The 71,729-nt window shown below is 37.7% G+C and overlaps 5 protein-coding genes across 9 annotated transcripts in view; 4 read left to right on the top strand and 1 right to left on the bottom strand.

Annotated features, from left to right (window-relative positions):
- Positions 1–1,674: 1,674 nt before the first annotated feature.
- LOC105057809 (eukaryotic translation initiation factor 5A) lies at positions 1,675–6,064 on the top strand. 2 transcript variants are annotated; one of them, XM_010940520.4, is made up of 6 exons: positions 1,675–1,830; positions 2,007–2,134; positions 2,979–3,101; positions 3,198–3,254; positions 3,335–3,409; positions 4,944–6,064. In XM_010940520.4, the coding sequence occupies exons 2-6, from the start codon at positions 2,012–2,014 to the stop codon at positions 5,043–5,045; spliced, it is 480 nt and encodes a 159-aa protein (XP_010938822.1). In that variant the 5' UTR covers positions 1,675–1,830; positions 2,007–2,011; the 3' UTR covers positions 5,046–6,064. The 2 variants fall into 2 exon arrangements, with proteins under 2 accessions (XP_010938822.1, XP_010938815.1); XM_010940513.4 differs by having other exon boundaries at positions 1,680–1,834.
- Positions 6,065–16,604: 10,540 nt separating this feature from the next.
- LOC105057791 (isopentenyl phosphate kinase) lies at positions 16,605–25,196 on the bottom strand. 3 transcript variants are annotated; one of them, XM_010940493.4, is made up of 12 exons: positions 24,987–25,196; positions 24,666–24,902; positions 22,640–22,737; positions 21,433–21,475; positions 19,909–19,970; positions 19,570–19,626; positions 18,074–18,109; positions 17,856–17,933; positions 17,542–17,608; positions 17,318–17,380; positions 16,993–17,117; positions 16,605–16,908 (listed from the first exon to the last, which is right to left on the bottom strand). In XM_010940493.4, the coding sequence occupies exons 1-12, from the start codon at positions 25,087–25,089 to the stop codon at positions 16,801–16,803; spliced, it is 1,077 nt and encodes a 358-aa protein (XP_010938795.1). In that variant the 5' UTR covers positions 25,090–25,196; the 3' UTR covers positions 16,605–16,800. The 3 variants fall into 3 exon arrangements, with proteins under 3 accessions (XP_010938795.1, XP_010938803.1, XP_019710690.1); XM_010940501.4 differs by having other exon boundaries at positions 16,993–17,096; XM_019855131.3 differs by lacking the exon at positions 16,605–16,908 and having other exon boundaries at positions 16,993–17,168.
- Positions 25,197–27,262: 2,066 nt separating this feature from the next.
- Positions 27,263–31,520, top strand: LOC105058306 (uncharacterized). Of its 2 annotated transcripts, none has more exons than XM_019848167.3 (7): positions 27,263–27,633; positions 27,728–27,822; positions 28,741–28,858; positions 29,039–29,157; positions 29,731–29,932; positions 30,246–30,389; positions 30,825–31,520. In XM_019848167.3, the coding sequence occupies exons 1-7, from the start codon at positions 27,322–27,324 to the stop codon at positions 31,113–31,115; spliced, it is 1,281 nt and encodes a 426-aa protein (XP_019703726.1). In that variant the 5' UTR covers positions 27,263–27,321; the 3' UTR covers positions 31,116–31,520. The 2 variants fall into 2 exon arrangements, with proteins under 2 accessions (XP_019703726.1, XP_019703742.1); XM_019848183.2 differs by having other exon boundaries at positions 27,353–27,633; positions 27,721–27,822.
- A 4,572-nt stretch (positions 31,521–36,092) lies between these two features.
- Positions 36,093–43,768, top strand: LOC109505442 (probable WRKY transcription factor 4). The gene is given in 5 exon segments (XM_019848132.3): positions 36,093–36,498; positions 36,501–36,641; positions 41,726–42,432; positions 42,675–42,830; positions 43,081–43,768. Coding segments are annotated over 5 exon segments (1,566 nt in total). The 5' UTR covers positions 36,093–36,234; the 3' UTR covers positions 43,379–43,768.
- Positions 43,769–67,915: 24,147 nt separating this feature from the next.
- The window catches only part of LOC105057782 (protein IMPAIRED IN BABA-INDUCED STERILITY 1), a 7,082-nt gene continuing 3,268 nt past the window's right edge, over positions 67,916–71,729 (top strand). Inside the window, 4 exon segments of the mRNA XM_010940481.4 lie at positions 67,916–68,398; positions 68,981–69,265; positions 69,367–69,684; positions 70,677–70,904. Coding sequence (XP_010938783.2) covers positions 68,069–68,398; positions 68,981–69,265; positions 69,367–69,684; positions 70,677–70,904 — 1,161 coding nt within the window. The 5' untranslated portion in view covers positions 67,916–68,068.

Genomic DNA, 71,729 nt, shown 5'->3' with positions numbered 1-71,729 from the left:
TATTGAGGCCCAAGCATGGTTTGAATTATTTCAGACCGAGTCCGAAGTCCGATCTGAAGTCAGCCCGGCCCGAGTTCAGTTCCAGTCCCATCTAATACTAACACTCATAAGTGTTGGCTGTTCTAAACCTCATGAACCATATCATTGTTCTTATTTCTTGCTTCGTTCACTACTCTCCCTGCATCTCTCATCTCCTCATCTTTAGTTAGTAGTTCAACATCTATAAATAAGTTATCCCCACTCTGTTTGTTCACTATTATCAATTGGACTATAGTAATCATCCAAAGAAGCTTCAATCCTTCGAGCCCTACATGTCTTTCCTATACTCTTCTTTGCTTTGGTTTGAGCCTTAGTCCTAGGTCTCTCCAGTACTTCTTTTCTTTGCTTTGAACCTTAATTTTAGATCTCTTTGCCACTTGCTTCTTTCCTTTGCTCTAATCCCTTTTTCAATCTCTTTTTCTATCATGCATTTCCCACTATTTTTTCTAACTTGAATTATTTGTCCATTCTCTTTGATTGCTTCGCTGACTAGTACCTTGGCTGCTTTAGTGACTGATATATTGGCTGCTTCAATGACGAGAACATTAATATCTTCATCAACCACCTCTTCGTGGCCCACATTAATATTAAAAATACTCCACTGTATCTGATGCTAGTTCCATATTAAACTGACCATCTTCAAACAACATTTTTATTTCTATAATATTATTTGGAATAGACACCTTATGTACCTACCTTACGATTTTATCTTCGCACAGTTGCTCCACCATATCATAATTTAACTTATCGCAAGATATATTTTCTATATATTGAATGTCATAAAGTATCATCACTCCCTCCAAAATAGTCAATGTGTCCATCTTTGTTGACAAATTTGCCACTATAATACACAACTAGAATGAGGTTGTCCATTCCACATGTTATATGAAGTAATAATCTCTTCAAATAGTATAATCTGTGTAACAAATTAGATTACGATCAAACAGAAAGAAATATTTAACCCTTTTGCGTAATTAAGTCCAAAAAAAAAAAAAAAACTTCCAGATCTTTTTTCCTAAAACAACGTAGGCTTCAAGGCCCTATAAAAACGACACTAGAGGACCACATTCTGTTAAATGTTGAAAACCTATATTGATAATACTCACAATCACTAACAATTTATTTTTTCAAAAGATGAATGAGTGATGCTCGCCGATTGATAGGAAAACCTAAAAAATACATGATTAAAATAAAAAAACCCAAGGGATACATGAGGGATGTAAATCAATTATTTTATCTTAATGATGGGAATAGAGAAAGAATCTGATCGATCATCACCGTTGACTAAGGGTAGTATAAGGGCTCACTGGTCTTTAGATTTCGGATGGAAAGGAACGAAATGAATAGAAAAAAGAAAATTGTGAAATCCAATTAGAGCAGGAGTGAAAACGGTGGAAAATTCTTTCCACCATATCCGTAGCGTTTCGGTCAAACCGGTTTTCTATGATGTTACGTTATAGCATATGATCGCTTTCGTCATGGCAACCGACCAGAAGTAGAAATTGCAAGATTTCGAACGTTTGAGGATCTGATTGTAATTAGGATAAAGTTAAAAATCTAAAAGTGATAGCGTACTTCCAACGCAATGATAGACGCCTCCCGAGATCAGGCCGTCCACGTGTACCGTTAATCCGAAGGCCACCGTATCCGGACTTGAGGCGGCATTAAGGGCCGGCTTTATTGGAAACCTAGCTTGCGCTGGCGTCCGGCCACTCTCTCCGTCTCAGAGTCTGTTCCCCCGCTGTCCCCGTCCACCGCTCCTCGCCGCCGTTCCTGCTCGTCCTCCACCCCGTAGGTAACCCTAGCCTCCTCTACTTCAGTGCCGCCGCGGATGCCTGCTCCGTTGTCTCTCCTCTTCTCCACCTCCTCTTCTCTGATCTTGTTGGATCGCTTGATTTCGGCGAGATTTTATGGAATTCTTGATCGATTCTTTGTTTTTTTTTTTCCTCTCCTTTTCTTTGGTTCAGGAATCATGTCGGACGAGGAGCACCACTTCGAGTCGAAAGCCGACGCCGGGGCGTCGAAGACCTTCCCGCAGCAGGCTGGGACGATCCGGAAGAACGGTTACATAGTTATCAAGGGGAGACCGTGCAAGGTTCGTTCTCGATTTCGTCCATCTCTTCTGCCCTTTGCTTTTGAGTCGTCTATCTTTTTTCGCGATGTCGTGGATGATTAGATATTCTTTATTGTAATTCTTTTCCATTTCTTTCTGTGACAGACTGCGGATTGGAGATTTATCACTATTTGATCCGTACTTTAGCTCGAATTTTGTCCGATCTTTAGAATATTTAGTAGAATTCATGCATTCGCTAGACACTTTGTTTCTTGGGATAGATAACTATTGAGCTTTATAGTTTGCTTTGGTTCATTTTGGAGCTTTGCATGATCTTCCATTAGAAATTACTCTTAAAGTTAAAAAGAAAAGATCGAAAACTAGAAAGAAAGCATACTAGTTAATGAGCTAACATATGATTACTTTTGGTCTAAGAATTGATGTTATAAGCAGTGTACCGTCATAACATGTTGTAAAGATATTTGAGATCCATGCAAGGACTCTTGTCTTCATTCGAGCCTTGGACATTTATTGAGGGAAGTCACTGCAGAGATTGCCTGGCTGGATCTGGAGGGCAAGGAGGTGTGGTTGTTGGATCTGCTTTATGAGAATGCCTGCTAGTGGATATTCTCAACGGGCATGTGACTGTCTGTCAACTTTATGGATTGAGTGCTGTGCGTCCTGTAGTTTGATGCTTGTGAGCTTATGTACTTGTGTGTATTAATTGATTTTGCGTGGGCTACTTCCAAAATTTATGCATTGCCTGTAGGTTGTTTGAAGGTACTTAATGTTTGGATGTTGTTTTTTTAGTGATCCGCAAGCATGTTTTCTTTATTCTGAATTTTGCAATGTCATTTCAGTGATTTTTCTGTTACTGGATTCCCAGGTTGTGGAGGTTTCAACCTCAAAGACTGGGAAGCACGGTCATGCAAAATGCCACTTTGTTGGCATCGACATCTTCACTGCAAAAAAGCTTGAGGATATTGTGCCCTCGTCCCACAATTGTGATGTCAGTATATTTGCAGCAACTTGCTGTTAATACCATCTTATCTGAATGCTTGTTTTTTCTATGGATTACTGTAATGTGTTTAGTTTTGTTTTGCAGGTTCCCGATGTTACTCGTACTGACTATCAACTGATTGATATATCTGAGGATGGTTTTGTATGTTTCAATTTGTTCTTGGTTATTCCGTATTGGCTGCTTGCTTCATATATGTTATTGACACTTGATTGCATGTGTAGTTGAGTCTTCTGACTGAAAGTGGTAACACCAAGGATGATCTTAGACTTCCAACTGATGAGGCTCTTCTTTCTCAGGTCAGTCATGCATAATCAATTTTAGAAATATGGAAAGAATTTATTGTGAAACATGAAAAATCATGAAAGAGTTTATTCAATTTTAGAAATATGGAGTGGGAATTGAGGAAAGCAAGTTTGAGAATATAATGAAGGCATAACTGGTTGCAAATTTCAGCATAAAAATAGAAAGGAAATATAAATTCTCCTGTTGTTCAAATTTGGTCTATTGGATGTTTAAATTATGCAACTAAATCTTTGGTACTGGTATTAATGGTAAAATATTTTTTATTCCTATGTTGTGGGTATAAAAATCTATGTCTTATTTGATAGGATCACATATGTGATATGCAATGTCTGAGCTGCCTGCCCTTGCAATTTTTTATGGCCCGAATGTACAGAACTTATATCTAAGAATTTTCTATTTAAAGTCAGTTGTTTGAGTGTAAAAAGTTCAAGGATATAAGTAACATGTTTGAGGTACAAATTGCATCTAAATTAAATGCAAATATCTTTGTTTAAAATGTAGAATTATGTGCAACTCATGATTTTTGAATGGTCCAAATTTGGCATAATTCAGATTGTTGTTTAAACACCTTGTCACTAGCGGTCTACACCTCCATAATTGTGGGAAGGTTTATGAATATATTTATGAACTCCTTTGTTTGGAATGGAATTCTGTAATCATGTGCAAAGGCAACTTACATTAATCCTCTGATCGTGCCCTCTTTCAAGGATGGTATAAGGCTGCCTAGAGTAGTTGCTTTCCATGATCCGAGTGTTATCTCATTGGTCATACCTTTCTGCTCATAAATGGGAAGTCATGGGTTTGCATCATCGAGATCTTGTCCCAAGTAATTATGACATGTGGTGGACTCCCCTGGGTATTTTTTCATCTGGTGGGGCTCCCTCCTATTCTATAAAAAAAAAGGAAAAAAAGAAAACTCTGGTTGCTGTGAGCCTACCCTGTATACAGACCCAAATTAATTTACTTGTTGGTACATGATTGTGGGTTTTGGAATATGTGAATTTTCTCAACTTGCCATGTTATGCGTGAAGCAAGCTGGTTTGTGCCCGATCCCGGTAATTTCTTCTCGATCTGAATTTTGAGCCATAACCATATAAAGCAGATGGGGCTGATAAACAAGTTAAATAGGATTAGTGAAGTAATTCGCTATATTGAAATATTATTTGAGTGTTTAGTTTGTAGTTTCTCGTGTACAAAGTGGGTTATGTTCCATGTTCTATTTCTCCAGCTGACTGCAATCCATAAACTCTTATAAACTGGGGTATTGTATCTGCGGACTTTTTGGACAAGCTTTCCTTTTCTGCATTAGTCAGGCTTCCATCTATTGTGCTGTTTCTGGGTTGCCTGAACCTCTATGTCAAACGAAAATGAGTAATTTTGTTTATATTTTTACTAATATGTGCCGGTTTTGTTTGAATTTGTTGTCTGATCATGTTTTAAAAGTTTTGAGATGAAAATCATCAGATAAAAATATTTGGTTCTGAAATTTTATAGTTTTTCTGACATCAATTTGCTGTTGAAAAATAGATCAAAGATGGGTTTGCGGAAGGAAAAGATCTGGTCGTGACTGTGATGTCTGCTATGGGTGAGGAACAGATTTGTGCACTGAAGGACATTGGCCCCAAGTAGCATCTTGGTTTTGATCAATATGGAGATTCCTTGTATTTGAAGATATGTGGTCGGCTACTGTTTCCTTGGCTTGATCTCGCTTTTATCACATGAACCATGGGCGATGAGGGGTGATCCTTGCCCAACCAATCTCTAAAACTCCTTCCATATGGTCCCAGTGCTATAATATCTATGTTTTAGGTCTTTCCTTTTTCTTTTTTCTTTTCTTTTTTTGCCTTTTAGTAGTATATTGCTGGAAATGCTGGTAAAGACAATGATTTTTTTTTTTTTTTTTTAAGCTTTTGTTGCGTATGATGCTGTTTCTCTACCATTTTACGGAATGTATTTTGCAAGATATATCCCGTCTTCCCATAAGTTACTCCACAAATTTCAATAGTACCGCAATCTTTTTTTTTTATATATAAAAAGACTAACTTTTGCTGCACTATTAGTGAAGGTTGGAAGGGAGGATTTCTTGCTTATGCTTGATGGCTCTCTGAGGTGAGTAACGGGGGAATTAGTTAACATAGTTAACTTGCATTAGTAAGAAACATCCTTTACAAGTTCCCATCGGTCTTGTGGATTTAAGTGAAAGTTAACTGCAAGCTTGAGATTGTGGGAGATGTCATTGGCCTTGAGGTGGTTGTAAGGAAGTTTGGTGGATCTGAAGTGCCATTGTGCTCGGTGGTGATACTGTGGTGGCTGGTGACGGTTCTCTGGTCTTGTGGCGCGAAGTGGTGGTTGACTGCAAGACTTGAAAGGTGATTTATGATAGAAGTTTGGTGGATCGGTTTGTTTCGCACTCATTGTGCCAACTTTGATTCATTATATTGTAAAGGTGGTCATTGAGTAAGTAATTGCTGTTGCTTATTGTAATTTTGGCCGTAATTTCTGTTGCTTAACATGTTTAAGGGGTGTAATGACTTCTAAATTCAGCGCTATTCTTTTGTTCGTTTTGGTTGGTGAGGTGAGTCTGGTAAAGATTCATCATACAACTCCAAGCCCTTTTGTGATCGAATAAAGTAATGTTACATTGTGCATTTTGATATGTATTTGGGTTCTTCAAACTTCTCTCTGGTTTTCTGAGAAAAAATATCAATAGATTGCTCATCCACTGAGTTGCCAAGGGAACCTTATGCACTACAATCGAATGATACAAGATACCTTGGGCAGAAGATTGGTTCACATTTGACGATGCTTGGATGAAAACAGAAAAAACAGCGACTACAAGTCCATGATACTTGCACGGGAAGTATGAGCGGTGAAAATATTTTAATAAAAGGATTATGTGTTTTAGTAAATGGAGCACTTTTATACTCTAGTGTAACTAGAATCAAAATGATCAGAAAGATGGATATTACGAAATGTCAAAGATAAATCTGTTATATCAATTTAAATGACCCCTTCAATGTGCTTCGCCATTAGGAGGCCATTTGAGCACGTACTATTGATCTCATGGTAAACATGTTTCGTCCGGATATATACTATTGATCTCATGGTAAACATGTTTGATATTGATGGAGGAACACTTTCCTGCCAAATGCCATATATCATGAAAGAGTGAATGCACTATCATTTTCTTTAGCTGCTTTAGTAACTAACTGATCATCGTTGTCGAATTCCTCTCAATCATCAGTTTCTTTCATGTCCCAACCTATGCCCAGTGAAAGTAAGATCCATCCAAGCTACTTGCAACTTCACTGCTAAAATAGTGCCATCAAAGAGGTGGCTCCTATCTGCTGTCACAAATATGGAACCGAGACTGCGAATCACGGATCCCGCACCTCCCCCTCTTACCTTTTAATTGTGCTTGAGGTTATACTTTCAAAGATAAATAATGTATGGAGATTTGTGCACCATGGAGGAAAGTATGCACCGGCATTAGCGAAACTGGTGATAGCTATATTTTCTTGACTAGCATCACATAACACTGTCTAAGATTAGGCTGCTAACTTTATTTACACAAATTTGGCAAAAAAGACTTAGATTAGGTCCTGTTGTTGTAGATTCCTAGCTCGGGTTGATTTGACTGGAGTTGGATGGCGACTGCAGGACAGCGATGATTGGATCTATAAAATTAGTCCCTAACTTAAGTTGGCTTTGATGGGGATCCTCCAATACTTAAGTCAGAAATCTGGAATAGATAGGAATGAGTGAATGTGTATTGATAGAGAAATGATTGCATACCTTAGAGGTCTCCTATGGATCTCTATTTATAGGCAGAGGCTGAAGTTGTGAAGAGTAAGGAGATCAAGCGGTTAGCCTTGTCTTATTAGGCGAGATACGCTTATTGTCTTTTACTTTATCTAGCGAGATATATTTGTTATTTTCTTCTTTATCCGCTTATGGTAGGTTGTTACATGGATTCTGAGATTTTTTTAGTTGGTGTAAATCAGGTAACAATATCAAATATAATATTTTTTTCGAAATATCAACTTGAATCGATCATCATCAAGATCAGATCGGACCCAACTTCCTTGTGCGTCGACTTTAATCGAGAAAATAATTTTCTATCCATATCATATGTCTCCTATTCTCGAGTCTGAATTAGAATTAGACCAGATGAAGGGAGTACATCATATATTAGCTTTAAGTAATAGCCGACACTAATCCTAATTCAGGCATCTGACGTGTAGAAATTGCAGTATCATTTTAAGTAAGCCGCATTCGGATAACCGACTTAACCTTTTCTTAGGTCGGATAGTATAGGCCGAGGTATTCGGGCACCTCCTTTAGGCGGTCTCTTGAACGTAGTATATTCTTTAGCTTTTCTTGCCCTCAAGGTAGCTCTGGGTATCTTTGGGTGATTATTCCTTCGAGGATCTTAGGTTAGGTTGGCATTGCTAATGTTTTGAGCTTCCAAGAATTCTTTTCGTCATACTATTGTTCATAGCTTAGCATGCCTTAGGGATAAGGGGCTACTCTAGGTCGGATCACTTCGGTTAGAGACGATATTTTTGTTAGAAAATCGGATAAGCAGCATGTGTAGATTTCAAAAATTTTAAAAACCGTAGCGAATATAAACGGATTAAACCCTTTAACCTTACATGCAAGAGATCAAATCTAATCCTACCCAAGCCCAAGAGGAAACACATATATACAATCTGAAATTTAGAAATAAATATGAGATCAGATCTCTTTATCTTGACGCGGGTAGATATTTACCTCTTCTGATGATCACGGATTCGTAGATGCTCAAGCCGCACACGTATCCGGCCTCTACAGGTATCTATTGGAATCAATCTCGAACTAATTTCTTCTCGTAGAAGACTCTTCTTTCCAAAAAGAATCTTAGCCTTGAGCACTTTGATCAACACCTTGATCTGGACTACAGGATCAACTCCTTGATCAATAGCCTTCTTCTTCTTCTCCTCGATCTTCACTCTTAAAGACAAAGCAGCACCTCTTGGCGTGTGAAAAAGGAGACGCCCAACTCTTGGACATGGAAGAGAAGAGAGAGAGAGGAGAGGAGGCATGGAGATGGGAGAGAGAGAGATTTTTCACCAAAAATCAATTAACTAGAAATCCTAGAGACATACTCTTTATATAGGCACTACTCTGACACATAATAGGAACCCAATTATCTTAAAAAGATAGATCCTTATCTCATAAGAATCCTCTATATTTTTAATTTAATTTATTTCAATTAAAATCAGATATAAATGGTATGTGATCAGTCCCTTTAAGCAGGTACAAGAGGCACCCATCTAATACATGTCAGGTTGTTGGGGCGCCAACTCTTGGCGCCCCACAGAGGGATTTCTAGCCAAATAAGAGAGGGGTGTGGTCCCACCTCTCTCTTCTCCACACCATGCCACATAAGAGGAGGCGGGCCCCTCTAGGATTTGGTGCCCAATTCTTGCCAAAAGAGAAGGAAGGCACCACCCAATCTTCCATCTATTCCATGTGCACACTTAGAGATAATTAAAAGATAAAGAAGAGATAATGTTAGGATAATTATGCCAACTAATTGAATTAATCAAATCTTTTTAGACTCATAATTAAGAGTCTAATTAAATCCAAATAGATTTAGATTAGGTTCAAGGCTATGGACTCGATCAAATCGAAGTTCCAAGAAGAATTAGGTTTAACCGTATGCTAGTATGGTTCTCATAAACCTAATAGAATTTCAATAAATCCTAATCCAATTGAAACTTCATAAGCCCAATTGATAAATTTGAAATTAAATTTCTTAATGTGTGGCCCCATAGGTTTCATTCTATCTAGTAGTGAGATATATTATGATCTCCATCACAATATCATCGAAACTCTTTTCGATAGATTGAAATATTTTCAATTCTATCCTTCGAGAGCCATCGATCATCAAGATGACGCCTAATGAGTCTCACAATCCATCAGTAACATCTAGCAGTATGTAGTAACAATCTAGTAGAATGAAAGTATGAACTCTTAGGTACAGTTATCGTATGATTCAGTCCTTCTATCGTGAGTCCCGACTTGACAGAGGTAATGGAGAACTCGTCAGACCCCATCATCAGTCATATGCTAGATTGGCTCGACTCGAGTTCATTTGTGAATCTCGTGAATTTTTTTTTTCAGTATTCACATTTGCTTTGATTAAAAATTTTTTAAACTCAGTCTCGCAAATCGCATAAGTCTTCTCTTTTTCTACTAAGATTGATAGATTCCATCTAGATGCATCTTACTCCAAACAACGAACCTGAATTTACTGAAGTCAACATACACAGCAAGGATCCGAATGGCTAGATATCAAGAAAACGTGCGGTCAAATCCAGTAGCTTCACTGTGAATGACTAATGGCACCGCATGTCAAAGAACCACTCACACCACTGCAGCATCGAGAAGACCACTGACGAGTGAGTAGACATTCATGTGATTTTCGTGTTGGTCACGCTCAGTGTAAGTTGTTCTCTAACAACCACCCTTCACCCCAATATCTTTACACCACAGATCCGAGACTCATCTACCCACAAAGGAGGTGAACCGTGCAACAATCTCAAATGAATTGATCACTGTCTTCCATGATGATCCTTTGATCGGGAGTATTTAAAAATTAACCACTAATTAATGTTTGTCTTAAATTTTTAACTCTTTAAGAATATACAAAAATCATCTTTATTAATTTCTAGGATAAATCATAGACACAAACATGATTGGAATGAAAAAATCTTTTATTGATAATAAAAGGATTACAAATACAAGTTTAGATCTTAGAATTACATAATGTATCAGCCAACAATTGGCTTCTAGGGCATAAATCCAATAATTTTTGGATTTCGAGGGTCCTCTTATGGAGTTACCTCTCGCTTATCGGATGACTAAGGGTTTCTGCTCAAAGGGGCTTTCTTCGCTCATGGTTGTCCAAGGTCTTTAAGCCGATCAGAGGCTTTCAAGGCTTGAGCCGATCAGAGGCTTTCTGAGCTTCAGGCTGATTTAAGGCCCTTTTGTCTTCAAACCAATCAAAGCCTTTTGGATCTTCGAGCTGATCTAAGGCCTTTAGGTCTTCAAGCTGATGAAAGGCTTTTAGAGCTTCGGACTGATCTAAGGTTTTGGTTCTTCAGGTTACATTGATTATATTAACGTCCGAGAGGCTTTAAGGGTCCTCTAGAGTTAGCCCTTGCTTCTCAAATGGTTAAGATTTTTCTTTGGCTCAGCTCGCCTTAGGGGTGAGGGGTCATCCAAGGGTCCTCTAGATTATCCCTTATTTCTTGATCGTCCGATATTTTCGGCCCAAGTGGTTTGGATCTGAGGGCTCTGAGGGTCTTCTAGGGTTAGCCCTCACTTGCACGACCAAAGTTTTCTTCGGCTCAGATAGCCTTGGGGGTGAGGGGCCTCTGATGGTCCTTTTAGGTTAGCCCTCGCTTCTTGGCCATCCGAGATCTTCGATCCAAGAGTGCTTGAGGGCTCCAAGGGTCCTGTAGGGTTAGTCTGTGTTTCTCGTACGATCAAGATTTTTATTGGCTCAGCTTGTTTTAAGGACGAGGGGCCTTCGAGGGTCATTTTATGTTAGCCTTCGGCTCTTGGCAATCCAAGATCTTCGATGCAAGATTGCTTGAGGGCTCTGAGGGTCCTCTAGGGTTTGCCATCGCTTCTCATATGATCAAGATTTTTTTGGCTCAGTTCATCTTAAGGGTGAGGGGCCTCTGAGGGTCCTTTTAGGTTAACCCATGCTTCTTGGCCGTCTGAAGTTTTTGATCTGAGAGTGCTTGAGGGCTCTAGGATCCTCTAGGACTAGCCCTTACTTTTCATACGATTAATGTTTTCTTCGTATTAGCTCTCCATAGGGGCGAGGGGCCTTCAGGGGTCTTTTTATGTTAGCCCTCATTTCTTGGCCGCCCCAGATCTTCAGCTCGAGAGTGCTTGAGGGCTCCGAGGATCCTCTAGGGTTAAACCTCGCTTCTCACACGATCAAGATTTTCTTCGACTCAGCTTGTCTTATAGACGAGAGGCCTCCAAGGGTCCTTTTAGGTTAGCTATCATTTTTTGACGGCTCGAGGTCTTTGACCGAAAAGTGCTTGAGGGCTTCGAGAGTCCTTTAGGGTTAGCCCTCGCTTCCCACATGACCAGTATTTTCTTTGGCTCAGCTCGCCTTAGGGGGAGGGGCCTCCAAGGGTCCTTTTAGGTTAGCCCTCGCTTCTTGGCCATCCAAGATCTTCGATCTGATTGATATTTTTAGGGCTTTGAGGATTTTCTTATAGGATTGCCTCTCGCTTTTCCGATGATGAAAGATTTTCACTCAGCTCATCTTGGGATGAGCTACATTCTTCACTCATGCTCGTTCGACATCTTCGATTCGATTGATGCTTTTAGGATTTCAAGAATCCCCACATTGGGTTATCCCTTATTTCTAGGACAACTAAGAGTTTCTGCTCTATTCATCTTGGAACGAGCAACATTCTACGCTTATGGTTGTTCAAGGTCTTCAGCCTGATTGATACTTTTAAGGCTTCGAGGGTCCTCTTGTTAGGTCATCCCTCGCTTCTTGGATGACCAATGATTTCTGTTTTACTCATTTTGGGATGAGTGGTAGTCTATGCTCATAGTTGTCTAAGGTCTTTAGTCCAATTCAACCTTATATTCAGATCTTAAAAAAGAGTTTGACTAGTTACCTTGACCTCTCCCGATAGACTTTTTTCAGGTTGGGCTTCTTAGGTCGGCTTTATTAGGTCGGCCTCTCGAGGTTGGTTTTTACTTTGACCTTCTTAGGTCAGCTTTGTCAGGTCAGCCTCCATAGGTTGACTTTCGATCTTCTCAAATCGGCTTTGTTAGGTTGGCCTCCTTTGGTCGGCTTTCCACCACGGTCTTCTTAGATTGGCTCTGTCGGGTTGGCCTCCTTAGGTTGGCTTTGTTAGGTCAGCCTCCTGAGATCGATTTCCATCTCGATCTTCTTAGGTCGGCCTCCTGAGATCAGCTTCCACCTCGTCGTTCTTAGATTAGCTTCGTCAAGTCGACTTCATCAGATCGACCTCCTTAGGTCGACTTTAGGCTTGATAGCTCAGCTTAGCTCTTGATCTTTGTCTCAGTTCGATCTTGAGCTTGATAGCTCGACCTCAGTTTTGATTTTCACCTTGGCTCGATCTTAACCTTGACTCAGTTTCGGCCTTGGGCTTGATAGCTTGACCTTGATATTGATCTTTATTCACTCTCGACTTAGTTTTCACCTCGGCTTCAGTCTTGAGCTGAATAGGTTGGCCTTGATCTTTATCTTTACCTTGGCTCAGTCTTGAGCTGGATAGGTTGGCCTCAATCTTTATCTTTATCTCGACTCAGTCTTCACCTAGATCTTAGGCTTGGTAACTCGACTTCGGTCTTGATCTCTATCTTGGTTTGGTTTTTACCTCAGCTCAGTCTTCATCTTGGCCTTAAGCTCGGTTACTCAACCTTTACCTTGGTTAGATTTTTACCTCATCTTGATCTTCACCTCAGCCTTGGGCTTGGGTGCTTATAGACTTATGGACCTGCAAAAAAAAAAGAAAATAGAATGATGAATGTGGGCTTAAGAGCTTTTTACCATTAGAGTTTTAAGTTGTAAGAGTCTCTCCTTCTTGAAGCCTGTTCTCTTGGGATCTCTTTGGCCCTACTCAGATAGATGAGGAAGCATAGATCCATCATGATTTGGAGGTAGAAATCAAGGGATTCCCATAATCTCTTTCTTTGTTTGGATTCTAATCTGCCATGATTTCTTTCCTTATTTGGATCTTACCAAGAATTCAAATTTTTAAATTATACATGAGGAAGCATGGATCTCTTATGATTTAGAGATAGAAATTGAGGGATTTTTATAATTTTCTTCCTTATTTGAATTCTACACGATCTCCTCCCTTGTTTGTATCCTATTAAGAATTTTAATTTTGAAATATAGATGAGGAAGTGCGGATCTATCATGATTCAGAAATCAAGGGACTTTCATAACCTTCTTTTTTATCTGGATACTGCGATCTTCTTTTTCGTTTGGATCCTGCTGAGAATTCAAATTTTGAAATATAGACAAGAAAGCATGGACTGTCATAGTTTGAAAATCAGAGGATTCTCATAATCTCTTACTTTATCTGGATGCTGCGATCCCCCTCCTTATTTTGATCTCATCAAGAATTCATATTTTAAAATATAGATGAGGAAGCACGAATTTGTCATGATTCAAAATCAGAGAATTCTCATAACCTCCTTCTTTATCTAGATGCTGCGATCTCTTTTCTCATTTGGATTCCACTAAAAATTCAAATTTTGAAATATATGAGAAAATATGGATCTGTTATAATTCAAAAATCAAGGGATTCTCGTAACCTCCTTTATTTGGATGTTATGATCTTCTTTCTCCTTTGGATCCATATCATATGCTTTCCAATTTTGAGCCTAACTAGGATAGTATGGAGGGCATTGACCGATCTACTTGACTTGCGATGGTGAAAGATGGAGCACTGTCTTCCTTGAAGGGCTATAGATCCTAATCGATGTTTGACCGTTCTGGAAATGCTCGGCTTCATTTAGATCTGGTTGGTGCTTGATCGATCTGGAGATGCTCATGGAAGGCGAAGATGATCATGCCTCATTTATCCAATGCTGTAGAACATTTTGGTCATGTACTTGGTGTTCATGTCCCTGGCTCAAGTTCATGGCTTGGTGGGAAAAGGCTAAGGGCCAAACAGTCAAAGTTGGCATCGTTTACCAACTTATGGATCTCCATGGTTGGATCTGATTGATTTAGAGGCAGTCGGATCTGATCGACGTCGACTGATCTGTAGATGGTTGAATCTGACTGACGTCTAGGCTGATCTGGTCTTTAAGAACTTGGTGGCATTGGAGCGGTGTGACGAAGTTCTTTTGATTGGATGCTCACTCTTTCTCATAAACGGGCTTGAACCCTTTAGTATCAATATGTTGCTACAGATTTCTGGCTCAGGTCGGCTTGGTTGGAGTTGGGTAGCGACTGCAGAATGATGACGGCTGGACTTACAAAATAAGTCTCTAATCGGAGTTGGCTCTGGCAGAGATCCTTCAATACTCAAACCAGATATTTAGAGTAGATGGGAAGAAGTACGCATGTATTGCGAGAAAAATGATTGCATACCTTGGAAGTTCCTTGTGGGCCTCTATTTATAGGCAAAAGTTGAAGAGCTGTGAGGAGGTGGGAGATCAAGTGGTTAGCCTTATCTTATTAAATGAGATATGCTTGTTGTCTCATTCTTTGTCTGACGACATATGTTTATTATTTTCTTCCTTATCTGCTCACAGCAGATTGTCCTGCTGATTTTGAAATTTTTTCAGTGGACGTAAATCGGATGATAATATCAAATATAATATTTTTTCGAAATATCAATTTAGATTGATCATCATCAAGATCGGACCGAGCCTTGCTACCCATATCAAATTCTAAATGGAATTATTCTTGGGTTGAATAATGTGTTGAATATCAAATAACTCTTAGTTATACATGAGCTGCAATTCCAATCAAATCAAGTAATTTCAGATCTCGCCGGTCATGTGCTGTAGGACAGCATGCAGGCGAATGCGATTTTTGCTCATTTTCTGTTGTTTAGTTGATGGATGTGTCATGTGTTGATCAGTTTCTAGCAACTCATTATAATGTTGTGATGGGGAGAAGTTGCATGACATTAATCTTTCGAAAGATCGCCTAATGAGGGAGTAGCATTTACCGGAGTTTCTATTTGTACAAATATTTGTCTGAAGGTTGAAAATATCCGGTTTCTTGATTAAAAGGAGGACTGCAGCATTCGGAGTACTGCAGATGGTCCTGGCAGTGAGGTGGGAATGGTTGGGTTATTATTGATGGCAACATGAGCAATACATTGGCCAAGATGTAGTCCAAGCCGCAAGCATCAGCATTTGTTCATCATATCAGCAAGGGATTACACCACTTGGACAAAATCACCTATGGATAACATTCAAGACTCTATAGGTGGTACAATTGAAATATCACATGCAGTAAGGCTAGCAAACTCTTATATATATGAATAGAAAAAAACAAGAAGTCAAAAGTGGATGTGGATTTCGCCCATATATTCCCTTTCAAAATTTAATCAAACAAGTTTCAGGATTAATTTAATATGATTTGGGGTGCATGCTTAAATGGTAAAAGTTAATTTCAACGAAGATAATTCATTCTTAATTAAAAATGATATTATCATGCCGTATGATCTCATACTGACATCAATTTTTATAAAATAAATCTTGATGCTTTTTATGAAATTCTCACCTCAAAAAATCAACTCATCATTTAAAAATCATTAAAAAATATTTTACTGATCAAAACATCTATGGTTAATTTAAGTTTAATATGTTTTAATCTTCTAAAAATAATGAAAAATATATAGATGTCATAGATTTAATAATAATAATTATATCAAAATAAAATGGGAGAATAGTATTATCAAAATGGTCATCCAATATTCCATTTTGACCAAAATCTTAAACAAAAAAAAAAAAATATTTAGCAATGTAACTGGACCCCCCCCCCTTTTTTTTTTTCGACTTGTTGATTTAACCGAATCACGAAAAGCTTAATAAGTCTCGTTTAGTTTTGAGCATTTTCTAGTGAATTTTTTGGAGGGTATACCATCCTAAATATATGAAATTATATGAATACTCTCAAAAAATTACTGTTTGTATGTATACCTTATAAATTTTTTTACACATATACTTATTAAGAATTATTTAGTCATTTCAATTTCTAATCACTCTTTTTTAATAGTGTTAAATGGCATGGGTATATATGCCAAGAAGAAAAAAAAGAAGAGCATACATGTAAAATAAACATTCTAGAAGGGTACACATTGCAAATAGCAATTTTGTGAGGATTCATGAAAGTTTGCATACTTAGAAGGATATACATTCAAAAAAATCTTAATAAAAAAATTCTCCAAATGAGATCATCGTTGGAATTCTTGACCAATGGATGGAAGATTCAATCCATTAAATGCGCCTAATGTATCAAATCTTTATATCCTAGTTGATTGTTTGTATTAGAATAGAGGAACCATCAGCTCCTCCTTTCTCCTAATTGAGTGTTGTGTGGGGAGGGAGTATACATCTTAATGAAGGATAAAAGGCTTTCTCAAGAAAGTCAAAATTGCATCAGTGTTGTGCGAAATCCTTGAAAATACACATTCCATTTTCTGAGCATGTAATTCAGCGAACTGAACAGTTCATATTCACCGAAACCGGCCAGGCATAATGTTACAGTTCATGTATGCGATATCTAGTATGTAAGATTCAAAAAGTACAATAATGACCAGCTGATAATAATTTCAGAACTTTTGTTTTCGCAAATTCTTGATCACTTAGATGAAGAAATCCGCCTAGAGCGGATAACAGTGCCAAGCCAATCATCAGGACTGCTGTGAATTTCCCCCTTGAGGGTTCTCAGCGAGTGATCTGTACCAGCCTGCATTTCCAACAGGATACCCAAGGATTCTTGAAATGAAGCTATTATGCGCAATTTTCTGTTAGGATATATAAAACTTCTTACCTTTGTTATGTAGACGGTAATCCCGAGTTTTGCTATCATTGCGGCTTCAGATATTTTGGTCTCCATCCCCCCAGTTGTATCATGAGCTGCAATTGTGATCTCAACTGCATGCAGAATGCACCAATCTACAATCAAACTAGACCCTTAATGCATCTGGATGGTCAACTGTGGAAGTGCTGCTTTGAGGCAATTTAGAGTATGTCATTTGAAGAGAGATAAGAGCACTTATACAACAAGGGTGAAAAATGGAGTGATCACTTTTGACTAGCCATGACAGATTTCTGGTAGGATCACTTAAATGGCAACACTGTAGTCATAGGCATACCTGCCCCTTTGGCATGTGGTAGATTAGGCTTCACGATGGACCAGCTTCCATCTTCAGCAACCTCTGCGATGATTGCAAGTCAGTTTACCTGGCATAGCTTTAAACTAAAATACTTGTGCAACTGTTAGGAAATGAACTAATGATCTAGACATTCAACATTATATAATATGTGCACAGAGATCTTGATTGGCTGGACATTGCTGTCTACTAATATGAATGCTCACCAATCTCTCTGAGAAGCATGGCATTTGGATCTGTTGGTGGGCGATCATATACTCCTAGAACATCTGTCTTAATTGCTCAATAGTAGGAAAGCAAGTTCAAAACCCTTCAGAAGGGATAAGCGAAAAGGCATACTAGTGGAAGGAAGCACCTTTTTGAAGTAATAATTATTAATTGCATGCATCGGCATTAGTCGCTGCAAGTCTCGGTGCTATGCTGTGTATCTATCCAAAGTAAAATTTTTGCAATGCCTTCATGTGTGTGTTTGCATGCATGCATGTGTAATTATTGATAGATGGATGAAAACTGTGGATACAAGAAATACAACATATTCGGGCATCAACAGCTGTGCAAGATGGCGTATAATCACGTCTCCACTCAATATGGTGCAGTCCTGGTCAGTTTTGTCATAAGGTCAGGATGAGGCAAAAAAAATTGCAGCAAAATTTGGTTGCCCTCCTGACTTTATTAACTGATCTCTTCATTGCATAAAAGAAGGTTTCAAGGAAACTTGGCAATCCCTGGAGAACCAACCTGCAAGTGATCCAGCACTGCATCTCCATGCAAAATCTGCAAGAGAATGGTTGTTAGTTTACATGCACCACTGATCCGATGCCATTACTCTGAAGATCGCAGCACCCAAGAATGTCAGATATTTAGACATATTAAGCTTAAAGTGATGCAGTGGAAACATATGACACGTTCTGTCATGCAACTTTAACATGCCCTTACATGAAATCTTACACCTGTAAATCGAGTAATGCTGACACATCATTATGTGGAATCTTCTGAGGTGGTAAACAGAAAAAAGCAGCACTTTCTACAACAGTACCATCTGTATGAGCAGCATGCACCAGTTCTTTTGTTTTGTATGACTGGCAACTAAAAGTGTTTGCTGAAACTTCACTGAAGCTTAGGTCATTAAAATTAATAAGCACAGATTATTGGGCTAAGACTAGGGGCGACCAAGTGCATGGCTGCTACCACTGCAGGGTCTGGGGAAGGTCAAAAATACACAGCCTTTAAACCCATGGCACCTGGGTCATAATAGAGCAGCCTTACTGTTGTGCCAAGGCTTACCCTCTAAATTGGTGGACCAACACTACAGGTAGAAAAGAAAAGAAACAGTGCTCATTCACCTCTTTCTGCTCTAACAATGACCTTCTAATTAGCCTTGCATGCCTAAAACTCCATCAACAGAAAGCTTGAAAGCATCTGTATCTCTGACTAATGCTGTTAACAAGAAAACATAAGTGTCTTATTGTGCAATTTCACTTCACGAGGACAAGACAGAGCCATCAACTGTGTCAAATGGGGAGGATCTCAGTACAACAGGCCAATTTGAAGAGAACCAAGTTACATAAAATTAATGCATAAGAAGCAGTAATTCCTAGTTTTGTGTATGTGAAATTGAAGGAAATCATGATGAGCATCATCTTAGTTGAATTTTGATTACTTGGTGCAAGCTTGAGTGAGCAGATGCTAATGCAGGAGTCTCAAAGCAGTTGTGCAAGGCAAAGCAACTGAAATAGGGTTCTCATTTCTGATAATTAGCGAAGCAACATGCAATTCTATCAGAATATAGCATCTTGAGGATGATAAGCTACAAAGGCAAAAGCCATTTAAGTATCCACATGGGAGGCAAGGTAAAATACAACACCAATATAATCCAATATATTCAAATTGTTAAGGGATAACTTGTCCTAAGTTTGTTCACAAAAGGTTTGAGAATGCCAATTAGATGGTGACCTTATGAGATGAAAAGTCGAGTACTATTAAGGCAATACCAATATGGCCTCAATCAAAAACTGAAACGACAAGCTTAAGAGGTGATGGAACAAGAAGCCAAGACTTGAAGCAAAAGAGGAAACAGATCAGGAATACTTGAAAAACCAAAAGAAGGAAAGAGGTAGGGGGGAGCGGGAAATAGAGTATGTACAAATTTTGTATGATTAAACCACAACTAATTGTTCCTACCAAAAACAAATATGTCATTATTCATACTGCACATATGTGATGTTGCAACTTACCGGGACAAAACCAGCTTTGAGAGCCTTTATGATCTGAGAAGCATCAGCTGAAGCAATCTGCAAAATGGTGCCAGTAGCAGTATGAGTTCTAGCTGTGCTTCTAGTACACAAGTTATGAGGATTCTCTACATAAAACAACACATTATCACGTGGAAAAGGCTATGAGAAGTATAGCAATAAAAAAATAAGGCCAGAATTGTCCAACAAGTGGTAATTAGTCTGTTTTTCCCCTTTCTGGTATTGCCAAATGTGTTTTGGGTTCTCATATAAGCCTACTCATTCTTGAATGTTAAACTAGATGCAAGTGATGTAAAGTTTGGTTTTACAGATGCTTCTGACATTTTTTTGACAAGTAGACCATCCACAGGCAAACGGTGAGATTCCAACTGATGGTATCCCTTCTGCAAAAGAACATAAAAATTGATCAGCACTAGACAAATGTTCCAATGCTATGCAGTGCTCAAACACATGCAACTCAATGTAACCATTCATTGCATAAAATTTGTTATATATCCTCAAAGAAATAGCTAAACCATCAGTAGTATAGATCTCATAAAGGAAAACATATCCATAATAACAAGATTCACAAAGAAAACTGATAAGCCTCTTCAAACAGCTATCCAATTTTAAGAATAATGGAGCAAAAAATATGAGATATGACTACATAAGTCTCAAGTGCATTGCTTGGACTGTAGTCTGCGGCCGTGTCTTCTAGAGAAAAACAGGCTTAGCGCATAAAACATTATTATAATGGATGACTATTGTCTGGCCGTCCTCCAATGTATTTCTGCAGAGAGATGTGTATTGCTCCTTCCTTTATAGGAACTACGGCCAGACCATTTTGTATATATGCTCTAGGGTTAGATGGCCCTTGTTCCACTAGTGCTTTCCAACCACTTAAGAGGAAGCCACCAATCTTGCAGATAAAAGAACCAACTCCAATTGTGCTTCACAACAATCTATAATAGGTGAAAAGGAAAGATGAAAAGGGCTTCTCAACACAGACAAGCAAACAGATTATTGATACTAGTGCAGTACTTATTAATACATTAAATTTAATATTTACAAATTGTTGAAAGGTGTCATAGTTCCTTTGAGACGATTGCTATTATTAACATCATCAAGAGCTTTACTGTCATAAATTTGGGCACCAACTTTGTTTTTCTTGGCTGTGCAACTACAATTTAAGTGTGAAACTTTTAAATTGCTTGCCTTTCCTTTAGACCAGTCATCAGATGCTGGGGGCTTGATGGTGTGAAACAGTGGAAGTGGATAGTACAAACAAGTTGTATGAGCTAAACTGTAAAAATTCTCAGGCTTGCTCAACAGGGCAAGATGCTTTTCTATCCATGGGTCCCTGTTAGGACCCTGAATGGTCATGATCAAAAAACTGTGCTATAGGCACTAATGACTCCATATTTATCATCTGAAGATAACAAATTAACCTGCTGAAACATTATTCTAACCTATTATCTATTTACAAATTAAGCAATATTCTTAGTTACCCAAACATCTTTGGCAGCAACAGCAGCAATAAAAGATCAACCAGCCAGCAATGGTAAAAGGAACTTCTGTGAGATCATTAAAGGAGGATGGATAAATCTCCTTGGGCAGTCTGAAAGGCTTAAGTAGATACCATACAGCTTTTCCCCAACTGTAAGTAAAAAGGGTTGCATGGCAGCTAACGTCACTTCCAAGTTGTGACAAGGTATGTATTACAGAGCAGAATAAACAGTCGCATACTTTAAAACTTGAAGGATATAAAAGGCCAGACCATTAATGTATATAATGTTCAAACACTAGGATATGTTTTACTAAGAGATGGAACTTGGACACAGTGAAAATGTTAAACAACATGCTTACCTCTAGCAAGACCTCTCACAATTTCAAGGTTGAGTGATGTCACCTGATTCAATAGAAATAGACATACTTAAAAAAAAAAAAAAAAGAAAAGAGAGAAAGGGAGGGAGAGGGAGAGAGAGAGAGAGAGAGAGAGAGAGAGAGTTGGAAGATGCAGAAAGAAAGTAAATAGGAGATGCAAAAAGAAGAAGCGCAAGATGAAAACAGACAAACAAATATATAAAGAAAGAAAGCAAAGAACCGAGAGAGCATCACCAAGTGAAGAGGAAACAGACAAATGTCATTCGTGTAAATACTAAAGGCATGAACTTCTTTCTTTATCAGCGGACATGAACTTATGTTAAAGAAGTTCTTGCCTGCTGATAAAGAAAGAAGTCTTAACATATCCAAGACCAAAAAATTCAGTATTTCAGACAGGAATTTTGGATATATAATTATAATCTCACAACATGATCCAGAATTGTGATATGGTAGGTAAATAGGGAGGTCACACCAGAATGTAGAAATTTCATACTGTTTGATGGCTAGAGCACTTCTGCATCAAATATTGCTGAAGATACTTGATGCCACTAGACTATATAACCATGGAGAATTTTATCCCCATAATAATTCCATGACAAGAGAAAAGAGAGATGGGTAATGATATTGTATCACTACTTACTGGTAAAACTTCACCGAATTTCATGTATCTCAAGAATATTGAAGTATGGGTGTTTGTTGCTTTTAACTTCTTTCAATTTGAAGAGCATGTCCATTAAAATGGGAAACAAAGTCCCTCTGTGACAACAAAAATACATTATTTAGATGTATGTGTAGCTACTCAACTAGACCTGGGAAGGCATGAGAACAAAACAAAATTAGTTCTCAAATCAGAGTTCTGATGAACATAAATTTTCATAATACCTATTATGAAAAGCTTGGTCATAAACAGAATCAAAGAATTCCAGCCTAAAAATTGCATGAGGGTAGCAAACAATTTTCCGAAATTCAGGCTCCCTGGCAAACAAAGCAGATTCTCTAGAATGTTACATTTCCCATGTTATTGTAATTTGAGAACTACTGAATACGATAACAGAGATTCATAAAGTTAATCTCAAGAAAATGATGACAGACACCCATAAATAAAAATAAATCAGAAATTTGCAAAATCGAAGGATCAAAAGCATTGGAACTTGAAAGGAAAAGTTTTTGTCATAGAATTGGGCCTTACAGAAATGCGTGTAGCCACAAAACCAGCCTTAACAAGAGGCAAATTCAGTCCTCCCTTATGGACCCCAGATCTGCTTGCTTGAAAATGTCCAAAAGAACCTAAAACAAGAAATGAATTACGGCGTTCTAACAGAGCATGTAACAATTATATGGTATTGACTTCTTTCTTAAATGACAAGCCAAACAAAACAGCAGGTATTATTCAATCTGCACATAAGCTATATAGCCTGAGGTTAGAAGAAAACATACAAACATCTATCCTACTTAAAACATGAAATTACTTTTCTTTTGATGCACTGATTGATGGATCATTTTTGCATAATCTATGGATCTACAGGGGTGCAACTTCTCTAATCCACTTCCTGAATCCTGTGTTGGGAAGTCTTATAAGTTCAACATAATTTGGGCTCCCTTGAAAATTGACAGTTAACAAGTCTAATCAGCCTAAAAGGCATGAACCTAAATCCAATAAGTCTAAAGCAACCCTGTGAGTAAACTAAAGATCATCCATAAGCAATTGCCTCCAAGAACCTTCTTTGGTGATAAACCATTAATAGTGTCAAACCTGACTGCTTTTCCAAGCTCAAGCTATGTCCTTTAGTTTTTGAACTACTTATATTCCTATCTCTAAATGACACAATAATTGGGGTGAGAAATTCTCTCTAAATCCCTCAATAATTCCAATGGATAGACTCATGAAATTTGCTTGTTATTTTCCAAATTCAATATATTCAACCCATAAAATTTGCTTGACCTTTCACATGCTAGAATCGGGGAAAACAATGCCAACTAGATTGATCTAAACCTAATACTTTATGAATGGTAGTTTTCAGCAATTTGACATCAAAATGCATTTCTTAATTTTTTTAAAAAAATGAAGGAGTATATATCCAAGAAAGGAGATTAAAGGCTAGAATTTTGTTTTTGCTGCTTAGAAGCCAGGTTTAGGCTGAACAAGGCTTCTAAAGCATTGGTTTACAGCACTGATCCCTCATCTTTATACCCCAATGTAATCATTTTATTTTTCTAGGATCCAGTTTCCGAAAGAGATAAAGAGATAGGTGCAAACCTAGATATTAGAATCATAGAATGGATGAAGTAAATATGTTATTTGCCACGTATTATGATGGTCCTCTATAACCCAAGGAGAATATTATCAAACAATAATAAAGCATGCAGCATTTATGTTTGTCATATTGAGCAAGAATACTGTGATCATGATAGATGATATGGTGGAGTTGGAAGCTTATAGGAATAAGATTTGTACCTTACTAGAATACAGTTATAGCAAGCCAGTTCAGAAGCTATGTGACCTATGAGCATGCAAAACAAAGGATGTATGAAGCCATGGTACAGGGTGTGCCTCTGATGTACCTAAAGGGATCAAAAGGGAGATAGAAAGACCTAAGAAGGTAAAAATGGAAGTTGTGAAACAGGTTTTAGAATACAAAAAAAAAACACGTGCATCCTAATAGGAATAAATCGCAAATAAGGATCCAATGCACCAACTAGTTCAGATGAATTAAATGGCTACATTTATTCTGGTCTTGTTAGTATTTAGAAGTTGCTGGTTCACCTTTTTGGGTTCCAGGTTTATAATTTGCAGTTGATTATCATAATGCATTTGATTAGCCTGGGATAGGATGAGAACATTCCACCTATTGACCTATATAAACTGATCTCAAAAGGTAGTACAAGTTAAAGAAACTTTTCGACAAAATTATTTGGATTTACGAAGATATATGAAAGAAAACGTATCAAAGAATTTTAGGAGAGATTTATAGATAAAATATGGAAAGATTTGCTGCATTTAAGTTTAAAAACTGATTAATATGTTGTGCAGAGCTGCTAAATAACTATTATTTTTCACATTAGACCGAAAAAAATTGAGAAGTGAGAACTAGTCAAGTAACTTCAGTTCATACCAATGCGAATCGAACTTTAACACGTATAAAGCTCTTAAACAGGAAAAAAAAAAGAAGAAGGGTAAAAAACAATCTTTTGGAGAGCAATAAAATCACGCTAACCTGCTCCATGGACTATAATGAAATTGTTATCCAGATCCAATGCCTGTTTGTTTCTGAATTCATCGATGGTCGAAACAGGCGGATTTCCGAGCCGTCTGCTCCAATCCATCCCCAAATTTTTTGCTGGAGAGGAACTCTTGCAAGGCGTCATGGCTTGCCTCAGCTGCGCACAAACCGATCGAAGATTCTCCTCATTTATGCTCTCCAACTCGTCCTTGCAGGTGATCGCAGCACCACCTAAATCAGCAGAGATCAAACAACGCCATGAGAGAAGATTTCAAGAAGAGGTTTACAGAGAGTGAGATGAAGAGCGAAAGATACCGAGTTTAACGATGCAGCGGAGGGGTTTGAGCGCTCTTAGGGTTTGATCGGAGGTAGAGGAGGAGGATAGGATGGCATTCGGCTTCCCCGCTTCGTCTCCCATTGTTTCTTCCGACCGGCGCGCGCGGAGGGAGTAGGATCTGGACGGTGGACTCGGGAGTCGACGAGCTACCGGACCGGAGTTTGGAGCGAAAGAACTTCGGGTCTAGGTAGAAAGTAACGGCCGTTAAAACGTTGCTGTAACATGGTTTTGCACGTCTCCATCGTATCATGGAGGCTTAATTACTTTAACATTTTTAATTTTTTTTTTAATTTTTACTTTTATACTGGACTTCGATTAATTACAATCAGAAATCTTTATAAGAGTGATGTAGCATTTATTATTATATTATATATCTCTATTATATGAAAATATACATTTAAAATCAAAAAATATTCAATTAGGATTCTTTATGTCATTTGTTCTTTTTAAAATATCCTCTCACTATCCATAAAATAAATTAATGCTTACAAAAAAATGAAAACATGCATATTAGGAAGGATATCAGAAATTAGATTAGGCAATGAATAATTGAATATTATTGCAAATTTGATATTTAATTAGTCAATTGTAAGAAATTCCACATATCATTATATTTGGAAGGATTTCATATTAAGCATTGATTTTAAGCATTAAATAAAAAAATTACTGATATATTAAGGGAAGATATTTTAGAATTCCGAAATTTTTAGAATATTAAAAAAAATTTAGTAAAAAACTTAGATCCTTAAGCTAAACCATGAATCTATTTGTGAATTAAAATGGATCCCTGATCTATTTGGAAATTAAAATTGGGGTGGACATAGACTTATTGTAAAATCATAGAAATAGTTACCCTAGCCTCTTTCATAAAAAGAAAACATAAAAATTAATGATAGATATAACTAAATGTACACGGGTTCAAGATTAGAAAACTTTTTAATGAAATTATTTTTAAGAATTAGACCAAAAAATACTATCTATTTATAAATTAAAATAGAATGAATATATAAATGATGTTTTATAGTTTGTACATAATACAATATTTTTTTTTCATTTTTCTCCCTTCAACATAATTATGTCTACTTACTGGTAAGAATAAAAATATCGGTTTAGAAATTAGTAAGGAATCTTTTTTAATTCCACCTCTTTTTTATATCAATAAAATTTTTTGATTGTCTTAAAAAATATCTTAATTACTGTACTAACTTTTATTAACTTAATCATATTTACTATCACGCACATCGTTTCTCTTCTTTTCTCAATCACATATCATCTTTTTATAAAACTCTTAAATAAATTAGGCTCTCTTTTTCTGATTTGATTTTCAAAAAGATTGTACTTTGATTCTGCAACCAAATATATTGGATTCTATTTCTTCATTTCATTTCTTTTTTTTTTTTGGTACAACTCTCTCTTCTCTCTAGGAACCAAAAATAAATATCAATTTTTATGTTTAGGAACCAAATTTACAGAGGGCATAGTAGTCCAAATATGTATTTACATTTGCTAAAATAATATTCTTTTAGTTCTATCCCAAAGATTGAATGATCAATCATTTAATATTTATTACATAAAGTGTGATTTAAATAGTATCATTATTTTCTATTTTTATCCATTATTTTTCATCATAATGTTATTATATTATTGTTATAATAGACAGAGAAATATTCGAAAATATATTTCACGTAATAAGTAACCATCATTATGGCTCTTAGAAAGGTGAGTCATGTTTGGTGGGATTTCTTTATAATAAAATTACATTGTCTAATTTTGGTTAAGGCTTAGTTTATTGATTGCAGATGGTGAAATTTTGAATTTAGACTGTCACATAAATAAATCCCTGAATGTTTCATTGGAAGATAAATTAAAATGCAAATTCTCTTAGTTATAGAAATTTTTTATTATAAAAATACGTGATATATATTGAACATCTGAAATTATGTCCTCATGGTTTTTGTTTCTGTTGTGTATGATAATAGACTAGAAAAGCAAGTCAGAAACATTATGTCTTCTGTTAATAAATAAATTTATTTATTTTAAAAAATTTATGTGATAGATTTTGATTAACCATACAACTTAGAACCGCATACCCTAGAGATTAAATAGTTGATTTTAAATGATTAAAAAAAGAAAAATCTGAACAGAAAAAAAAAAATCTTTGAGTCATAAGCTGCCATGTGTCCCGGTTACAAGATTTCCATGCTGGTGCCTTACGTCGCTACATTAACGACCGTTATCTTAGAGGTCGGGCGAGACGGATAAGGTTTCAATCTATCATAGCCGTGCGATCTCTCTACCGTTACAATCGCTCCCATGGCGGAAACCCTAATCCCAACCTGCACTCGAGGAATCCCATCAAATTTCCAGAATTCGAGGTCGAGCACCGCTCCTAGACGCCGGTTTCCAGCTCCGGTTACTTCTATTTACGGCCATTCCTACCCAAAGACTGCTTTTGGCTTCCCCACTCGATCCTTTGGAGTCCAAAGACGGGTGCTTCGAGCGGAGGCAGCGTCTTCTTCTTCCGCTGTGGGGGAGGAGACAAAGGGACATGAGGAATCGATGGGCATTGATGCCTTGCATCGCTTCATTGACCTCAACTTGGGGAAATGGAACGGTTCCTTCTATGTGAGTAGCGCTTGTTCTACCTGAGTTTATTATGGTCTTTTCTTTCGTTTTCTGGGTTTCTTAGGATTGCTTTCCATGGGGTTTGAGATTGCAGCAATTCGATGCTCAAGGGAACTTGCTGCAGACTGTAAGCACGAAGCTTTCGGCCAGCTCCTATGGGGAGGATGAACTGATCAGTCTCATTCAAACGTGAGCTTCTTTGATTAAAGCTAGATCTTTTGTAGAAAATTCCTGCATTTCAAATAATGAAGAAAGATAATTTCATATTAAAAAGCAATCTTTTCTTGATAACATCTGCCGACGTCATGAACTCTTGTTGCTCTTGACTCTTAATAATGTTTGTTTCTCTTTGTTTGCTTGGTGCAAATTGCAGTATGTTCCATGAAAATATGAATATCTTAGGAAGTAAAATACACAGAGCTGTGTTGTTTGGTGATGAAGATTAGTGCAGGTTACACAGAGTATGTTCAGTTTTTTTTCCCATAGAATTGGATTTTCCGCATCTACTCATACATGGCGATAAAATACATGTGACTGAGGGGCATACTTGCTAAAATTGGAAAGTTTATAGATTTGCTAATGGGTGCAGTTTGTTGTGTTGATTTCTTTTCCTGCGTTTGGCGTTTGTACATATTGTTATCTATGATCTTGGAAACAAGAAGATGCTTGTAGTTCTACAATTTCTTTTGAGCATGTAATAGTTGTATTTTCACTATTCCCTCATACTGAATTTTGGTAGGCATGCTTAGTTAATGAAATTGATCACTGTATTACATACTCTATATCTTTTGTAAGAAGAAGTTATGCTGGAGTGAAGAGGATTCGAACTGTTATTTTATCCCTTGAGGGATTTTTAAAACTGTCCGGGTAACCAATTGATTCTTTTTTTTTTTTTTTTGGATAAAACCAGTCGACTTTTTTTATTGATTTATTTATTTTTAATATTGCATGTGCAACAGATATAACATACATTTAGTTGAATTTCCAATATCATAATGGATCAGGTTTGGCTGACCTCTCAGCATATGTTAGCCTGAATTTGGAATTCTATGTGGTCATTTTAGTATGCTGATCCTTTAATTCAGTCATGTTTGTTAAATTTTGTAGGCTATACGTAAAGCAGCCTCCTTCCTGCACATCAATTGCAGGCTATGATTCTGAACCAGAGTGGACGGAGTACAAAATCAAAGAGACTAACATGTTTACGGTAGACAAGTATCAGCAGGTGAAATAGAGTGAAAACATTAGTTAAAACTCTTTTTTATAACTTCATCTTTTAACTCTTTTTATTCTGGTTCTTTAAAAGAGCTAAACCATGAAGCTGTAAAAGTTGCCTCTAATGAATGCCGTATTTGAATTTATCAAAATGGATTTCATTGTAAGTTATTTTTTGGTTAGTCTGCAGATTGGATTCTTCCCTCGAGAGAAGGCATTTTCTCTCAGGTACCAGACTGCTGGAATGCTGGAAACTGTCCTTAGAGCAGGTGTGCTTGGAGAAGATGACACTGGGGAAGAAACTCCCAGGTAATTTCTTCTTGTATGAAATAACACTCTGTTTTCTAGCAATTTATCATTCAATCAAATCTAATGATCTAGTTGAGCAGTCATTGATCTTCTTTCTTTTTTTGTTTCTTCTTTTTTTTTTTTTTCTTTTTTTTTTCTTTTCCTGAAATTACTCTTTGGAAAGCATCTCTAAGCTCAAAGAACAGTACTAGACTAATAAACCCACTTGTCATGTGGCATTTAAACTCTTGGAAATCTTTTCCTTCCATTGATGTCACGATTTTTCTTTCTTCCATTTTAAAACTTCTAATTGAGACCAAAAGGTTTGTCTTTAATTTTGATCCCTAAGCAAGTCAGTTGAACTTGTACAAGATGATATTGCTCATACGTTCAACTGCTAGATAACTAAACATAGGTTGTATAATCTCTGGCTGGATATTATGCTGCATTTTCCAGTTATCTTTGTTGCTTGTATGTTACTGATCTGAAAGGGTTTTCATTTTTTATCAACTTAACCATGATGTCTCTTAGAATCTTGATTATCATACTTGTCTGGGTTTGTAACATTGGGTCATATTTTGTAATTTGCTGCAGAAACTTGAAGATTCCTTCTCATCAGCCCTCTGTAGTATGTGAGAACTGTCTTTACTCTCTGAAAAAAGATATGAGAGCAAGAGCCTTCCATATAATGGATCCAAAGGGGGTTCTTGAAATGCTTCTTATTTTTCTCGAAGAACGAGGAAATGAGGAACGAGGAAATGAGGCGCCCAACATTATGTCATGTTGCAGTTTCAAGGTTAGTGCAGGGGACCAACTTTTTCCATAAACAAACTAATGATTCTTCTTAAAGTCACCAAAGGATTATCTCTTTGCAATATACTCTTCATTCCATGTATTGCAGACTGTGCAGTCATAGATTATAGGTATCATGATGTTGTGAAACAATGACATGTAAGGTCAGTGACACTCCAGCTAGATGTCTTTTATATGTACTTTCTGAACAAGTTGGAGTCCTTACTGGTCATCCTTGTCTGGTTTCACTTCTTTAGTTTCAGGATATCCCAGATAGGATAAGTCATCCTTATCCGGTTTCACTTATTTGCTTTCAGGATATCTCAGATAAATTAAGTCCCTTGCTTGGGCGATGGGAAGGTCATTCTATAACCAAACGCAGTGGTGTATATGGAGCAACAGTTGCCAAGGTTGATACAGTTGCTTTGCTTGAGATGGATGATGAGGGTCAATTAATTCAGGTGTCTCTCTCTCAAACAGTAACTAATCCCTTAATTTGTTAAGTCTCTACATTCACATCAGCAGACATGAACTTCTCACCAGCAGGGGGGAAACATATATGATATATTTACCCTATCTTGTTTATTGACTACTTGAATGATGAAAGCTCTGGAGGATCTGAGAAATGTCAAACATCACGTTAGTCTTTACCAACTTCATATAGTTTGAACTTTTTCCTGGACTTCTAAAATTTTCCACTATGCCTATAAAATTCGGCAGAGTGCACCAGAAATATAAAATCAGATCAACTCCCTGGCCATTACACCTTACATTTAATCATTGTTAGGAGTATCTGAATTGTGAAGAAACATGTTTATTCAGTTGATATATTGATCGCCCTTTATGTTTAGGAATAATTTAAAATCTCAAAATTTGTTATTCAATCACTCATCTAGGACATAACTTCAACTACAACTGGGAGTAGCACCACCACCAACGTCCATTGGACAGGAACGGTAAGCAACAACTTGGTTAGCTTTGATGGAGGCTTCCAGCTGACCTTACTACCTGGAGGGATGTACATGGGATGCCCTCGTGACATTGGCAGGAGTGTAGCTCAATCACAGTCCTTCCATCTGGAGTTCTGTTGGATGGAGTCACCAGAGAAGAGGCAAAGGCTTGTGCGCACTTATGATATGGAGGGCCTAGCAGTGTCATCGGCTTACTTTTATGAGATCAAAGTATAGGCTTCCTACCGTCACCATGCCTCATTCCTCGACATTTTAAGATCTATCAGATGGCTCCATGCAAGTGGAAGCATACCATCCTCGATCATTTCCATTTTATCATGCAACGATCTCCATGCAATCTATTGCACCTCTCTTGCTCTTCACAATGGGAGTGTCAAATTATCGTGCTCTTACAAAAATCTGACTGGAGATTGCTTTCATGCTCCTTCAGTCATTTTTATTGTGTTCCAAAGCTACAAAATTTCTTATTTTCCCCTTTTTTCGGGTAGGGGAGAGTTATATCTGTGTAGGCTTCTAGCAGATTGTAATGGGAAAGCATGTACAACTTTTAATTGTTCATTCTGCAAATTTTCTTTGCAGTGCAGAGCTTTATAAAGATAAAAAAGCTCCGATGCTACCTAACTTCTATTGTTGTATGTCCTCGTGTTTTGTCTGTGGCTTCAACTAGCCTTTGTCTTCTTTTGCTACCAGCCATTCTGTTAATCATGTTTAATTATGAATTAGTTGACAAACCATAGTGTGGATGAGCCTCAAGGCAGTGAGACTGCTTGAATTTTTCAGACAGTCTTATCTGGAAAGCTAGCTCTTCCAGAAACAAGACCTGATCCAAGAGGCATCATAATTTTTCCTCCCCATGGCATACTTTGCAAAGTACCGTCAGCTTGGTGGCATTTCAAGGCACTGTTTTGTATCTGGATCTCGTTCTCTTTAACAGCACTTTATCAGCATTTCAAGGTACTGCTGGACATTCCTTCTGTTGTTTCTGTACTTTTCCTTGACATCTTCACCATCCTTGCTAGACATTTCCAAGGTATGTATTATTCTTGGTAAATGAATTAAATTTGGTTTTAAAGATTTCATTTATCTAGGAAACTGGAGAGGTCATTATTTACTGAGATATGATTGGCTTCGTTGGCTAATTAAATTAGTGAGTTTATGCGTCCAGCATGAAAAATTGTTCACCAAGCATTTCTGATGCAGAACAAATTGCACCAATCTACCACCTCTCCAATGCACGAGTGCACGTCTTCGAAGTAGGCTTGACAACATTGATGTTAAAAAAAAAAAAAATCATGCTATCTATGTGGATCAGAAGAAGAGCAACGGATTTGGCAAGCAATACTTGACTCCTTCCCTTCCCGGCAGCATAGAAGATATATATGGTCTTATTAAAGGGAAAAGATTCCACACGGGGAAAAAGACAAATTGTGGGAGGCTGCCTTCTAATGGTGCTGTGTTGGTGTATCTGACGTTTAAATTCAAGGCAGTTTCAGCCCCCAAGCTCCTGCAAATAATAATAATAATAATAATATAATAATAATAATAATTTAGTACTCAACACGGGCACGTTGGGAAAGATTGCTCTATAATCGTACATATCAATACGAGATTTCATCTATAAAACCCGTTTATCATTTTACTTATATAGATTAGCTGGTTAAACCTCACTTTGCATCAAAAAAGAAACATCGATGCCAAAAACAAAAAAATATTCTTGCGGCTGCTTAAATCCTAAGCATTTCTAATTTTCCTTCACATATCATCTGTCTCGTGGTAAATTTTCAATTAGTGAGACAAAACTAATCAATATCATTTTTTCTTTTTTTTGTGGTTAAGACGGTTGTTCACACCAACCTAGTATAAATATATCTAAAAAATATAGAAAACAAAATATCACTCAACATCCTCGGGGGTTAATATCAAATCAATCTATAAGGCTTCAATTGGGTGCTCAACGTCAAACAAGAAAATCTAATCCATCGCTCCATTGTCTTACGGAAGACATATGATAAGATAGTGTCCTCGCTGATCATTATCTTTTTTTTAGATGATAGTCTTTATCTTGTAAATTTATTAATATAGTGATAATATACTTAGGGGTGTTTGGTTCACGATCAAAATTGAAATCAAATGAAATTGAAATGACTTGAAATAGGAATCGGAATGATCAAATCTTCTAAAGTGCTTGGTTCATGATCGAAATCAGAATAGAAATTGAAATATAAATTTGAATTCATAAAGGAGAGTAGAAATTGAGTTTTATGTAGATTGGATCGTTTTTATTCTATCTTGAAATCAGAATCAGAATTGAACTTCTTCCAACTAAATAGTTGGAATAGAAACATCTATTTCCATTTGATTCTAGATCCTCATTTTTCCAATCAAATACCTCCTTAATGATACGACGGACACAAGCGATGGAAGAAGACATTGGCACTGAGCTCAGAATTCCACGCGTAAACTGCTATGAGCTCAATCTTATCAGGTTACGTAATAAAGCTTAGATGGCAAAGGCAGTCGTTATCTTCTCTGGGGAAAGGTCTAGACCGACTGCAAAACGTGACCTTTCTGAGAAGAGCATTGTAAAACCCCACCATCCATTAGCTCTGGTTCTGCCTTCTTATGGTTTTCTTTCTTCTCTCCTTCCTCTGGTGCTCTTTTTTTTTTTTCTCTCCCTTCCTCTGCGTGCTCTTTTTTTTTATTCCTCTGCGGTGCTTTCGCAGAGGAAGGGAGACTTACCTCTGACTACTTTCTAGTCTGCAGTTGACTGCAGATTCTGCCCAAGGGACCATCCTTTGGGTTCATGTTGATTTCAGAAGTGAAAAAAAAATATGCTATGAAGCACAGCTATATACCACTCATGTACCTTCCCACTTGGCATCTCATGAGTGGTGCATGCAGCATAATACCAGCGGGCGCGGATGCTCCGTGGTGCACCGCAAGATGCAATCGTCGCACACATGATGGACAGCCATACATGGATGCGGCTATGTGATGCACATTATACAGAGTCATATATGACAGTCCATCGTGCGATGGATGATACATATGATAAATCATACTATATGATACATCATGATCATGAATACCATAGAGGATCCGCATGCAATAATAGTATCCACTCCTTGACATGTCATCTTGGCATCCCTCGAGCAGTCCATGCTATAAATTGTTCTTGCCTCTCAAGAAATTGCACCGATTTCCTTCTGCCATTTTAGATAAGGGAAGACAGTGGGTACAGCGGCCCCCTATAGTATTGGTTTTGATAGAGCTCGATGGTGTGCATGCAACTTGGTGGAGTGCTGTATAACCATGGATGACCATCAAAAAATATAGTCCATGAGCATATATTGCATCATAAATAATGCAAGTTGTTTGATAATCGTCATCTTCTGATAGTGACCATCCGGGAATGTATGGTGGTATCCTGTAGCGCATGGGCCACATCCCAGAAAATTGTTGTTGAAAGTTTCACCTCCGGATATTTCTACAGCGCTTTCCAATATGAATGAAGTGTGAATGCATACTTTGTCCCATGACTTTTTTTTTTTAATTAATGATTAATAAATAGTTTTGAAATGTGCAATGGAGGTCATCCTACTTTGCCACCCTCAAACCAATAAAGACTCCATCTAAGGTTTATAGCAGGACCATTGGAGACTTTGTTGGCGGATTAGTTGACACCTTTCTTAATTTGCTTTGAATACGAGGCACAACACTTATGCATTTGGTTCACCTATTGGTGGAGCTTTGGAAATTTTTGGTAGGACTAAGCAAGTGGCATCCAATGATAAACCTACTTGTGAGTTCAAGAATACCTACTCGATTTTGCAAATTGACGTATTCCTTGCGATTCCGGAAGAATATGACAGGATCCCATGTTTTCTAGCCATCTAAATCAGAAAACTCTCATAATTTGATAGTATTGTATATTCATCTAATGGGTGCAACTATGTATTGGGTTAAGTTGGTCTCTTTGGCCAACTCTAGTAATTTAAGATCCAATGAAACTAGACCAAACCAGCCAAACTAACCTGTCATTGAGTCACCGAAAACGTGGGTCGGCTCAGATCGGTTCCAAAATTGTCAATATCTTACAAGTAGACTCCACAAGATGCTGGTTAATTACTAGATTTAAGGTACTTCTGATTTAAAAGTTTAATCTTTCATTGCGTCCACTGCCTTGGGTTTGAGATCAAATGTCTAGTGGTGATGTTGATTGACAATTATTTTTTTTTTTCCTGTTGAAAGACCAAGCATCCAATGTAGCACACTGTATTGTTCTATGTGCACCCACTTGTTCATTCCAGGACACTCGTTGATTTAGTAGATCAACTGCAGGAGACCTCCCGCAAAAATGGTCCCAAGTTGCCTTACGCCAATGTGGAATCTATGCTGACAAGATACTTTTGTCTAAAAATAATAAAAAATAATGCGATATAATGTTTAAATAAGACATATTGACTCTATGTTTATTGGCCTTTAATCACTGTTATTAAAATGTATTATATAAAAGTTTTCTTAGTGCATTAGACTGCAAAAAATACTAGTTGATATGTTAGTCATAAATTCTAGCCATGCATGGTGTGTTTGAACCTTGCATGCCAAGCATGAGAATTTAATCTAACATCTAAAGATATTAGTCCTAAACTCATGTTTTACTTTAATCGCATCTAAACATTTAAGTCTTTCACAAATTTGATATTCTAACATAAAGATATATATTGTTGCTAAAAAATAAAGCCAACTAAAAGATTCATGTGAAAATACATAACCATCGTCATGAGACAAAAATTATCTAACCTTTCCAAGTGTTTGGGCTTTGGAAAAATATAAAAACACATAGACATACAATTAGAACAAATCATAGAAGTGTAGCTACGCAATCAACCCAAGTGCACCCTCATGATATTAGGAAATGCCTTTAAAAAATGAAAAATAAAAAAAATAAACGTCATGGCAAAATAGAAGTCACCCTTATCATTCTATATGCCCATAAACCAATCCGTGAGAGATATTTTTAATTGAGTTGTCCTAGTGCAGGGGCAATTCCAGCATTTCTTCTCCATGACAAATGCCTGTATAGTATTATACCAATACAAGTCAACGTCTCCCATTGCATTTGAGTTTAATTTGAAGGCAATTTAACTTGCATTTTTGTTGGCCGTCTCTCAACGTCCACGCCGTAGACTTCCCCCCGGCTTCCGCATTCTAGGAGGTCCAAAAATTCCAAAACCGAATCCAATTTCCATCGAGGCCTCGAATTCAAAGTTATAACTAAAACGTATAACATCGAGTCTTTTGTCCCTCCGGCGGGAGCACTCCAAGAAGATAGATGGCGGAGCGAGACGGAGGAGCTCCGAAGGCGGCGGCGGCGGCTCCGCCTCCGCCGTGGCCGACCATCGCCCTCCCACACTGGTCCTCCATGGAGGGACTCTTCCGCGGCAGCGGGGCGGCGGACGTGAGCCCCGGCCCGATGACCCTGGTGTCGAGCTTCTTCGCGGAGGATCCGGAGGAGTACCGGTGCTTCTCCCAGATCCTCGCTGGCGTTATTGACTCTCCGGTGGCGCCGCCGCCCAGTAGGCCCGCGGCGGAGCACCGGCCGCTCCGACGGAGGGGGATACTGGGGGAGTGGAAGAGATGGGTCTGCGACAGAACCATTCGCCGTTGGTTGCAGCGACGCCGGGGCTCAGCCTGTCCAGCTTGCTCGAGTCCCCCGCCGGGCTCATCTCATCTAATTTGGTGTGTCCTTTGGTGAAAAATTTGATTTTTACTGTTTTGAATGCTGTCGACTTTGTTAAATTTCCATTCTGCCTTCAGTAATTCTTATGGGGAAATGATGTTTTTGGTCGATAAATTAATAAAAATAGTAACTTGCTGATTGAGTTGTAGTCTAAAGATGCTTGTGTTTCAAGAAGTTTTAACCTTTGTTCTCTTAATCCTCTGTTATTAACAGGAAAAGGCATATATGGGTCTGCCTAGGAGTTTTAATGTGGTTTGTTTTAGTTTTAGTGGGTACCTTTTTATTGGGATAATTAGGCTTGTTCATTAAATATAAGATAGCAGAGAGTGAGTTGAGGGAGGAGCATAAATAGGAGAATGAAGAGGATAAGGTGAGAGTAGTGATGTTTAAGCTAAAAGTTGAGAAGGGATCATGATAGGATATCTTTCCCCTTCTATGTTTAAGCTAAAAGTTTGATGTCCTTTTCAATGGACTACCCAATGGTAAGGTTTAGATCGCAAGTTTTCCCCCCATTCCCTTCCAACTTTTTATTCTTGGAGAATATTAGTAGGCTGTGCCTGGGAAGAGAGAAAAAATTGAGGGTTTTGTGTTAGGAAACATACAGAGTTAATTGGTTACCTTAAATATAACACCAATTTGCTGCCAAACTCCCGGTACCAACGCATGGATTTCTCAAATAAAAAGAAGGGAAAAAAACTTACCTCGGTGAATATGACATTCAGAAGTTAGTGAATTTTATCTCCACTCCAAGATATTTTGAGTATTTTTCTGGCCTAAAAGTTTAAGGTGGTTAAAAGAATATTATTGACAATAGAAGCGATTAGAGTAGGTTTTGCATGTTTTGATAATGTTCTTGTGAAATACTTGGTTAACATGGTGTGTTAAAGACACATGATCCAAAGTTAGAGGAATTAGGCAATATCAAATTTCAATAGGTGACAAGACAATCCTGATTAGATCGAGGATGTTAAATTTAATTGCATCCAACATGTATATCTTTGGAGTGCCTTCTTTTTGTATTAGTCCCAAAGGATGATGGCAGACTTTTATAGAAAAGGAGGAAGAGGTGGTGGGCCCACAAACAGTATTTATCTTGTTGACTAGAATATGAATAGTAGAAAAGACCTGTAGATTTGTGGTTGCAAATTAATTGTCTTAGGATCTGTCTGGTTGTAAGTGAACTTGTAAAAAGGGAAATGAAATAAATATTTCTTTCGACAAGGAAAGTGTAGTTTCATAGTTGCTTGACTAGTTGGAAAATCTAATGATTTGAAGAATGAAAAAAGTAGTATACCAAAAAAAAAAAAAGAGAGGAAAAGTAAACTCCAAACTCAGGTTTTTCATTTTTCTTTTCCATTTTGTCTTCCTGTGCTCTGTTAGCTAGTTTAGATGTTTAGAAAGATGATATAGCAATAAAAAACCTATGATTTTTAAATATTGGCTATACTGAAGGAGATTTTTCTAGTGAAAGCATGGCAAAGGAGTCTGAATTATGATCATGATTATTATTTTGTATTATTATATTAATGTTTTTATTTGCTCCACAGGAAAAGAGTCATCTTTAGGAGGGACTTGAATAGGCACAACTATTTTCTTTTGTAGGTGGCCTTATTTAAGCTATCAAAGACCTTAGAGTCTGGAGATTTTGAAAAGAGGGTATGAAAATCTTTAAACTTTCACAGTTCAAATCATTATTGTTGTCGAATATTGTCGGAAAAAACTTTGTAGCAGAGAAAATCTTGCTAAAAGAGGCAGTCAGTTTTTATAACTTGTGTTCCAAGAGGAAGATGAGTTTTTGATCATCTTTTCCTCAGAGTTCACCTCAACCTCTTGGTGTCAGGTTGTGTCTCCAGAAATAACAAAACCTTGCTTGCTAGAAGTGCATTGTCTTTATTTCTTGCTTGGACTTGTCATGATGTAAATTGAGGGCCTGTAGATGTTGTTGTGGTTTTCCACATGTGGTGGGGTGGGGTATTTGGGATGCAATTAACAGGAAAATCTTCATAAAAAGTTCCACACTTTGAGGTGATAGGAGCCTTTAGTGGTACCATGGTCCATGGAAAAGGTGGCTACTTTGCTTTGCGAGGGAATAAAGTGGGGTATGCTGTGCTGCCTTTACATTTCTTTTTGTGTTGCTCTGGTTTCCAGTTCTCTTTAACTTGTACTCATATACTGTAGGTACATTTTAAAGAAAAAAATTCACTGTTTTCTCACAAAAATTTTACCACCCATGTGGTAAAATTTCAGCAAATAATTATGAGCTCAATGGCCCTTTTTGCCCAGCCTTTTCTGTCCTTATCACTATCCCCATCGACATCTTTCTTAAACTAAGAAGGTGGATTTTTATAGCTATTTGGTTTCATCATGTGTAACTTTTCCGAGTGGTACAAGATTAAATTTGGCCATGATGAGAAACTATGTTATGCACATGTTTTGGTTCTAATTGAGTAATTTGCTAGTCTTATCTGCTTCATAGTTAATCTGAAGTATGAGAAGATGAGTACTGATTTTTAGAATCAACCAAGAGGCAGTTATCTTATTGGTTATTCAGTTCTTGAATTTAGAGCTTGGAATACAGGAAAGTCAATGGTGAATAATGCTTCAAACTAGCATAGACTGCATACTTGTTGAGGGAAATTAATGTGAAGTTATGCTTCAAGTTGTCCTCAGAGCATTCAATTGTGGACTTTGTGTTGCATTCTTTATGTAGAAGAAGGTTGAGTCCAAACATTAGTGTATATGTTATGCTTACGACTTAGAAGGCAAAGCACAAATATTAATAGAACTAAGAAAATTTGCTACAAATAAAATCTTTATAATAATGATCTTATTGCAACAATTTTAATGAAGATTTCAATCATATATAACCAAATGATTTTAACTTTGTTTTTGCAAAAACACTTGAGCATCAATGCTAACAGCCTAGTATTATCAAAATTATATATTTAGCCTATACAAAAATAGACTCACAGAATATCAAGGCTTTTGGATCAGCATTTCATGCATTTTTTTGCATAAAGACTTTCATCATACATAAGATAGGTTTCTCAACTGGCTTACTATACAATGGTTTTTACAGACTTTAGTAAAAAGCTGCAGTCCATCCTTTGCACAAGAATAATTCCCTTGTTCCTCTAGCCCAACCATATTTTTAGTTGTCTTTTGCTGCAATCTGACTTCCTATATATAATGCCCCTCAGTAGCAATTGCAAAATCGGGAGCAAGGATTTCTTCAAGACTCAACCTGCAACTCCCTTCAGCAAGAAAAATGTGTATAATTTGGCTCCCCTTCTGTGCTGGTTGTCATTATTATCACTTCCAAACTTTTGTGTACTAGCTTGATCTTGGGATCTAGCAGAAGTTTTACAAAGATAATCATGGTGTTAAATCAGTTAGAACTTGAAACAACACTTATAATAAAGGGGGGAAAAGCTTAAATTTTAAGCACCACATAGGGAGAAAGTTATGGATGAACACAACCTGATCGAAGTAAAGTAGAGCTCTTTTTTTGATATCTCATTAGTAACATTTAAAGGCCCAAACTACCCATCAAGGTTTTTTTCCTTTCTTTTCTTTTTCTTTTTCTTGTAGCAGCCAACGGGGTTGGTAGATGCTTGGGAGATAGGGCTTGGGGGATGACGGGGCTCCTAAACCACAAGTTAGGGCAGTCGTGGTAGGTGGGGCCACTGCCAAGGGCAGCAAGCTAGATGTAGAGAGAGGAGAGGAAGAGATTGCCAGCCGTGAGAGTCAACTACCATGAAGACCATGGGAGAGGTTTAGAGCAGCTATGGAGATGGTTGTTCTTGCCACTATGGGAGATAGAGGACAGCAGCAGTGGAGATGGATGTCCCTTCTGCTGTAGGAGAATAAAGTTGGTAACTGATGGCCAAGAGATTACTTTTAAAAAGTATGTGTAGAAAGTCAAAACCAATTCACTAGTGTTTGATAATGTTTTGCATGGATCTCAAGATTGATGAATGGCTATCAAATTGTTAACTCCTCAGCTAGGGTGTACATATAAAGTGTTTGTGTCATATATATATATATATATATATATAGACACACATACGTACATATGTAAAAGGGAGAGGGATAGCCCACCACCATGTACTTTGGTTGGTAACACCTTCCCACTGTCCCAGCTGACTAAGGCCTTCTCATCTGTGGAGTTAAGATGTTTTTGTATATTGTTCTTAGGGCTACTTATTTGTAAGACCCTGAGAAAATAATGGCAGTCCCCATCCTTATCTGGTTATGCATTAACTGAAAGCCCTGCTTAGTTTTACGTTGCTCTCTTGTCTGAAATCTCTAATTCTTTTTATCAATATTAACTACCTTATAATAAACTTGGGTTGCATTCATAGTTTATAATATTTTATAGCCTTCAATGTTATTTCTCTCTCCTCCTCTTACATAGGAGCTTTCTGTTCATTTTATTGTTGCAAATAGTGAATCAATTAGCTGAAGGAATTCTATTTAAGTTTAAATAGAATAGATCTTATGTATCGGCAACAATCTGTTCTTCGAATATGTCTGACATAGAAAAATAACAAGAAAAGGTATAAAAGATTAAGATGCCAACTTGTGTAAGTCCTTTGCAAAAGTCAAATACTTGCTTGTGCAAACTGATATTAAGAATTGAAGGGAACTTTTCTCCTCTGGAGTAAAGAATTCTCATGGTTATCAAGGTATAATGCACTAACAATGAACCAATGTGCTTATTTGGGAAGCCTTCTCCTAGGGGCATTAGTGAGTCTATGGGAAAACTTTAGCTAAAATTCTTTGGAGTTTTTCTCTTATTGCATTGAAAGAACTTAATTGTTGTTTTAGAGGTAATTTGGTACTTATCCTGATTATTGTTGCTTTTCTGTCATCTTTTTGGCTGATTTTTGCATGGAAGAACTGTGTCAACTGTCAAGTACTCTCTCTCTCTCTCTCTCTCTCTCTCTCATTCAGAAATGTGAGAAAATGGGAACACACCTTTTGAGTTCAAACCTGGAAATTCTTCTCCACCCAAGTTTTCTTTATAACGTCCTCTGGGAAACAAGTTCATAACTTGAATTCACACGTGAGATTTATGCAGGGATACTTTGGGATATCTCATCAACAGGCCCCAGCTCAGGTAACATCTCAGGCTGTAGAGTCTCATTCTTACGTGCATGTCCAAGCAGAATATCCATCTCTTGCAGCAGCATCAACCTCCTCGGCACTGCCTCCTGGTTCTTCAATTAATATGTCATCACTCCAACAGATGCCACCTCTATTATTGGATACAAATAACGCAACGATCAACTCTGCAGATGGTTCCCATTCTGATCATAAATCTCAACCTGCTGCTTTCATGGTTGACAAACCTGCTGATGATGGCTACAACTGGCGAAAATATGGGCAAAAGCAGGTAAAGGGAGGTGAATATCCTAGAAGCTACTATAGATGTACCCATCCAAAGTGCCCGGTAAAGAAAAAAGTTGAACGCTCTCTTGAGGGCCAGGTAACAGAGATAATTTATAAGGGCCAGCATAATCATTCACCGCCCTCTCAATGTAGGCGCAGCAAGGAAGGTGGTACCTTTCCAAGCGGATGCAATGAATTAAATGGGAGTTTTGATTTTCCCTTGAATCCTGAAACTGGCACTGCAAATTTCAGCAGATCAACTGAGACTATGTCCAAGAGAGATCGAGATTCCAGCCATTGGACACCTGAGCAGTTGTCCGGTTCCAGTGAAGGTGAAGGTGATGGTGAACCAGGGACAGATGAAGGGGGTGATACCGAGCAAGATCCAAAAAGAAGGTCATGTTTTATTTATTTAGTCTTTTTCAAGAATGGTACTGGGATCATTCCTGCACCAACTTTAGTATTTCCTGAGCCATACACTTGGGAACCACCTCTCAAGGTTTGAACCCAGAACTTCCTCCTAGATGGAGTGATGCAATAACTGGGATATAGTCAAATTGCTGAAAGATTGCATAACTGTATTACTTATGCTTGCATTGCACCTCGCATTCTGAAAAATTTTGGTTGTGATTGGGCAGGAATATGGACACCAGGGTGATGGAATCAAGTTCACACAAGACAGTAACAGAACCAAGGATTATTGTGCAAACAACAAGTGAAGTCGATCTTTTGGATGACGGGTATAGGTGGCGCAAATATGGACAGAAGGTGGTCAAAGGAAATCCTCATCCAAGGTTGTACATCCTGTCTGAAATGTATGCTGTACCTGCTAGTACCAGGAGTAGCTTTCAGTTCTATTACATCAGGATATCCGTCTGACGAATATGCACTTTATTAAGGGATGATATAATAATAGTTGCAAGCATTCCCATCATTACATTTGACAATTTCTATATGTTCATCATTTGCTTAATTTGACATGGTAAAATATATTCAATCTTTTTAGAAAATATATACAACTGATAGTTCTACGGAAATCTGCAGGAGTTATTACAGGTGCACTAATGCGGGATGCAATGTCCGGAAGCACATTGAAAGGGCTTCAACAGATCCTAAAGCTGTTATAACAACATATGAGGGGAAACATAACCATGATGTACCAGCAGCTAGAAACAGCAGCCATGCCACAGCAAATGCTGGTGCTGCTACCAGCAGTATACCACCAAGAGCGCAAAATGCCAATCCTGGCAGCCAACCCTCCTTTCAGGAAACAGAATTTATAAATAATGTCAGACGGCCGGTTGCAGTTTATTTACTGAAAAAAGAGCATGATGCTGCTTAGACTTTCTGTGCCTTGGTATTAGTGGTGGTCTGTGCACTGAATTCATGCGAACTTCCGAATGGTCTTTGTGGATTCTGGAGCAAATGTCATGCATACACTTTCTACAATTATGGCAAACTACAGAAGGCCTTAGTTTAACATCAAAATGAAAGCAGAGTGAGAAAAGTGACAGATTTTTGCTGGGATGGCTGTGTCCCGCGGACGGTTGTCATGTATTTTTGTATTCAATAATTTTATCATTTGCCACAGTTCTGATGTACCTGTAGTTGTTTTCCTCTGTTCATTCTTTTTTGTGTCCTCTTGTCTGGATGCTGGTTATTAAAGTGATACCGCTTGTGGGTTCTACACATAATGACATATGGATAAAAATATATGGTTCTTTTTTGTCCCCATGAATGTGGAAGTGAGCATGGAATCTTTATAATTAAACTGGATACTGGAGACCGCATATGCTCCGTCATGGTCTGATCCTGACTTTTATCAAATACCTGCTGGATTTTGCTTTTGTAGCGTTGTCGATTTCTATGTTAAAGAACAATGGCCCCATGTTATGTTCTTTAGATATTTGTCCAATTTCCCTGTCTTGCTGATTCAAACTCCAAAATGTTGCTGTTGATTTTCTTGAACCCCAGCTTCTTAGTTTAAAAAAGTAAACCAGTGCTACTCCAATGAGCTGGAGTACTGCAGTCAGCCTTCCTCGGCGGACATCAGTCAATTGCAGTCCTCTTATTGGTAGGATGGAGTTTTAATTTGAACCGTGACTCTGTCCTTGAATCAGAAGGTGCTAGCCTGTGATAACATTAAGCTTGTTTTCTCAACCAAGAAACGTCAGATGACGGCTACCTTTAGTTGTTGGTCGTTTAACTCATTTCAGTTGCCATATAGTCTTGTTTGATGGTGTTTGGTTTGCTCCAATGCATCAAGCAGACTGATAAACTTAGCATTTCTCATAGACCGCTAACCATCAGAAAAAGCTTTTAAATACCATAAATTTCTCGACTAAGAAATAGGTTGTCAACATAGTCTAGTCCCAAGCTGTTGTCCATTTCGTCTGGGGGTGTGAATTGGTGATTTATTTAGCCTGAATGGTCGGACCTGCTGGTTAGGGCAATGGCAATCAAGGGAAAGGTCATGTTCCTTCATTTACTAGCTAAGGATTCTTCTTCGTACCTTGTTTGTCCTGCATAACTTGTCTGTGTCCCATCATACGCTACCTGGAAGAAGTTTGATCGCAAAAGCCAAAGCAAAAGAGGGAAGAACTACTGTGGCAGAGGGTTTGGACTGCAGAGAAAAGGTATTGTTGTAGGGCCATATCTCCCCATCCATAGGCCTCTGGACTCATCTATAGTGTTACGAGTAGAGCTCTGGTGCCCGATCCGAAGACACAAATGAATCAGCCATCGACTTTTACATCGGCCACCAATCAAGGAATCAGCCGTGAATCCTCACATCAACCGCAAACCTTGCATAGGCTACTGACTTCTCACTAGCATCTCCGTCCATAAGCCACTAATCTGTACTTGAATCGCCGACCCCAGCATCGGCAGTAGAGCTCATCTTCAGGTGCATCAGGCTACTGATCTATATACCCAACATCTTACTCATCATCAGAGTGACATCCGGACATCAAACTTCGGATACCGATCTAGCAAGAATTTTGACTCAAACGTCATCTCCAACCAAGGGACCTATCGCTGATTTTTATCTCCAATGACACACTCGACGGGACTTCGGGCCAAGTCTCCTTCGACCCATATCGGTCGTTATATTTGGAAAGGTTGACAAGAGACCCCCATACAGTCACGTTAAATCATGCCATTTCTAAAGACGGCTAGCTGCGCGCCAGATAAAGTCTCATCAAATCATGCCATTCTTGAGAACAGTTAGCTGCCTGCGGGATAAGGTCACATCAATCATCATGTCCCAAGGGATTGTTAGATGTATGTCCTAGAAGCCAATATGGCTGACACATTGTAATAAAGTTAGGACACAATTTTATATTTTATATATTGATTTGATCAATAAAAAAGCAAGTTTATTTTTCATTCAAGTGTGATGTGTCCTTGAATCGTCCATGAAATTAACTTTCGATACATATTCTCAAAGAGTTGAGAATTAGAGACATGTATTTAATTCCTAAATGCTCTTGGTCATAGAATCATCATGAGGATGGTGATCGATCCGGATAGACCGACGCACAGATCGCTTCCTTCGAGATAGATGAGTCTCTAGTCTACAGTATAGAAACAATGGACGACGAGTGTGGATAGTTGTTAGAGAACAACTAGTACTAAGCGTGATCATACGAGAGATCACTTAAATTTCTATTCGATTGTTAGTGATTGTCTCGATCTGTAGTTGTATGAATGATCTTTTGATCTGAGATGGTACTACTACTCGCAATGAGGCTGTTGGAGTTTGACGATACATAAATATGGATCTCAATGAGCTCTTGTAGTGGATATTGACGACAGTTGGTCTATTGTAAGAATAGGGTACGCATCAAGATGAGATCTATCGATCTTGATAGAGAGAAGTAGTCTTATGAAATTTGAGAGGCTAAGTCCAAGAGTCTGTGGCCACAACAGTATGATTGATGAAAAAAAAATTTCATAAGAATCACAATTGGACTTGAGCTAATTGAATCTAACATATAACTAATGTTGAGGTTTAACGATTTATCCATGACCTACCATTTAGTCAGGATTCATGATAGAGAGACTGAATCACATGTTAACCATACCTTAAGGTTCATTTTCGGTTCTACTAAGTTGCCACTACATACTGCTAGGTGTCACTGATGGATTATGAGAGCTCACTAGAGTTGTTCTGGAACGACAATCCTTGATGAGTTAGAGTGAAATTGTTTTGACCCATTGAAAAGAGTTTCAATGATACTTTGATAGAGATCATTGTATATCTCACTACCAAATAGAATTGAACCTATGGGGTCACACAACAAAAAGATTAGACCTGAAATAAGTAATTAAGCTTATGAAATATCAATTGAGTTTAGAGAAATCTGATTGGGTTCAAAGTAATCTTGCAAGCATATGGTTGAACCCAATTTTCTCTTTATATTTGATTTTCTTATTTGATAAGATAATTCAAATTTAATTGTCTGCTTATAATCTAAATGAATTAGATTCATTGGACTCCAATTGTTGGGTGCCTAAGGTTTTGGATCAAATAAATTAAGGATGCAAGTCCTTAATTTATTTCCTTGATAGTTAAGTTGGGCGCCACTTGATTTGATCAAGTTGGGCATGTTCCATCTTTAGAGAGCATATGGATCCTTATTAGGGCATCCCTTGGGTGTATTTTGGGATGTGATTTAGTGGATGCAAGGGCTCCAAAAGTTGGCACCTAATAGGTTTTCTAAAGCAAGTTGAATAACTTAATTATAAGGATTCCTAATGCAAGTAAAACTTATATTTGAGATTGAATAGGATTCAATCCTTATGTCTATTTAAAGAAAGCTCTCCTAAGGTCCCTAGGCATCACAACCAGTAGCCCACATCCCCTTTAGAGTGCCCCATGCCCTCTCTTCCTCTCCCCTTCTCTTCTCCCTTGGATGTCCACACTCCCCCTTTCTTTAGGCATCCTCTCTCTTCCCCGCCCAAAGGCTGTTGGGCATCCCTTGTATGTTGGTTTTCACTCTTTAGTAGTAGTATAATCTAAGGAAGAAAGGTAAGAGAAGAAAAAAAGAAAAAAATCAAAGAAATGATCAAAGAGTTGATAGCGATCTAGGCTTCATTCAGATTCACAAACTGATTTTTCTTAGAGAAAAAAAAAATCAATTTTAAGAGAGCTGTTCCAAGCTGATCCTGAGTGGATACCCATAGAGGTCGGGCACTTATGCGGCTAAGAGAAAGTCTCTTCTTTTTCAGATCCAGATTTGAAGAAAAAAATTACAAAATAGGTATGTGATTTGATCACATATTAAATTTCAGCATATGTACAATTTCAGCATATGAAGTAGATCCTTGTGGTTTATGTTTTATACATGCATGATATAGATTAAAAGTATTTTAATCTACTATTCTGCTATGATATTTAGAAAATAAAATTTTTGAAATATACATGTATGTCCCGACATGAAAATTCCAACAGTGGTATCAGAGCCACGGATTTCATATGCATGAAATTGACATACATATTTTGAAAAAAATTTTAAAATCTGATTTTTTCTTGATACATGAGATGTATAGATGAATATTTTAAATTTTAAATTTATTTTAAATTTAATTTTAGAACATATAGTTGATATATTAAAGCATGTATAGATCTGAATTTTGATCTAGAATGATTTTTAGTTCATGTTCAAGTGGTATGTAAATGCATACATAAATCTAAAATTTTATTTAACCTGATTTATGATTCATATATGAGATATATGATTGCATATTTAGGTCACAAAATTTATTTTTGATATAATTCATGATTTGTATATAAGATATATGATATCATGTATTGATCTGAATTTTATTTAGATTTGAATTTTATATGCATATATGAGATATATGTTTATATGTTAAATCTGAAAATTATTTTTATGATTTAAAATTTATCTTTCGTGCAAAGAATTTAGATCTGAAATTTAGTTTTGGAATCTAAAATTTGTGTTTATGCATGAGGACTTTGGTTATGAAAAAATCAAAAATTAGATCATGTAATTAGATTGCATCTAAGGTTTATGATTTGATCATTATGGGTCTAATTCGATTAAGTAATTAATCAAATTGAGTCAAGTGTTGATTAGGATTAGATCAATTAAGTTAAATGATTATGCAATTATTGTTGATCAAATCGATTGAATCTCATATGTAGAATTGATTAACCTAAGGACCTAATTTGATTCGATGGTTTGAGTCTAATTCACTTGAGTTAACCTATTTGGATCAATTGACCTATTGGTGTTTAAGACAAGTAATTGAGATGTGATTATTTAATTGGTTCTGTTAGCTGACCTGACCAATTTATTGGTGTCTAAGGAAAGCAACGGGAGGATCCCTACTGATCTCGACTTACCTGATCAATTTAGAGGATTGAGTCTTCAATACAGTTGCTTGACATTTTGATTTAGCCTATGCCAATTAGATTGATCATATGATGACTGATTAGATGAGATCTAAATGTAAATCTTCTCACAAATATTAAGTCCATAGGTCTTCCATCATTGTAGATATGCGGACGTACTATTAATATTGATTGTTCTCGACTGGTTACAGTGGTTCAGTTGTACCGAAAACATGCAACCAGTCTATTAGCAAAGAGTTGCTCCAGGGTAAGGATGGGGTTGGACCCAATAACTGTTAGGTGAGGGACCCAATGACAATCTTGCATCTGCTTGTGAATGGTGGGTCGGGCTTAATTAAGGAGTGTGGTCAATAACTATTAGGTGAGCCCATATGACTTAGAGATCAAGTTGCTGCAATATACTTCGAGAAGCATCTGAGCAAAGAGTTGTCCACGCATCGGTATGCATGTTACCAATAATTATTAGGTGAGATGTATGACATTGGTGGGACTGCAGCACCCACTAGAAATCTTTTTACCGTGTTAGAATTTTTGTTTTACACCCGGAGAGTGAAGGGATTCGAAAAATTAGTGAGGATCATTGTTTGCATCTTAAAGTTTCTAGAAGCAAATATAATATTAAAGTATAAAAGTCTAACTTGAATCTCTATTCTCACAGTTAAATAATGTCAGCCTCAAATCCTCTAGCCTGTATTTTTGAAATCAATCATTTGATCGGAACTAATTACAAAGATTGGCTCAAAAACCTCAGGATTGTCCAGATCACAAAAAAATTAGGTCATGTACTCGATCAAGAATCTATAGTATTACCAAATCATCCTACTGCTGAGCAAAGGACTGCTTTTGAAAAGTGGATGGATGAAGACAGTCGGATCAAGTGCTATGTGCTGCATCTATGTCAAACGAGTTATGAAGCCAACATGAGTATATGCCCACTGTCAGGACTATGATAACTCACCTGCAAAAGTTGTATGATGAGCAGAGCCATACTACGTACTTCGAAGTATCCAAGAGACTTCAAGTTGAAGATATGCGAAGGGCAATCAGTCCATGAGTACTATATGACAGTGATCAAGGATATTGAGGACCTTGGGAAGCTCGAGCTTGATATGCAAAAGAAATTGTAGATGAATTTGATCTTTCAATCCCTTACGAGTTCATATAGTCAATTTATTATAAATTTTTATATAAACAAACTCGATTGCACTTTTTCCAAATTGATCAACATGTTGGTCACTATGAAAAAAATTTTGAAGAGTTCAAGGAGCACTGTTCTTGTTATGGAGCGGACTTCTTCCAAGAGAAAGTTTACAAGAAGAAGAAGACTAAATCCTCTAAGAAGCAGAAGAAAAAGAGCAAGCCAAATAGGGACATTCCTAAGAAGGCCGAAGCAAAGAGAAAGTATTTCCACTGTGATGCTGAAGGCCATTGAAGGAGGAACTATCCACTCTATCTGGAGAGCCTAAAGATCAAAAAAGGTGATAAACCTTCGGAAGGTATGCTCGTAATTGAATCTAACATTATAGTTTCTTCTACTTCTAGTTAGATATTGGACTCTGATTCGAGTGCTAATATATGTACCTTAATACAGGATCTAATAGAAAGTAAGAGGTTGAGGGAAGGTGACATGATCCTTTGGATCGGCAGTGGAGCAAAAATTACTGCAGAAGTCGTTGACACTTATCCTCTTTGATTATCGTCTGATTTTATATTAGATTTAAAGAACTATTATTTTATTCCTGTAGCTAGTCAAAATTTGATTTTCGTGTCTGTGCTAGCACAAGAAGATTTTAAAATTAATTTTTATAAAAATTTTTATTTCATTTATTTACAAAATAAATTGATTATACGAGGTCTTTTAATTGACAGTCTGTATCACTTACATATTGATGCAAATGTAAATTTAAACGAGCAAATAGTGAATGCCGTAGGTCAAAAGAGATTCAGAGATGAAATTAATCAGAAGTACTTGTGGCATCATAGATTAGACCATATTGGAGAGGAGAGGATAAACTAACTGAAAAAGGATAGGATTCTTGACTCTCTTAACTCAAAGTTGTATCCAGCTTGCGAATCTTACCTTTGAAGAAAAATGGATAAGTTACCCTTTGTAGGATATGGGGAAAAGGCTACTAAGTTACTTGTCCTGGTACATACCGATGTATGTGGACCATTTGATATGCATATCAAGGGTGATTATAGCTATTTTATTATCTTTACCAATGATCCATCTAGATATGGGTATGTGTATCCGATGAAATATAAGTCTGAAGTCTTTGAAAGATTCAAGAAATTCAGAAATAAAGTAGAAAAATAAACAGGCAAACCCAATTAAGGTTCTTCGATCTAATTGAGGAGGTGAATATCTTAGTCTGAAATTTTTAAGATATCTTAAGGACAGTGGTATAGTCTCTAAATGGACTCCTCCTAAAATACCTCAGCTCAACGGGATATCCGAAAAGAGGAATAGAACCCTATTGGATATGGTTAAGTCCATGATGAGCTTCACTGATCTACCCTTATATCTTTAGAGACATGTCTTATTAACCACCATTCATCTATTGAATAGAGTTCCATCAAAGTTCATTCCTACCACACCATGTGAGATATGGTATGGTAAGAAGTTGAGTCTAGGTTATCTTAAGACTTAGAGATGTCCGACCTATGTTAAGAGACAGATGGCTGATAAACTAGAGGATAGATATGTAATAGCTCATTTTATAGGGTATTCAAAAGAATCCATAGGATACTACTTCTACTTTTTACAAGATCATAATGTGATTGTGAGTCGGAATACCATATTTCTAGAAAAATAGTTTATCCAAGATGGTGGCAGTAGGAGATTAGTTGAGCTCGAAAAGAAGGTCTCTGAAGAGCAAAGAGCTATAGATCCTCAAGAACCCATTATTCATGAGCCAGTAGTTGACATTCCTCTACCACCTCATAGATCTATCAAGGTCTTCCAACCTCCTGAAAGGTACATGGGTATGCTTATGGAAGAAGTAAAGAAAATATTTTTTATGGGAGATAGGGGTCATGATGATGATCCTAATACCTTTGATGAAATGATGTCTGACATCCATTCTGAGAAATGGTTAGATGCAATGAAGTCAGAAATTAACTCAATGTACTTGAACCAAGTATGGACCTTAGTGGATCTACCTGAGGGTATTGTACCCATTGGATGTAAATGGATGTACACAAGAAAAATAGATGTCGATGGTAAGGTAGAAACTATAAAGCTAGGCTTGTGGTAAAAGGTTATAGTCAGTACGAGGATATTGACTATCAAAAAATTTTTTCATCCGTAGCCATGCTGAAATCTATCCGTACTCTGCTTACTGTTGTAGTTTATTATGATTATGAAATCTGACAAATATATGTGAAAATTACTTTCCTGAATGGATATTTTGAGAAAGATATCTATATGAAGCAGCCTTTGGATTTCACGTCTGGTGATGGTGATCATAGATTCTGCAAGCTGTAAAGGTCTATATATGGATTAAAGCTAGCCTCTTGAAGTTGGAATCATCATTTTGATGATGCGATCAAATTATTTAATTTCATCAAGAACGAAGAGGAACCTTGTGTATACAAAAAGATCAGTGAGAGTGCAATAACATTTCTCGTATTGTACATGGATGATATTCTTCTCATTGAAAATGATATTTTCATGTTGACCATGGTCAAAAGATAGTTGTCCAAGAAATTCTCCAAAAAAGATCTAGAGAAAGCATCCTATATTCTTGGAATAAAGGTCTATAGGGATAGATTGAAAAGGATGTTAGGTCTGTCACAAAAACTGTACATAGAGAAGGTGTTGAAGAGGTTCAGCATGAAAAACTTTAAAAGAAGATTTTTACCTCTTAGGCATGGTATTAATCTTTCCAAGACGATGCATCCGACTACATCTGAGAAAGTTCAGAGCATGAATAGGATTCCTTATATCTCGATCATAGGGAGCCTCATGTATGTCATGCTGTGTACTCGACCTGATATTGTCCTTGTTGTGAGTGTCACAAGCAAGCAAGTATCAGTCGAATCCAAACAAGAAGCATTGGATAGCTGTGAAGAACATCTTTAAGTATTTGAGAAGGACTAAAGATTTTTCTTGATTTTTAGAGGAGATTCAGAGTTGTGAGTCGAGGGGTATACTGACTCAGACTTCATGTCTGATCCTGATGATAGAAAGTCTACGTCAAGATATATGTTTGTTTGTAATGATGGCGCAGTTAGCTGGAAGAGTTTCAAGCAACCCATCATAGTGGATTCGACCACAGAGGTTGAGTATGTCGCTGCTTCGAATGCTGTAAAGAAAGGCTTTTGATTCAAGAAGTTCGCTGCAGAATTTGGGGTTATGACATCGGATGCCATATCACTTTACTGCAATAATAATGGAGTCATAGTATTTGTTAAAGAGTCGAGATCTCATCAAAAATCAAAATACATCAAGCGGCGATATCAAATCATATGCAACTACCTCAAAAAGAAATATATCGAGATGTGAAAAGTAGACTCCATGGACAACGTGACAGACTTGCTGACAAAGCAATTGAGCCAACCAAAAATAAAATCCATCTTGAGAAGATGAAACTTTGATTAGTGGCCAATTAGCTTTAGTCCAAATGGGAGATTGTTAGATATATGTCTTAGAAATCAATATGGCTGACACATTGTAATAAAGCTAGGATATAATTTTATATTTTATATATTGATTTGATCAATAAAAGAATACGTTTATTTTTTATTCAAGTATGATGTGTCCTTGAATAGTCCATGGAATTAACTTTCGATACATATTCTCAGAGAGTTGAGAATTAGAGACATATATTTAATTTCTAAATGCTCCCGATCATAGAATCATCATGAGAATGATGATCGATACAGATAGATCGATGCACAGATCGCTTTCTTCAAGATAGATGAGTCTCTAGTCTACAGTGTAGAGATACTGGATGATGAGTACGGATAATTGTAAGAGAATAACTAGTACTGAGCATGACCATACAAGAGATCACTTAGATTTCTATTCGATCGTTAGTGATTGTCTCGATGCTGTAGTTGTGTGAATGGTCTTTTGATCTGAGATGATACTGGTGCTCACAATGAGGCTGTTGGAGTTTGACTGACACATAAACATGGATCTCAATGAGCTCTTGTAGTGGATGTTGGCGATAATTAATCCACTGTATGAGTAGAGTGCGCATCAAGATGAGATCTATCGATCTTGATAGAGAGGAGTAGTCCTATAAAATTTGAGAAGCTAAGTCTGAGAGTCTGTGGCCACAGCAGTATAATTGATGGAAATTTTTTTTTATAAGAATCATAATTGGACTTGGCTGATTGAATCTAACATATGTCTAATATTAAGGTTTGACGATTCATCCATGACCTGCCATCTAGTCGAGACTCACGATAGAGAGACTGAATCACACATTAACTATACCTTGATGTTCATTTTCGGTTCTACTGGATTGCCACTACATACTGCTAGATGTCACTGATGGATTGTGAGAGCTCACTAGAGTTGTTCTGGATCGACAATCCTTGATGAGTTAGAGTTGAATTATTTCAATCTATTGAAAAGAGTTTCAATGATATTTTAATAGAAATCATTGTATATCTCACTAGTTGATAGAATTGAACCTATGTGGTCACACAACAAAAGGATTAGATCTGGAATAAGCAATTGAGCTTATGAAGTATCAGTTGGGTTTAGAGAAATTCGATTGGGTTCAAGGTAACCTTGCTAGCATATGATTGGACCCAATTTTCTCTTTATGTTTGATTTTTTTATTTGATAAGATAATTCAAACTTAATTACTTGCTAATAACCTAAATGAATTAGATTCATTGGGCTTCAATTGTTGAATGCCTAAGGTTTTGGATCAAATAAATTAAGGGTGCAAGTCCTTAATTTATTTTCTTGATAGTTAAGTTGGGGCGCCACTTGATTTGATCAAGTTGGGCATGTTTCATCTTTAGAGGGCATATGGATCCTTATTGGGGCATCCCTTAGGTGCATTTTGGGGTGTGATTTAGTGGGTGCAAGGGCTCTAAGAGTTGGCACCTAATAGGTTTCTTAAAGCAAATTGAATAATTTAAGTTATAAGGATTCCTAATACAAGTAGGACTTGTATTTGAGATTGAATAAGATTCAATCCTTATGTCTATTTAAAAAGACCTCCCCTAAGGTCCCTAGGCATCACAACCAGTAGCCCACGCCCCCTTTAGAGTGCCCCATGCCCTCTCTTCCTCTCCCCTTCTCTTCTCCCTTGGACATCCACACACCCCCTCTTATTGGGCGTCCTCTCTCTTCCATGCCCAAGGGCTGTTTGGCATCCCTTGTATGCTGGTTTCTACTCTTTGGTAGCAGCATAATTTAAAGAAGAAAGGCAAGAGAAGAAGAGAAGAAGAAGATTAAAAAAAGGATCAAAGAGTTGATCGCAATTCAGACTTCATTCAGATTCGCTGGCTGATTTTTTTGAAGAAGAAAAATCAATCTTAAGAGGGCTATTCCTGACTGATCCTGAGTGGATACCTGTAGAGGCTAGGCACTTACACGGCTAAAAAAATATCTCTTCTCTTTCAGATCCAGATTTGAAGAAAAAAATTATGAAATAGGTATGTAATTCGATCACATATTAAATTTCAGCATATGTACAATTTCAACATATGAAGTAGATTCTTGTGGTTTATGTTTTATGCATGCATGATATAGATTAAAAGTATTTTAATCTACTATTCTACTGTGATGTTTAGAAAATAAAATTTTTGAAACATACATGCATGCCTCGACATAGAAATTCCAACAGAGCTCCGGCTAGAGTCATTAATGGAAATGTCTAGCCATGTGCTAGGTAAGATGACGCCACCCGTCAAATTTATAAAAATCAGAATGTGAATTTCGAGGGTATGGTAGAAATCTCTGACCACTCTTTTCACCCATGGTTCTCACCTCTATAAATAAAGGAAATCAGAGGACCCCCAAGGTATATAACTCTCGCATGCTCCTTTCCATCTATTCTAGATTTTTGACTTGAAAGTCAGAGGATCTCTATTGGAACCACCCCCAGTCAGAAACTTATTTTGCAGGTCTGGCCATCACCATCTTCATTGGACACTGCTGTACTCTGACAAATCTAACCCAAGTCGAGAATCTACTACAATAGATTGACGGTAGAGAAAGGGCCACATGCAACCCAACTTGAAAGAGAGTATGTCGTGCCGCTTCACCACTTCCTATCGAACATCGACTCGGCAAGGCCGAGGTGGAGCCACCCAATCATTTGCCTCGCATCAGCTGGTGAAACTAAAGCAACTGCCTATGATGGTGGAACCCCAACGATTCGACGACCTGATCCGTCAGGTCAACGCACTGACAAACACCATCCACCATTTGCCACAAACCACAAAGCAGCAGCAGCCACCTCGACCCACTTCCCTGGTGGTGCCATCTCGGCATAGTTGTCGGGATCAATTTTCGATTCTAGAGAATCCTTCTCGAAAGATGCATCAATCGATCTCCCTTGGTCGGCAACCATCCTCCCGCCATTGGTCCGCCCATGGCAGATGACACTGACAGTCTCCTACTTAATCCAATGGTGACTCGACTCCAAGCTATGCCTCCAATCCAAAGCGGTCACATCCGGATGGAGATCTCGAGTCAAAGATCCATGAGATCAAGCACCGGCTCACCAAGATCCAAAGGGGCAGTGGAGGGAACAACGACGTCTCTGACTTCAGCTCCTGACCAGCCGTCGTCCACTCCATCCTTTAAGAGCCGATCTTGAGTTGGTTCCAGATACTGATGGTGGAACCGTATGATGGCTCCGCTGAACCCCTAGACCATCTGAAGTGCTATAAGGCCCTTATTATGCTCCAGAGCACTTCGGATGCTCTTCTCTACCTCGTCTTGTCTGTAACTCTGAAGAAGGCGGCACAAACCTGGTACTTCGATCTTTAACCAAGGTCCATCTCTTCCTTCGAGCAATTTGGACAGTAGTTCATTACTCATTTTGGTAATAGTCAAGCCCAATCGAGGACTTCAAACAGCCTTTTCTCTCTCCATCAAGAAGAGGGAAAATCACTGCATGACTATGTGGCGTATTTCAATGTAGCCACACTAGAAGTACGTAACCTAGATGAAGCCATCGTTATATGGGCTTTGAAGCGAGACCTCCACAATAAGCACCTCATCTATTTTCTCGACAAGACGTATTCGAGAGACTACACCAACCTTCTAGTCTGGGCCCGTAAGTATATACAAACCAAAGAAGATCATATCGCATGTAAGAAAAATTGATCTTTCAACAAAAAGGAACGTGCATTGGAGGATGCATGCCCAAATCAGGTTGAAGCCAGACCCTCCCGATCATTGAAGGCACCAAGGGCGAGGAGCTACATCGATGCTACAACAGTTACACCTTATTGACCGCTCCTCGAGGTCAGATCCTTATATCATCGAGATTTTCATCTATGGAAGGTCCTACTTAGGTCAAGATATCTTCCCATCATCAATGTCTTATGGACTAGTGTTCAAAGGTCTCAACCCCCAAGCCGAGATGTCTCCGAGGGATTGATCCACCAATCCAGTTGTCGAAAGAATGGTTAAGATACTTGGATTCCCCTCCGTAGAGGTCTCAATTTATCCAATGAAGAATCTCGAGGTTTTTTCAATCTGACTTCTCGGTTATATTCTTGCTGAGTCATTTCTGTCAGTCTATATGACCTTAATCTTTATCATTGAGACTTTCATTTGTGGAAGATCTTAACTTAGGTCAGGATATCTTTCCATCATTAGTATCTTGCCGACTAATATTCGGAGGTCTCAGCCTCTAAGCTGATATGTCTTCGAGGCATCAGTCCACAGATTCAGTCATTGGAAGAACTGTTAAGGTACTTAGATTTCCCTCCATAGAGGTCTCAATTTGTCCAATGAAGATTTTCGAGGTCTTTTTCAAACTGACTCTTCGGCTATGTTCTTATCGAGTCATTTCTGTTGGTTTATTTGACCTCGACCTTTATCATTGAGACTTTCATTATGGAAGGTCCTAACTTGGATCAGGATATCTTTCTATCATCGGTGTCTTGCCGAGTAGTATTCGGAGGTCTCAGCCCCTAAGCAGGATATATCCGAGGGATCTATTTGTCGATCCAGTCGTTGGAGTTTAAACAAACATCCGAATATCCCGTGGTCATATCTGATGCCATGCCGAAGACCTTTCCCAGAGGTCTTAGCTGGGGCAGAGATATCTCTGGAGGACCATGTGTTGAAGGATAATAAAAAAGAAGAAGAATATCCTCCAACAAGTGCATCTGGCGATAAGGAAGAGTTAGTTATATAGGTCCCAAGTGATCTGTGCCCGATCGCTAACCAATCAAGTCATGTCACTTGGCTAACCCTAACACAGCTAACATCATGGCTCCAAACTGTATCTTTATCTGTCCAAAGTCTTGAGGAACAATTCACAAGGATGCTCCGAAACTCATCGAGACCTACCATGCGGCAAATTGGAATAGGTCAGAGGATGGTCTCTAGGCTTATCCCCTAAAAAATGTCCCCCTTTCCCTAAAGATGATTAAAGTCACGAAGTAGTATGTAGATAAGTACAAAAAGGGCTCAGTGAACAAGTTGGCAAGCCAATCCCTTGGAGATATCTTAGCTTCGACTAAGGCCTCCGAGGCCTTGACCGATGCGACGTCGATGACTTCAGGGGCATGCTAACTCGAGTTAGGACCCTCAAAGTTAAGATCTTTGAAATGGATCTAAAGAGGATCTTGAAAAATATCCAGAAATACTATCAAAATGATTCAACAAATTGAGATCTGAACTCCCAGAATGGCACCACAATTCACCTGGAGATTAGATGGCTTGGATTCATCTACTCAGCCAAAACTCTTCTCTCTAAAAACTTCTACTTCTTTCATTCGAAGTGATCACTTTGGACTTGAAAGTGGGGGGCAAGTTTCGTAGGATCGTATCTCCCCAGCCATGAGCCTTGGGACTCATCTCTGATGTTATGAGTAGAGCTTGGGTGTCCGATCTGAAGACATAGATGAATCAACTATCGACCCTTATATCGGCCACCGATCTATGCATCGGCTGCCAATCCTCACGTCAGTCACCAACCTTGCACGGGCTACCAGCTTCTCACTAGCATCTCCATCCATAAGCCACTAATCCATGCTTAAATCACCGACCCCAACATCGGCGATTGAACCCATCTTTGGATGCATTAAGCAGCCGATCTACATACTGAACATCTTATTCATCATCCTAGCGAAATTCGGACACCGGATATCGATCCAGGAAGGGTTCTGACCCAAATATCATCTTCAATCAAGAAATCTATCACTGATTCTTTTCTCCAACAGCATAGTTGATGGGACTTGAGGCCACGTCCCCTTTGACCCATATCGGTCGTCATATTTGGGAAGGTTGATTGGAGACCCCATATACTTTCATCAAAACACGTTACTCCTTGGGACAATTAGTTGTGCACCGAACAAAATCCCATCAAATCATGCCATTTTAAAGAATGGTTGGCTGCACGTGGGATAAGGTCATATCAACCGTTATGTCCCAGACACTTCGGTTGGAGTCATTAATGGAAATGGTTGGCCATGTACCAAATGAAGTGATACCACCCGTCAAATCTATAAAAATCAAAACAAAAATTTTGAGGGTACGATAGAAAAGTCTCCAGCCACTCTTCTCATCCATGGCTTTCATCTCTACAAATAGAAGCAATCAAGGGACCTCCAAGGTACGTAACTCTCGCATGCTCTTTCTATTTGTTTAAAATTTCTGATTTGAACATCGGAGGATCCTATCGGAATCATTTTTAGCCAAAAACTTATTTTATAGCTCCGGCCACCGCCACCTTCACCGAACGTCGATATACTCCAGCAATTCTGACCCAAGCCAAGAATCTGCCCAATAAGTATCAAGGATGACAGTTGAAGGTTACAAAAGAACAATAGTCTACCCTTCACTTTGAACGCCATTTTGCACTTTTTTGCAAGAAATCTTGGCCATCCTTTATATCCTTGACAGTTGTCTTTTTTTTTTTTTTTTGATGAAATATCCTTTAACAGTTGCTGCAGAAAATGTGCCATGAGTAGCGTCTTTAGCTCACTGTTTTTTTCCCCTTTTCAGCAAAACTTCTGGTCATGGTTCAAACGTCAGATTAATGGATTGAGCTTTCATGTGTGGAAAGAATTTGCGAACTACTTGACTAGGTATGGCAAAAGAATTATTTAAAACCTCGACTCATGCAAGATTTTGGTACCCTTGTTGGACTATAATTTATTGTGAGCCCATAGCTGGACCTAATTCAACCAAGTCTCTCTCTCTCTCTCTCTCTCTCTCGCTAGCGCGCCCACTTACGCATGCATCATATATGATGTAATTTTCTCTAGTATACATTTTATATAACTAAAATTATGAATTGATCTGGGTAGATAGGGTTGGTTTATGGGGTGACATGGCCATGGATACCATATACAGATTTCTGTTTAATGTCATGGTCAGTCCGGAGGAAAATGTCAAATGATACCAACCCATACTATTTACTTTTTTATTTTAGAACGTATTTGGTTTGCAATCAGAATCCCAATCAAGGTGAGTTGGAATCAGAATAACAATACCGCTCAAAGCATTTGATTCATGATCGAAATTCGAATCAAAATTAGAATGAAAATGAATGAGATTCATTTAAATATAGAAAGTGGAATCAACTCAATTTTTATTATTATCTTAAACTAAAAATTTTAAAAATTCACTATTTTCATATATTTTTAATATTTTTATCTTATTTATTATTTTATTAATATTTTTATCTATTTTATTTTTCATATTTTAATCTTATTTTTGATAGTTTATTAATTATTTTAATATTTTTATTTCATATTTTTTTTATTTAATATTTTATTTTTATTATTTTCATGAAAATTTCATTGTATACCGCATGTGGTGTAAAAAAAATACATTACCCCATTTGATTGGGCCACGTAGTTATTTTTTTCAATGCATATTTAATATCTGTAGTTTTACTTTTTTATTTAAAATTTTGAATGACATAAAAAAAATTGATCAATTTTTTTATTGACTAATTTATCTATATTTTTATACTTTTCAAGATGAAAAAATTATTTTTTCATAAATAACATTTATCTATGAAATAGAAGAAAATATTATCCACCTAAAAGATGGCTAAAATCATTTTTTCATCGATCAGAAAAGTATCCTTTTATAACTCATTCCTAATATATCCTTAACCTAATAATAATATAATATAATATATAATAATATATAATATATAATATATTATAATATTATAATATAATATAATAATATTATATTATATTATATTATAATAATATTATATATCATATTATATTATTATATATAATAATATTTATACAATAAAAGGTATCATGAGTAATATGGATAGATCTTAGCAACTTATCCAAAAAAACTAATAATGCGAAGGAACATGGGTAACAGATTCTCGAATTATTTTTCAATGCATAAAAGAATATGATTAAATTATTTTTCTGTCTAAATATTATTTAAAAAATATTTATAAAAAAAATATAAATTTTTTGATAAATTTTTATTCTCAAAAGAATGAGTCAGCAAATTAATGATATTTTCTCTGGATGAATGACAAAATTAAAACATAAAACATAAAAAGTATGAAATAAAGCAAAAAGAGAAGGAGAAGATGCATAAAGAGATGCACATGCTAAAGTTCTCAAGCATGTCTTTTGTGTATTATAGTGCCGGCATCGGTGAACTCATGCACCGGGCAACAATAATTTGAGTTATTGAAGGCATCCAAGCTGTGCGTGTGTCCGAGTCATAGAAAGACAGAGGGTGGGAGGAAATATTAACCGTACATCAATAGCAACGCGACTGATATAATTTATTAGTTATGGATGAAGAGCAGACAGGTGATTAAAATAGCACTACTGTAATTGTTGATGTAGAATCTTACTCTTTCACAACTCATTGGACCATTTTTGTAGACTAACTAAGTATATATTAGAAAATCAATATCATAGTTGAACTAATATTAAAAAATTAATATCTATATTCATATCATAATTAAAAATTTTATATTCATGTTGTCATAGCCCAAAACTAAGCCCAATCCAGCAGACCCAAGCCCCCCTCCCAAAAAAAAAAAAAAAAATAGAGGAAAAACCGGGAAGAAGACTCCCGATAGGAGTCTTCTTCTCCGGTGAGACCCGAGCGAGATCGGAATCCTAGGACCTCTCGGAGTCCTAGAGTTCTCTATAAAAGGACCTTTCCCTCCCTTGAAGCCGATCATCGGCCCTCTTCCCCTCTTTTCCTCTCCGATTTTTTCGAATTAGAGCCGCGGATCCTTGCTTCGTTTTCACCGTGATTGCTCACCGGTAGGGTCACCGGAGGTCGAGGTGAGTTCCCCTTCTTTTCCTCTCTTCCTTCCCCTTCCTCCCATGCCCTTGTGCGCGGCTGCCGGCGACGAGAGTCGTCGATTTTCAGTCGGAAAAAGGGACCTCTGTTTTGGTCTCTTTTTTCCATGAATTTTTCGGCGCCGGCGATCGCAATCGATCGTCGGCCATGCTCCTCCGTGACCGGGGGAGTGGCCCCCCTCTGCCGTCGGCCTCCGCCGCGGCGGTCGTGGCCTGAACGGCCCGGCATAAGGAGGGGACTGCCGTCCCCTGTTCGGCCTAGAAGGAGCCGAGAGAAGAAGAAGAAAAGAGAAGAAGAAGAAAAAAAAGAAAAGAAAAAGAAGAAAAAGAAAAGAGAAAGAAGAAAAAGAAAAAAAAAGAAAAGGAAAGAAAAAAAAGAAAAGAAAAAAAAAGAAAAGAAAAAAATAAAAATAAAAATAAATAAATAAATATATATATAAATAAATAAATAAATAAATAAATAATAAATAAATAAATAAATAAAAATAATAATAATAAAAAAATGATGAGAGAGAGAGTTTCTCTCTCTTCTCTCAGCCTGAACCCTGATTTTCTCTCTCTGGAATTGAACTTTCTCTCTCTCTAAAATTTTCTCTCTCTAGGTTGTTTCTCTCTCTTGATGGACTTCTCTCTCTAAAGTTATTTCTCTAGGATTAACGTAGTGGAAGGCTTCATCTGATGATTTTGATCGAGTTTAGGGAAGAGTCTGATTTTAAGTGAGGTTTTGATTTTGGGATTTGTTAGATTTAATTTTGAATTAAAATTAATGTAAAAATATAATTTTGGATAATAGGCACGGAAGAATCTCCTAGAAGTTAGTCGATCTATTCATTCAGTGCTCCGTGAAAGGTAAGTAATGAATCATCTTCTCGAGATATTCCATATTTATTCTGAAAATAAATAATTATTCTCTGAAATTATGCATGATTTATAAAATTATGTTTTGAAAGAAAAGTACTTTTGAAATATTATGGTACGTTGATTTATACACATGATCAGTGAAAAATTATAATATATTATGATACAAAGTGTTTTGATACAGATCGGATTTATGCTCTCAGCCTAACTATGTTTCAGTGGGCCCCGCCAATGGGGATTATACGTTGGTACTCAGTGGACCCTGCCAGTGGGGGTTATGCGCTGATGTTTGTGGACCCTGCCAGTGGAGGTTGTGCGTTGGTATTTGTGGACCCTGCCAGTGGGGGTTGTGCACTGGTATTCTGTGGATCCCGCCAATGGGGGTTAAACGTTGGTCATAGTCGAGGCTGTTGAGTTACGAGTGTTTTGAATCGAATCGGATTTATGATTATATTATGTGTGAATATTTGAAAATATTAGATTTGTATTAAATCAGCATGAAATATACTCTTATGTTTGTTTGCAGCATTGTTCTTGAAAATTATATAATATCTGAAATATCTGGTAGAGATACTTGTTACTTACTGGGCTGTCTAGCTCATTACATTTCTTTCTATTTTTCAGATTCAGATAATTAATTTCGAGCGTGGGAAGAAATATTGAGACAGAGCTTTTAGAGGCGAGATTTAACATTGTCAACTTCAATAAACTTAGATCTATTATTTTATTTTTAAAAAAAATTTTATTAGATGTAAGACATTTGATTTAATTACTTGAATTACAGTTGAATAATAATTATTTGAATTTATTCCGCTGTGATGCATTGATATCGTGATGAGATACCTTGCATGCTTATGGAGAGAGTTCTTCATGAGTATGCGATGGTTGCCGCGACCCTCGATTCACAATCTCGGATCGGGGGTGTGACAATTAATATGGTATCAGAGCATAAGTGGATAAATTAAGACACATAGAATTTGACATAGTATGAGTGTAGGTGGGTAAACATTAGGAATATTGGGATGTTAGAGTATGAGCATCATAATAAACCCATCCTAACAAATAGATAAATGAATCTAATAAGGTTTTACTACTACAAGGTTACCATGCCTCCCCGTAGAATGATAAGAATTACTCAAGGAATTGCAAGAGAGACATCACAACCACGGGATGGTAGCACTCCCCATCTGGCCAGTGGCACCCCTCAGGAGGAGGGAGTCGTAGATCCTAATGAGAGTACTTCGAGAGCACGTCAAGAACCAGATATGGCTCAGTTAATGCAGACCCTAATCAGGATGGTACAAGTGCAACAACAAATACAGCAGCAAATGTTTAAACAACAGCAGATACAATGAGATACACAACAACATCAGCATCCACCACCACAACATGGAGAGCAACAAGTACAACGGAACAACATTTCAGAATTTAAAAAGCTTGCCCCTCTAGCTTTCAAGGGGACTACTGAACCTTTGGAGGCTGATAATGGATAATGGAGATGGAGAAGGCCTTCGCTGTCCAAGAGTGTCTTGATGAAGAAAAGATTCGATATGTAGCTTATTTACTACAAGGAGAAGCATACAACTGGTGTCAGTGACTACAGCGCAAGCATGAACAAGACGGCGAAATACTTACTTGAGAAAGATTTCGAATTGCATTCTATGATCAGTATTTTCCTCGGAGTATAAGGACTCAGAAAGAGCAAGAGTTTATCTATTTGAAGCAAAAAGGTATGAGTGTGACTGAATATGAAGCAAAATTTATAGAGTTAGCAAAATTTGCTCCGAGATTAGTGGATGGTGAGCAAGAACGTGTTCACAAGTTTGAGATGGGACTGAGAACTGAGATTCGAAAACAAGTGGTTCCATATGAATTAACAACTTATACAGATGTGGTAAACAAAGCACTGATAATTGAAAGAGAAGTCAATGAAGAACGCATGGAAAGGAAAAGAAAGCAAAGAAAGAGAGCAAAATCAAATGATATACAAGGGCAGAATAATAAAAACATCAAAAGATCAACTAAGGGAGTAATAGATAATAAGACTCAATAGATTGATGGTGAGCCGTGCTCCAGATGTGGCAAAAATCATGCAGACAAGGATTGCTATTGGAATACAGGTGCTTGCTTCAAATGTGGTCAGATGGATCATAAAATTGCTAGCTGCCCACTAAATACAGAAAATCAAGTTGGCCAAAGAACTTATGAAGGACAACATAAGGGTGGTGGACAGATTTCTAAAACCCAGGAAAGAGTTTATACGCTTACTCAACAGAATCCATAGGCTTCCAATACAATGGTGACAGGTATGAAAAATTTCGAGGACGAAATTTTTTTTTAGGGGTGAAGAATGTCATAGCCCAAAACCAAGCCCAATTCAGCAGACCCAAGTCCAAAAAAAAAAAAATAGAGGAAAAATTGGGAAGAAGACTCCCGATAGGAGTCTTCTTCTCCGGTGAGACCCGGGCGAGATCGAAATCCTAGGACCTCTCGGAGTCCTAGGGTTCTCTATAAAAGGACTTTCCCTCCCTTGAAGCCGATCATCGGCCCTCTTCCCCTCTTTTCCTCTCCGATTTTCCTGAATTAGAGCCGCGGATCCTTGCTTCGTTTTCACCGTGATTGCTCGCCGGTAGGGTCACCAGAGGTCGAGGTGAGTTCCCCTTCTTTTTCTCTCTTCCTTCCCCTTCTCCCGTGCCCTTGTGCGCGGCTGCCGGCGATGAGAGTCACCGATTTTCGATCGGAAAAAGGAACCTCTGTTTTGGTCTCTTTTTTCCGTGAATTTTTCGGCGCCGGCGATCGTAATCGATCGCCGGCCATGCCCCTCCGTGACCGGAGGAGTGGCCCCCCTCTGCCGTCGGCCTCCGCCGCGGCGACCGTGGCCTGAATGGCCCGGCACAAGGAGGGGACTGCCGTCCCCTGTTCGGCCCGGAAGGAGCCGAGAGAAGAAGAAGAAAAGAGAAGAAGAAGAAAAAAAAGAAAAGAAAAAGAAGAAAAAGAAAAGAGAAAGAAGAAAAAGAAAAAAAAAGAAAAGGAAAGAAAAAGAAGAAAAAGAAGAAAAAGAAAAAAAAGAAAAGAAAAGAAAAGAAAAAAATAAAAAATAAAAATAAATAAATATAAATAAATAAATAAATAAATAAATAATAAATAAAAATAATAATAATAATAATAAATGATGAGAGAAGAGTTTCTCTCTCTTCTCTCTCTTCTTTCAGTCTGAACCCTAACTTTCTCTCTCTGAAATTGAATTTTCTCTCTCTACTTTCTCTCTCTAGATTGTTTCTCTCTCTTGATGGACTTCTCTCTCTCTAAAATTATTCCTCTAGGATTAGCGTAGTGGAAGGTTTCATCTGATGATTTTGATCGAGTTTAGAGAAGAGTCTGATTTTAAGTGAGATTTTGATTTTGGATTTGTTAGATTTAATTTTGAATTAAAATTAATGTAAAAATATAATTTTAGATAATAGGCACGGAAGAATCTTCTAGAAGTTAGTCGATCTATTCATTCAGTGTTCCGTGAAAGGTAAGTAATGAATCATCTTCTCGAGATATTCCATATTTATTCTGAAAATAAATAATTATTCTCTGAAATTATGCATGATTTATGAAATTATGTTTTGAAAGAAAAGTGCTTTTGAAATATTATGGTACGTCGATTTATGCATATGATCAGTGAAAAATTATGATATATTATGATACAAAGTATTTTGATACAGATCGAATTTATGCTCTCAGCCTAATTATGTTTCAGTGGGCCCCGTCAATGGGGATTATACGTTGGTACTCAGTTGACCCTACCAGTGGGGGTTATGCGCTGGTGTTGTGGACCCTGCCAGTGGGGGTTGTGCGCTGGTATTTGTGGATCCTGCCAGTGGGGGTTGTGCGCTGGTATTCTGTGGACCCCGCCAATGGGGGTTAAACGTTGGTCATAGTCGAGGCTGTTGAGTTACGAGTATTTTGAATCGAATCGAATTTATGATTATATTATGTGTGAATATTTGAAAATATTAGATTTGTATTAAATCAGCATGAAATATACTCTTATGTTTGTTTGCAGCATTGTTCTTGGAAATTATATAATATCTGAAATATCTGGTAGAGATACTTGTTACTTACTGGGCTGTCTAGCTCATTACCTTTCTTTCTATTTTTCAGATTCAGATAATTAATTTCGAGCGTGGGAAGAAATATTGGGACAGAGCTTTTAGAGGCGAGATTTAGCATTGTCAACTTCAATAAACTTAGATCTATTGTTTTATTTTTAGAAAAAATTTTATTGGATGTAAGACATTTGATTTAATTACTTGAATTACAGTTGAATAATAATTATTTAAATTTATTCCGCTGTGATGCATTGATATCGTGATGAGATACCTTGCATGCTTATGGAGAGAGTTCTTCATAAGTATGCGGTGGTTGCCGCGACCCTCGATTCACAATCTCGGATCGAGGGCGTGACACATATTCACTCCGTACTTATCTTGAATTAGATCAAATTGGATAAAATAGATGGTGCGGGTTGGATTAGATTGATAAGATGGATGAGATTGAATAAGGAGTTTATTATGTAAATATTTTAAAATAATTATAATTTTAAAATTAAAATTAAAATTAAAATTATATCAAATCAAATTTTGTATTAGGCATACTATTATTTATGTTCGATTCAAATATATTTTAAATATTTTATTTAAAATTTATATTTATCTTTAATTTTAATCAAATCAAATAAAATTTGCTTTGATCTGATAGAAAACTATAATTTTCATCTTTAATTGCACTCTCCGCAATAATCAAAAGAAGGTATATGTACTTTAAAAAACAAAACATCAATCAAGTGAACAAAATCCAAACTCAAGTTCCCAGTATTCTATAATCGGCTCGACCGGAGCTTTCCTATTCGATTCTGTGATGCACGACACATGATCTGGCATTGGATTTGGTTGTCCGAAGTCCCAACGACTCCGTCATTTCCAACGGCTATATTGGCCCGATTTGATATGGGGGTGGGTTGGTTGAAGAATCCCACCCGTCGTACCCTCCTTCTCCTCCCGTTTCCCGCCAATCTCGCGCGCGAGGTGGAAATCCGACGCAGTGTGACGCACCCCGCATCATCACACGGCGGAATGAGCGATAAAAATCCCACCTTTCTATCTTTAGCCATGCCGTGACCCACCCTCCCCCCCGATTCTCCTCTGTTCTCCGGTCCTTTCCCCCCATCTCCATCCATTATTTCCCCTCTTGGATCCCCTCTCCCTCTCATCATTCCCCCGGTCCTCCGGCACCGGCAGCCCCAGCCTCCCGCCGATGCCATTGGACACGTAGGGCGCAATGGGCTGCGTGGCGTCGAAGAATGTCGCCCTCGTGACGCCGGTCATCGACTCGGCCGGCGTGTCGGAGAATCTAGAAGCGGCGTCGTCGTCGCTGTTCAACCGCCCGAAGCTCGGGAGCTACGACTTTGGGGACCGCAGCGAGTCCGGGGAGTCGGGGAAGATCAGCAGCACCAACACTTCGACGAGCTTTCGGCTGGGGAATCTGCATCGCTACATCGAGGGAGAGCAGGTCGCTGCCGGCTGGCCCGCCTGGCTCACCGCTGTTGCTGGAGAAGCCATTCAGGGATGGGTGCCGCTTAAAGCCGAGTCCTTTGAGAAAATGGACAAGGTAATGAATCGAATTTATGGCAGGCAATTTAGAAGCTATTCTCATCGCGTGTTGAATCACAAGATTCTTCATGCAAACATCGAAGATTTAGGAAGATTGTGGATGGGCCGCCATATGACCCCACGATCAATCCATGCAATAATTCTATGATTGAATGCATCGTGATTTATGACAAAGTTCTCCACATTTCCAGCTTTGTTTCTTCAGCGGTTCTTGGATGTTCTCAGTTGTCTAATGTTCTATCATGGCTTTAATAACGGCTGAGAAAAAAAGTGGTTGTGATCGATGAAAGGATAACAATTTATGTTTTCGTCATTCTAATTCGTTGTTATAAATTTATGATTTTCAAAAAAAAAAAAAAAAGAAGAAAAAGTTTGCATGTTTTATCAAATATTGGAATCTGCTAAAACTGCTGAGGAGATCATGATATGTTAGATTGATGAGTATTTTGTTGCATGATTTTGTAATGTTTTTCCTGCTGGTGACATCCAGTGGTTCTATTTTGGATCGAAACATTCCGTTTTTGCTTCTTTGCATGCCTATTACTGACTAGATCTTATTCCACGTCAACTGCATTTGAAGATTGGACAAGGTACCTACAGCAGGGTGTTCAAAGCACGCGAACTCGAGACAGGAAAAATTGTTGCATTGAAGAAGGTCCAGTTTGACGTTTACGAGCCTGAGAGTGTTAGGTTCATGGCACGGGAGATACAGATCCTCCGCAGGCTCAACCATCCCAATGTTGTCAAATTGGAGGGACTGATCACTTCTCGACTGTCTTCTAGTATATATCTTGTCTTCGACTATATGGAGCATGATCTTGCTGGGTTGTTGTCTTCTCCTGACATCAAGTTCAGTGAACCACAGGTTTGTCAACATTCTCAACAAGTATGTGAAATCTATAAAGTGAAGAATTGGAATAAGAGAACCTGAACAGTTAAATACTTTCATATGCATACATGTTGTAGATCAAGTGCTATATGCGACAATTACTATCTGGACTTGAACATTGCCATTCACATGGCATCATGCATCGTGACATCAAGTGTGCGAACCTCCTGATTAATAATGATGGCATCCTGAAAATTGCCGACTTTGGTCTCGCAAACTTCTTCAGTTCCGGGCAAAAACAACCACTAACTAGCCGCGTTGTGACGCTATGGTATCGCCCGCCTGAACTTCTTCTGGGTTCAACAGACTATGAAGCATCTGTGGATCTGTGGAGCGTTGGTTGTGTGTTTGCAGAAGTGTTTCTTGGGAAGCCAATCTTCCAAGGAAGAACTGAGGTAATCATCCTATGTATACCTTGTGCATATTCCCTTCATTTTTAAAATGCAAAAGATTATCTTGCTACTTCGAGGAACAGGACAAGTGCACAGATCAACCATGATAATAACAGAACCATGACACTTCAGTCTATTTTATTTCTTTTTTCCTTTAATTTATAATGAAGAGTGCAATTTTCAAATAGAAAGGAATAAAAATGACTAGAAGCAAGAAAAAGCAGAAAACAGCATGTTATGGGAAAAGATGATACAAATCCTTTCCTTTTTCTGTAGTAAATAATAGACAACTCAATTGCAAATCTCGAATTTTTCCCAGCATTTTCACTATAAAAATTTCATGCTGTAGTTTTCTTTAAGGTTCTGGACTGTGGAATGCATTATGATTTAGCTACATATCAATTTAATGGGGTACATTCCGAGAAACTAGCCAAGAAAGCAAACCGGCACGGTATTGCAGATGTAGACATGGTTGATCGGTAGAATACCTGAATGATAACAATTAAAATGGGTGCATATCTGACTTTAACAATATTCTCATGAAATCAAACATAGGAGGAGGATTATTTCAAAAATTTTACAACTCAGGAATTTATGCGTGTACTATAGACCACAGGAAGTAGTTTCAGAATAGTATTGTAAACACTACATAGCATATTTGCATCTCTAATTCTGACAAAAGAAGCAGCAGCCATCTAGCAATGCAGTGGAATACGTACAATTGATAGTTGTCGAAACTATTTTTTATCAGCCAACAAGCTGTTCCTTTAGACCATCTGAATACAATTGACAGTTACACACACATATGTATGCACATACAAATGTATGTATGTGCATATGTACCTATGTACATACTCATCCATACATACATATAGATATATTTTGGGGTAACATTTCTTTCATCTAACAGTCTATAGATTAAAAATATATTTCTCATGCTCAAAACTTGCACTATGGTAAATTATAAAGTGTAATTATTTTTCTTTTACTTTCAGGTTGAACAAATACATAAGATATTTAAGCTGTGTGGTTCTCCACCAGATGAATTTTGGAAAATGTCCAAGTTGCCCCATGCAACGGTTTTTAAACCGCATCAACCTTATGGGAGTTGCCTCCGAGAGAGACTTAAATGTTTACCAGAAAATGTCTCTAGCTTATTAGAAATTTTCCTCTCTGTTGAACCATATAAGCGTGGCACAGCCTCAACTGCTCTTGCATCTGAGGTAACTTTATATAAAGGAGTTCATCTCTTATTATGTTACATATTTCATTTATAATGCTTTTTTCTCTTGTGCTGTTTTAGACAAATTGTCATACAGTTGTCAATCTAATTGGAGGGACTGCTTGCTTGCTTTTTTTTCACTTCTTATAAAATATCTCTAAGCAGTAGCTTGTTGGTTGAAAAAGGATGAAACTTAATATGATTATGTTGCCCAAAAAAAATATAGAACTGCAAATTACAGAAGAGGATACAATGAATCACAGAAGAACCAGAAAACATATATTTACCTTCCCCTCCAAACAAGAACCTGAATTGATGGAAGAAAGAACCTATATCCAAATTTGATGATTGTGCTCTGCTATATAAATTTGACCGACATACATTTCCCCAAACAACTCAAGCATCACAATAGATGTTACCATCTGTTCTAGCCACTGATATTGGCCGCTCCAAATTATTTCTGGTCAAGAAGACTATCACTAGTCATGGTCTCTACCAACCTGGTTAGCAAACAGAATCCAACTTTGATGGCCTGTTATGTCTGTTGCTCACTGACCTCTATGACAATGTAAGAAGCTTTACTCTATGCTCTCTCCTCTCCTCTCTCTCTCATATTTAGAGTATGGTCTTTAATCTTTGAAGCAAGGGGTTCCAGGAGTACTAGACTTTCAAGACCTTTATCAGTTCTAGGAGAAACTGTAAATGCTCCAAAAATAGACAGTAGGAAAGTGCTGGAGTATTGTAAGTTCAGCATACGACCATCTTGGATAATTGTAGCATTTTGGCCCCAGAAGACTTGCTTAAGCTATAATATTCTCCCTTTTAC

Source organism: Elaeis guineensis, chromosome 2, assembly GCF_000442705.2.
Source record: "Elaeis guineensis isolate ETL-2024a chromosome 2, EG11, whole genome shotgun sequence".
Classification (NCBI taxonomy): Eukaryota; Viridiplantae; Streptophyta; class Magnoliopsida; order Arecales; family Arecaceae; genus Elaeis; species Elaeis guineensis.
Note: the sequence above shows the minus strand (reverse complement) of the source record. Positions and strands in the feature narration are given on the sequence as shown.

Excerpts from the sequence above, each read along its gene's own strand:
- LOC105057809 (XM_010940520.4), top strand. The coding sequence starts at position 2,012 with ATGTCGGACGAGGAGCACCACTTCGAGTCGAAAGCCGACGCCGGGGCG. Across the intron at positions 3,102-3,197 it reads CCTCGTCCCACAATTGTGAT|GTTCCCGATGTTACTCGTAC; the intron begins GTCAGTATATTT and ends TTTGTTTTGCAG. Across the intron at positions 3,410-4,943 it reads ATGAGGCTCTTCTTTCTCAG|ATCAAAGATGGGTTTGCGGA; the intron begins GTCAGTCATGCA and ends GTTGAAAAATAG.
- LOC105057791 (XM_010940493.4), bottom strand. The coding sequence starts at position 25,089 with ATGGGAGACGAAGCGGGGAAGCCGAATGCCATCCTATCCTCCTCCTCT. Across the intron at positions 19,627-19,908 it reads GGTCTACTTGTCAAAAAAAT|ATTGCTTCAGCTGATGCTTC; the intron begins GTCAGAAGCATC and ends ACCATTTTGCAG. Across the intron at positions 17,609-17,855 it reads CCGAATATGTTGTATTTCTT|ACAGATGTTCTAGGAGTATA; the intron begins GTATCCACAGTT and ends TGAGCAATTAAG.
- LOC105058306 (XM_019848167.3), top strand. The coding sequence starts at position 27,322 with ATGGCGGAAACCCTAATCCCAACCTGCACTCGAGGAATCCCATCAAAT. Across the intron at positions 27,634-27,727 it reads AATGGAACGGTTCCTTCTAT|CAATTCGATGCTCAAGGGAA; the intron begins GTGAGTAGCGCT and ends TTGAGATTGCAG. Across the intron at positions 28,859-29,038 it reads CGGTAGACAAGTATCAGCAG|ATTGGATTCTTCCCTCGAGA; the intron begins GTGAAATAGAGT and ends GTTAGTCTGCAG.